The following is a 72,089-nucleotide window of genomic DNA, read 5'->3' as shown; positions in this document are numbered from 1 at the left end:
AAGAGGAATTACTTTCAATTCAGCAGACATTATATTTTTCCATATGATTGTCATTAACACTGAATATAAATTGCCTTCTTTCCTTCCTTGTTATGGAAGATGCATTTCCAGGAAGCATTTTGTCAAAAAATTTCTTTTTCTTGCATTATCCAGTGATCATAAATGCTTGGATTTATGTGCTTGTACCCTGTGATCTACTTAGCATGTATGATTTCTCCTCATTTCTTTTGTCTCTACAAAAGGAAGTAAATAGCTCACAAGAGGGAAGAAGAAAAAATGGAAAATGAGCCTAAAAATGATTGCGATTTAAAGCACATATTACACTATAATGTACCCTGTGTATTTTTATTCATAGCAAGAGGACATTTGACTAGTGTAAGGAAATTTTAAGTTTACTGCAGTAATAATGATGAAAATGAAAACCATGAAAATCTCTCTGCACTACTTTTAAACAGCCAATTAACTTACATTTCATACTAGCTTAAATGAGCTGATCAAACACAGTAGTACTCCATCAGTCCTCATCTTGAACCCCAGTTCCCTAAAGGTTAATATATCATCCTCCTTTATTGATTTCAATCGTTTCAGTTCTTGATAGGTTAATATCTGTATTGGCAGCAGATTTTAATTTCTTTATCATTTCTTTAAGATGCAAAAGGCATAATACTCTTCATGAAAAAAAAATTAAATCAGAAGGAATAATTGTACAATAATTACTCTTCCTTCCCAGCATCCATTTCTTTCTCCCTGCAATAACTAACTAACTAAATGAATAAATAATAAAAGAGATAAATAAATAAATACAATAGGAAGGTTGTGTTCTGGGAGAAAAATAACAGATAAGCCCATATTGTACCACTTCATTTTTAGTTCATCACAATTTAATATGCAAATTTATTAGCACTCACTTCATTTGAAAGGATCAGTGTTATTTCAAGCTACAGAAAAACACTGAATGGAGATCTCATTTTAATTAGTCTGTATTTCCCACTAGTGGAGCTTGTAGTTCTCATCAGTCCTCAATCTATTTTGGCTGGAGAAGCTTACACACTCCAAACTCACTCTGATGAAACATGCATCTATCCTAATGGTAACGAGTATTGGGGATTTCTATGCATATAGATCTCACATAGTTGTCTATACTGACGAATGTCATTTTGAATGACATGTTGCCGCTCTCAGGTTGATTGGATGTGAGCCCAAGGGCATAGGTAGCAGGTAAAGATGATTTTACTAGGACAGTTTGCATAACAAGCAACTGTCATCTCATTAGCAAGCATAGGCATTTTTGCCACATGCTGTTTAACACATCATCACACCTGTTCACACTTCATTGTCCCAAGAATTCAGTGAGACAGCTTGCTTTTGGCTTTATTTTTTCCTCTCTTACTGAGAGTTGTTTTTTCAGTGCCAGACTGAGAGGTGTGAGATAGGTGTAGTTTAGGCTTTAAAATCGATGTGCTCTCAATACTGCTCTGAGGTGGTTGTGGGGGGGGAGAGGGTAAAAAAACAAGATTATAATTTGAATAATAACTATACCATCAGTGACTATTTTATAGCTCTTCTTGCTACTTGCTGTTCTTTTGCAACCTGAATTATCTATCTTCCTAGTCTATAAAACTAACCACTTTACCAGCATTTGGATTGATATGTAATCTGTCTTCTTTTACTCTTCTGGCTATAAAATGCACCTTGAAGCCCCACAGTAAGATTTTTCTACAATACAAAAATGAAGGTACCATCATTTTTTGCACAAGTCATTGCTTTGTCTTTGCAGACCTTGTGTTCCTATGACCCCTGCACCAGCTTAGCCCTGGGCTATCACATCCTAGGGGAAATCTGTCACCAGTAGACTAGGGTTTTGGCCTACCAGTACCTAAAATGCAACTTGTTACTGCTGCTGAAGTGTCGGACAGCAAAAGAGAGCACCCAAGGATTGCTTATCTGGACCTATGATTTAGCTGCTGGATTGAGAAATAGCTTCCTTTTTCAGCTCTAAAGAACCAAGAGACAAATGAGGTACTGCAGATGAGACAAGCTGAGTCACAGAGTTGGGTGGATGGTAACAGGGGAAAATATGAAGTGGGTATTGCAGCTGCTGATTTGGAGAAGGTGGGAAGAAGGAAACTGAGGAAATGTGGAGGTATGTTGATTTTACTATTTAAAGGGACAGAGGAGTACTTTGAAGAAAAGAAGAGGGAGGAGATTAATGCTGCTTTGATAAACTGAAATTGCTCATGGCCCACCTACTCAGTCAATTTGTACTGACTATCCAACTCATCTTTTTTATTTGCTGATTACTCTAATTGTGGAGGAAGCTACACACACCCTGATTTTCTCGGAATAAGCATGTTAGCCAAGGAAGGAAGGAGGGAAAATGGTCTTCAATGTGCTTCATTGATGGAACTGTTTCTCACCATTTTTTCTTGGCTTATGAGAAAAGGCAAAGTATCCTTCATACATGTCTTGCACTATTGTGCCAATCTAAAAAATGTTGCTTTATTCAGTTCAATTGATGCTTTGTTGTATCCAATTGAATGTACAGTACTCTGCAAGTGCTATAGTATGTCCGCATTTTGTCATATACTATTGATTACCCTTGCTCTCTGACTCGGTTAGAGCACTGTGCTACTAACATTAAGTTTGCAGGTTCAGTCCTCATTTGATCCATTTAAGGACCAGTCACTTCAGAATTGTACTCTATGATCTTTCTGGGTCCTTTCCAACTCAGAATATTCTGTGAAATATTCTGGGAGACTAATCAATCAGAAAGAGATGCATTAACAACTGAGTTCAATGAATGAAACCTGGATATTCCATTGCTCTTTTACACAGAATATGCTGTGCATTGGTGCCTAGCAAATTTACTTTGGCCACCTCTCAGTATGTTGACATCACAGAAAACGAGTATAAGATTACAAGTGACTTACGCTTTTTTTCTCTAACAAATGTAGCGCTCTTAATCCTCTTTGCAAGCACCAGCCCCTCTTTTTTAAAAAAACCCAATCTTCTTGAAAACAATAAGTCACTTGCTGGCACTACTATGATACACTTATTATTTCCCAAACTGTGACAGAGACTAAGACATCCATGTTTATTTCATAAAGAACTATATTTCGTTTTGTTTCACTGCCATCTTAATGAATATTTGCAAATTGGTTCCTTGCAAATATCTCTGGATAAGCAGGATTTAGTTTTTAGTGAAATATCTGTGAGGTACCCTATGCCCTCAGTTAAGAATGATTTGAAAAATGGAACTCCTCTGTCTCTTTCTTTTCGTATGTTTTCCATTACAGAAAACTCAGAAGTGACGCATCAAAACAGATCAAGGGACCCAGTTAGTGCTCACATGTTGTGCAACACAGACTCTTTTAGCACATTTTCAAATGGAAGTTTGATAGGTTTTCTCTTGCAATTAAAACTAGCATTTTGAAATGTTCCAAAAGCACATTACCTTTTTGGTTCACTTGTCTTCATACCAGATCAGCAGGAGGTTGATAGTTCTAGGATGAGGGTATGAGACTGAAATTCAGTTACTGGCTGTGGTCCCCATTTAGAAGGAACTGAGCTGCTGCCAGAACTTCAAGAAAAATAAAAGATGAATAGAGGATCCAGAGTGGTTTCTGCTTGCTGCAGGGTTGATGCAGCGCTGCTGCCTGCTGCTTCACAATGCTCTGCAAACCTTCTGTTCTCCCTAAGGAAGATGTAGCTCACTGTGCTAAAAAAAAAAAAAGAAAAATCCTTAAGTACAAAATATGACTACATGCAGCAGCATGCTCTGGCTAGAATGTGGTAAAAGTAAAACAACTCCAACAATGCTCCATTTGCAAAGCTACCAGTGGTGAATGGTGAAGGAGGTGTCATGCTGCTTTTGGTGTTGACTAACGCTGAATCCAGTCTGACACACCAATCCCAAAGTTAAACATCCTGATAGTGAGATGAAGAGGTGGCAGAACTGATAAAGTACACGGATAAAGGAACAAACAAGTGATTCTACTGACAACTTATACAACTGTCCTGGAAACCTCTGGCTTACAGTCAATTACTTTATACTATAAAAGCTCGGTTCCACATTTTAATGGCAGGATCTTCTAACATACCCTTTTTTTGGAGTGTACATGCAGAGTTCTCCCCTGAATGGGATGCCCCTTAAGGTTAGTCCTCAAAGCTTAGTGAAACAAATTTGTCCACAGTCTGGTATAAGTACCTCTACGTAATAATTTTTTTCCCTAGCTTTAGTACAATTGTTTTAATATAATTGCTTCAATATTGCTTAAAAATAGTATACTATTCTACATTAGTAGCTATTGTGTGGTAAATAATTCTGATTAAGTTTTTTTTCTAATAATTATAATAATAAATATTTATATTTATATTAATTTATGTTTTTCCATCTTTAATCCTGTGGAACAAAGTTGTATAAATGTTCAATTACACCTGCATAATCCTTTAGTCATCATGTGTTAACAAAGTCTGGGGCTAAAATCGGATCCAGCCACACCTAGGCTCCTCCTTTCTGATGAATACAGAAAGTGTGGGGTTCCTTTCTGCACTTCATGACTCAGCAGGAAGGCTGGTCCAGTAAACTTTTTTGGAAGCTCCCATTCTGCCCATGACACTGCAGTCTTTGTTTATTCCAAAGCAGCATGAAGCAAACAAGACACTAGCCTTCCTACCCCTAGTCTGCTGGCTGTACAGCCTGTGGGACTTGATTTCAGAGAATAAAATTCGTAACTTTTTTTGTTATTAAGAAAATGTGAATGTTTCAGGAAGGGTTCACACACCTAATCTTTCTTAGCAATGTCCTGATATTGAGTGTGTATAAAGGTAGCTGTCAAAATTATCACATCCAAACTCACACATCTTCTAATGAGTCACACTATTATGCCACTGAGGACTGAACATGGGACTTTTCCACTTTACGTTTCTTCTACCCTAGGTGATTATCCTGATTTATTTAGCCCTTTGCTCCTACCTGCTGACCAGTCCTTATGATCCTCAGCTTCTCTTTCACTACAGGTACATAGTATTAACTTTGATTCTGTGATCCATAATTCGTACAGGTACAAATGGAAAATCTTGTGGCTGTGAAGAAAATACAATATTGTCTGTGAGGAGGCAAAGTCCACATCACATTATAAATTGTATATATCTTCATTATGTGATTGTTACAGCTACTCCAGAAAAGAACAAATCTCCCATATGACCCAGGATTAATTTGCTGAACCCTGATTGATGTCACTGCTACAGAAATCTCCCTCAAAATTGCACTTAGTGCTTGTTTGTATGCAGCTGGATTGAATCCACAGAGCCACCTTCAAGGCAGGAGCCATGATGACAGGAGCTGATTATATTGCACTTAGTAAAATATAAAAAGATAAATATGTCCAAATATGGTATCTGTTTCTGTGGATGCTTCAGAGGAGGTTGGAAGAAATTTACGTTGTTCCTCTCCTCTCACAGACCCATCACTTTCAAAGCACTATGTTTAACAAATAACTGGCATTAATTTCTTCTACTACTCTCAGAAGTATTGTCAGATCATAACTGTCCTCTGCAGTAGCCACTCTTTTACGCTTCTACGTCATGTAGTCAATGTTTTTTAAAAGTGCATTGACAGCTACAGGGAAAGAAAATTGCCTCTCATGGAAATTGTGCGTTATGTTATTGGATCAAACAGCCAGCTGTGAAGTCAAATATGAAGCAGCAAAGACCGTGGGATATAAACCAATAGTACTTTTCTTTTTAAGCATCTCTGATAGGGGTACCAACGCAATACTACTGCCAAAAGCATTTCTTGTGCTTGGTAACAGGTGTGAGGAGATATGTCATTCTGTCTGAAAGTAACACTGGTGAAACTGCTCTTAAGAATACTCCACTCAAGTCTAGCATGCATGTTTTAGAAGTGTTCTTTAAAAATTGGAGAAGGTGTATTAAAAAGAAACAAAAATTTTGTAGGAACGTAGATGATAGGGTTCAAACTCAGTCTGTGTAGTTTACTAAAGGAAGATTGAGAGATGGCTTGATAGTACAGCTTAAGTACTCCCACTGAGGAGGGGAAACTGAACATTTAAGTGTTATTTCATTTACTACAGAAGAGAACAAGAGCAATCAGTAGCTAGAAGTCAAAGACAGATCAGTTAAATTTTAAAATAAATGACATTTAGTTTTCTTTTCTAAAGGTGAGGCTATTAAACTCTTGGGATTGCTGATGAATTGTCAATGTGTTACTGTCTGCACAGTGAAAACTTACTAGAAAATACAGTTAGAGCTAACATAAATTATGCTCTAACCAAATATAAATTACTGAGCTTAATACAAAACTAAGTAGAAGAAATTTAAGAAGTTCTAATGGTCCTTCTTGCCTCAGACTCTGTAAATTCTGAATGCTAATTAAGTGACCATTTTTCCTGAGTAAGGTTTTCAGTATCTAACCACAAAGTAAGAACTCATAATTTCCTATGCCCTCTAGAAAAGGTACGTCTCACATGGGTAACTGAATGCTGGCATGTTAGACAATTTGCATAGCTGTTCAACACACAAAGTCTTTGTGAGAACATCTCTTTTCCTAGAATTAAAATGAAAAACATTTGCCACTTGAAAATTACAAGAATGAGATTTGAATGCCGATGAGGATTGTTTTCTCACATTTTATATTACAGGAGTCAAATGTGTAACCCAGGCATAGTGCTTGTGTTATGTTTGGTTTAGAAAACTGAATATAGATCCCTCAGGCACCGCTTTTTCAGGTGATCTCATGTGAGACAGAAGCAGCAGGGAGAAAAGGAAAGGAAAAGCTCTTTCTCACCAATCTTCTCCAGACACATTTTTTCAACTCTTAGGAGAAAGAGGGAGTCTACATTTAGCTTCCAAACCAAAATCCAATTGCTCTGAACTTTTCAGCCTGTTTGGCTAGACCATTTTCTTTCCCACTGAGAAACACTCATAAAACTCATGTGGTTTATTTGAAGATTAATGTGGAAAACATTGAACATCTGTCTCTTATCTTCTGACAGGCTGGGTAAAGATTTCAACAAAGTGGCTTGCAAAACTTATGATCTCAACTTGAGCCATTTTATGCTGGCTATATCTGCACAGGGAGGAATGAGAGATTAGTAATTTTCTTTTTAAATGATCTGTTTTTCAATTAGCCTTTGGGAGACCTTCCCTATGTATTGACATCAGTGCTTTTGCCTAACATGCCAGAATGATTCACTGCACTGAAAAGAAAACTTAGGGATACACGTTGAGGGGACAAATGAGCTTGAAAACTCCACAGTGAAGTAGGGTTAGGGAGGACATCTCCATGGAGATCTCTCTGCAAAATTAAGAGAGTTCCTTATTTTGAATAGAAATCCTCAGTCTGGAATACCATAACAGAAGATTTTTGTAGATCATTAACATTTTCTTCTATTTTTTTTGTTGTTTTCTCTCATTAATTACTCTGTAGTTTTGAAATTATGACTTCAGATTTGTCAGCTTCAGATCATGTAAGAAAGAAGAAGATCCAGACATGGATATGTCATTTCTATTTGACTTGGTTTATGTTTTTTTTCCTCCTGCTTCTTTTCTTTCCTTTTCTACCTTTCTTTCCTTGCCTCTCAGGCCTGGTATTTCAGAATATTTTCTACAGCTAAGGTGCAGAAGTAAATGTTTATTTAAGAGGAAAAAAAACAGAGACAAAGATAAACTTTTTAAAAGGATTCTTCTGAAATTATTTTGTTGCAAGAGTTTAGATATACAAATACTATAACTGTTAGTAAAATCAGAAGTGATGGCTAGATGTTTCTTATTTTGTACACTGTATTTAAATCTTTCTGGGGGAACCATGTGTAGTCCCAAAATTGACACAGCATCATTTGACTTTACACATTTTATTGCCATAAATGTATCCAGAAGCCCTAGCTCAACTTCTTATCCTTGTGTACTCCTCACCTTTGTCAAGGCTCTGAAGGTAACCCCGGTAAGAATCAATATTTGACTTTTGGGGTTACAACTTCTGTTTCCATTTACTGACCTTTAACTCTCTCTGAATGCCTTTGTCCTATGCATGAAATGAAGAAATATCAAGCTTGGGAAGGTAGCAGCTATTGCTGAAGAAGGCATATGTACTAGAGATTTTCCTCTACAGGATATTCAATTTTTTTTTTAGAAAAAATTCCTAAGGCAACTTTCAAAATCTGATTTTTCTGGCACATCACTCATAGTTTTAATTGTTTTCATTCGTGTATTCTTTCTTTCTTGGAATCTTCTTAGACAGTGTTGTGAAAAGGTATTTCTGAAACGAGTGCGTTTGGTACTATTTGTTGTTGCTTGCAGCGTTAACTAGGACTGACTTCTACTTTGTTAATGTTCCTTTGCTTTGTGATGGTACCTTTCTGTGATGTAACTGTGACTGAGGGACTAGAGCAGGGTTGGAATTTAAGTCAGTGTGATTCTTACATCACTCAGTATGCAGATTGCTTATAAAGGCATGATTATGGCCACCACTAGCTGTTGGGCCACTGCAGTGCCTTGTATTGCAGTTCTGTGGCACGTTCCAAGACCTAAATTGGGATTGTTTTGAGTGAATTTCCCAATTTAGAGACTTTATTCAAGATAGTACAGAATCTACTCTTAAGGCAGTACACATTTCAAATTACTGCAGTAATGGATCATCTGAAAATGTGGAAATCAAATTCCTTTTTATTTTTGGAACTATAAATATCATTGTCATTATAAAAAGTACAGATTGGGCCCACCCCTGCAGTCATAAGTTGCACTTTCTTTTGCTAGTAAGACTCCTCCTCCTGCTAAATTCCCAAAAGGGTATTTTGGTCCACTGGAAAAACAGGGATGTGATGACAACTCAGAGATGGTGCCTTCAGTTCAGTACTGAAAACAGTAGGAAACATATCTCTGGTTCTCCTACAGATGTTAGAATAACCAATTCCACAGAACACTGGATCATTTGGTGTATTTGCAGATCTACTCAGTTGTGAGGGAAAAATGTGATTTTTTATGACTTCCATTATCTACTTCTTCTTTTGTCCACTGGGTGCTCTTGGCTGGAGGCAAGTCTCAAACACTAGCTCCCTTAGATTTTCTGTAAACACATATGGTTTTCATACTGATATTTTAGAATGAGATCATCATAGTGGTAAAAGCATTGCACAAAATCTTCCTTGTCACTAAACATACCATAAAATGTAGATGATTTCAGAGCAGGCAAGCAATTAAAGGAAAAAATGGTGAGCTATTTTTAAATGTCTGGATTTTAATTTTCTTTTTTTTTTTCTGCTATTTTAGCAGCCAAGACTGGAAGGTAGCAATTTCAGTACTTATTTCAATGGTGTGCTTTAAAACAGCTGGCAATTGACTTTAACTGTAATTATTGGCTTCTTACCAGTACTTACAGCTGTATGGTTAAGATTGCTGCTTTGAACCTCATTTTTGGCATTTATCTATATTGTTATATTACTTTCCTAATTACCTTTTCATCAGTTTTATTTAGATCTTGCACTGAGATATAATTACTTGAAACCAAAAATTCTCTATGGATTGATTTCCATAAATTACAAATATGTTCTGTGTTATTTTACCAGACAAAAGGTCAACAAGCCAATTTGCTCCCCTACTAGCAAATGTGCTACAGATCGGAAAATGACCCTCTGCAAAAAATGGCTTGGCTGTTGTAAATTTTGTCCTTTATTATAGGTAGAATAATGCTTTGACTGATTGTGGAAAAGAACTAAAAAACCTGTCAAACAAAGCATTCAAAATTTCCTATAGTTCCTAGTGGACATGCTGTGAATGACTAACCTTTGCAATAACTGGTAAAATAGGAGTGCACACACAGTTATTTTGAGAAATCATTGGACCAGACTGATAATCCTCTTTTAAAATGTTTTAAATCTGCTCTGGTTATTAATCTGTTGTTATCTGCTGAAAGCTTGAATTCATTGGAAGGAAATCAGTCATGTGAGTGAGGAATTCAGGATCAGACCCTGTGGAGGTGGAAAATTATTTTGCCCTCAGCTGATTAAAATATCTTTGAGTACAAGGACTGAGTTGAGAGGGTATGAGTTTAGAAAGAATAAATTTGTTGTTCAGACACTGGAATGGGATTCAATTTCCCATTCTGCCACTCAGCATCTCAGTTCCTGAGCTCTCCTGCTGCTGAATAGATAATAGCACACATTCATCCCTGCATTTAGTACGTGCATGTACCTTGCCATGCACAGTGTGTTGCTGATCTTGTCAGCTGAATGCATTGATATAATACAAGTGACAACACTGATAGCAAGAATAGTGGGAAAAAGGACTGACAGACCCAGTGAGGAGCAGAGCCCTGAGAGACAGAGGTCCACTTTAGCAGCTCACTCCTTTGCTCTGTACAACTAAGAAATGGGCAGCAATGTCATAGGTGAATGAGGAGAGTGTGGGGGTAGCCTGTGAAGGCTCCCAAGGTGAGCATCTGTGTCTCTCCAGGGCCTAGGTGTGATGGAACCACAATCAGCTTCTTCTCCTTTAACAGGGCTTGACCTCCTTGTCCCTGCTACCTCCTGTGGTGAGTTAGGGCATCAAAGTCACAATGTCAAGATAAAATTATCATGTAGATCACAGACAGCTGAACAATAAGTCATTGTGTTTCTGTTGTTAAAATTACTTTTTTTTTTCTAATTTCAAATTAAAGTATATAACATTGTTTATGGGAGGATTCCTCCTGTTTCTCCCATCTGTACTTTGGCATTTTGAGGCTTCTTTTATTTTATAAAAAGCCCAAATGCTGATATAAAATTACAATACTAATTGGCATAATAGTTGGATGGTAGAAGTCTGTATCACTGACAATCCTGTCTTCTTGGCTTCAGTTCTGAGCTCAGAGTCCTGCAGAGCAGATCAAAGTGCCAAAATGAGCCCAGTGGTAGAGCAGCTCCTAGTTGGAGTGCTTTAAAAACCTTGTCTTACTCTGAATGACAACTGATAAAAATGTTTTCTTATGCCCCAGAAGCCTGACATTGTCAGAGGTCTAAAGGATGGTACTGTGTTAGTGTTATAGACCTGAGCTTGGCCCTGCAATTGCTGCTGTAACAAGCAAGCTGTGAGGCTGCCTCTGACGCCTCTTTGTCTTCCTTGCTCTGGTGAATCTTTCATGTGCTTTTCTCCCTGATTTTCATCCCTCCTCACTGCTTTACTAATTAAAATTCTAATCACTCTGACAGCCAGAGCTAGGGGGAAAAAAAAATCATTCTTCCATGCTGCAGAAGGTAATTTCAAGGTGTTTTAGCTGCCAAAGAAACGAATGGAAATTAGACAAAGAAACTGGTTGTCAGAAGGGGGTGAGTTAGCTGCTGTGCCCCCTTCTACTATAATAAAATATTAAACACCTAAAGGAAAAAAATAAAACAGGATTTGTCATAAGCATTATTGCCATATATTTCGGGATAATACAACCTGATTTACCTTTCTGAGTAAGAAAAATTTTGTATGTGTTTATTAACATCAAAATAATTTACTTACCTTGTAGTGAATGCAGTGTCAGACATTTACTTGGTTTGCTGTGTGATTGCTGATGATATGTATTACCTGCTTTTGTGAGTAATGGTTGAGAATATTCATTGAAAATGTACAGGAGCCTGCAGACACATTTAAAATGATAAACAGTTCTTGATGCAGTGTGGTGTGGCTCAAGATGCAGATATTGTGATATTATAATTTATAAAAGGTAAAATATCATGGTGTTCAAATGTCACTAGTTTCTTTTTCAGGCATTTTCTTGGCTCAGAGGAGGTAATTTTTAGACCTACATATTTCTTCAAAATGCATGCTTTTGTAATGCAGTTTAATAACACACAGTTGTGTTAAGATTAAAAAAAAAAGGATCTCTATTGTGCAAATATATGGGCTGAACAGGCCCATGTATACTTGCTCACAAAAAAGCATATAGACATGCAAGAGTGTGTGCACCTCTGCCCTCACTGCTCCACCAGGTATATCTCACAACCGGGGTCAATTAAATGTGTCAAGAGTTTGTAGCAGTTCAGCTCATAGAGACCCTGCACCAGCTTTTAGCTATTGCTCAGTCTAAATCCAAAGCTTACTGAGGTATCAACAAATACATGGTTCATTTCTGTTGTTATCTTCTGTTTCAGTTCTCACAGTGAGGAATTAGAAAGTTTTACAGAGAGTCAAATCTCATGGTATTTGGAGCCAGAGCTTTTTAACATTTAAAATTTCTTCTCCGGCCTCAAGACAAAAAGGGACAAGGGTGACGATCATACTTTGAGTGTTGGAACTGTACCGTGTTCTAATTTTGTCAGAACTGATTTTGGACAATGAGGAAATGCTTCTGCAACTCCAGCCTTGCAATCAGAAGAGCTACAGAATTTTGTCTTTCTGCCTTGCATCTCTAGTTGCTTGCAAGAGTGGGTGTTTCAGGAAATGCATATCCTCTTCTTTATCATCCTCCCGACCTTTTCATAAACATACCATGACAGAATTGTAACACTTTGTTCTGCTATTTTGACAAGTCTTCAACAACTTTGCTGGAGGCCGTCATTTGTCTTTTACTGACGGATGAAGAGGATCCTCTTCTCAAAGCTATTTCCTTTTGCTTGCCATTCCCACAACGCCTTCCTCATTTGTGGGAGATTTCAAAGCAAAAGAGGGTCCCAGTCTTGTCGTCAAAATGCTAACTGACTACTGGATCTTTGCTTTCTGGAACAGATATTATGTGATGGAGGTAATGCATGCTTGCTATAATCACTTTAGAAAAGCCCTCGTGAGACTCTTGTCCAAATCCAGATAGTTCCACTTGAACAGTTCACTCAACCAGATGAAATTTTGCCACAACTACATGGTTGAATGTATTCTTAATCAAGAAGTCGCAGTCATTGAATGTACAGCATATAGTGGGCCTAAAAAAGGAATTGTTCTTCATTCTGCACAACAAACCTCTTCCTGAAACTCTTTCATTTTCACTGGAATAATTAAAAAAAAAAAAATTATGTGCAATCCTTCATTCTTCCCAGCTGTGAAGTAAACTAAAAAAGTGGGAAATTCAAACCTTAGAGAGTTTTTTCCACATTAGTTTACAAAATCATTTTTTCCTATTGTTCACCCTACTTGATTTTCCCTAACATAACTTCTCAAAAAATGGACATAAACATCTGTATAGAAGAGGAACCAGGAAGCCAAAAATTTTAGTTATGCAAACTCACTTGTTTTTAAAGGAAAGTGCTAATATTGACATAGAACTTAGTTTACTTAGAGAGTCAGTGATTCTGCTCTTACATGCAGGTTTTACAGAATGAATGTGTGCAGTTATCTTTGAAAATGTCACTTTAATAGTATGAATTAAAACTCTGTGGGAAGGGGTTTAGATCATGCCTTTATAAAGGACTCAACACTATAAGTAAATCAAAAATCTGTGTATGTGAGGCAGTGATGTGTCTTTAACTGAGAAAATAAAGAAGACTGATTTTAAAAATTTACTGTGATAGTTTCAGGAAGGTGTTTATTTTGAGCAATATGATTCATGCATAATGAGTCAAAATTTTCATTTACATTACAATAAAAACCAAACATAACAGCCACTGAGCTGTGGTTAACTGATTCACCTCTGATATCACAGTTCCTATTTCTAACAATAAATTGTTTCATGTTTGCCTCTGAAATAAAATTATAAATCCTATCTAAATAATGTTGGGGTTTACTATGCAAGAATTAGTCTTTAAGAGAATAATTGTTTACCAGCATTATCTTCTTGGTACTCTCAGCAACACGATATGAGTGGTATGGGCAACTGATGTCAAATACAAAATTTTATTGCTCTAGATCAGATTCTTATATGGTGTAAATCTGACATGGGTGTAGGTTTTATGTGTATATCACATGAGGATCTGTTCTATTATATTTGTCTTATAGATACCAAGAACGTAGTGTTTTAAACCTTTAAAGGATAGTTATATGTTAAATATTAATTCAGCAAAAATTATGGGAGATATTTTGTCTTGGAAAAGACAGATTTAGGCTCACTGAATTCTTAACGCTGAAAGGTGGAAAAATAGCCCAGGAAAGTTGTAAAGCAAAAGTTTAAGATGAAATCTGGAGAAACAGCAGAGAAATTTTCCAAAACTCTTGGTCAGCCTGTCATTTCCAATGAGATATAGTAGGTCTAGGATTAATAAGGACCTCTGGAGGTCATGTTTCCCAGCCTGCTGCTCAGAGCTGGCAAAGATGAGGCAAGATAGGATAAGTGAGTCGTGGCCCTGTCTAGTGGAGCCTTGGAAGCTTCAAGAGTGGAGCTTTCACCCCCTCTCTGCCATTCCTTGTAGGCATGCCTGACCAGGGCTTCCTCAGTCTCTTTAACTGGGGACCTTTCACCTTTGCATAAAATAAATAGTCTTAGAGTTGGAAAGAGGAAATGGATCTCAGCAGTGGTGGCTGAGTCCTCAGTATAATGAGTGTTTAATTATTTATACACAAGGAGAGAACAGCTACACTATGGCTTGAAAGCCTGCTCCTCTTTGGAGTCTTTGTGGTCTCTTGGAATAGAGAGATCTAAATACCTTCAGTTAGAGGTGAGATTGAACCTACACAGGACAAGAGCTCTAATCACTGAACTTTTAAGTAAAACAATCCTACTACTGTTCTCTCCCATTCTTGGAAATTATGTCATTTCATTGCTCTTGTTTTTCTTATAAACTGGGCAGAAATTATGTTTCCCTGTGGGTAAAACGTAATACAAACATGAAGCTGCATGAAAGCAGTGGGAGCAGAGGACTAGAGTTACAGGACAAGGAGCAAAGAAAAAAATAGTACATGAGCTTTATTTGAATATATCAAATACATATTCATTATTTTTCGCCCCTGTTTGGCCACCCGTCTGAAAAATCAATTATTTGCACAGTCATAATCAGGGCTACTTCCATATCCATGTCCTCATAAAAAGAGACAGTTGCATAATGAATATTTAAAATCTGACTTTTTAAATTTTCTGTGTGTTTGTCTCAGCATCTGAAATGATGGAGAAAGAAATCTATACATTTGTGTCAAGTGGTGGTTGCAAGGAAGGATTTTGGCAGCATTTCAGGCAGCAGTTTCTGAATTCACCTTCCCTTCATTTCCTCTCTCTGCAGCCAACAAAATGAGTTGACACAAGGCGAATGCCTGCCAAAGAACTTTAACAGGAGGCAGTTTTTAATTAACAGAGGCCAAAGAAGGTGATAACCCCAAGGGTAGCAAGAAGAAATTAACATGGAAAAGCAGTTCCACGCTTCTGTGGGTCCCAAAAGGCCATTCGTATTAGTGGTGTCTGTTCTGATTGAACCTTTTCCATGTCTTTTTATTGATTCCCTTGTCAGACTCTAACAAAAACACTGCTGGCTGTCAGTTGTTTGCTCGTGGTGGCAGTTTATGGCTCTAAACAGCTTCCTTGTAAAACATTCAGCATGGCGAGGTCTGTCACTGTGGTTAGCATTTCCCAGAAATGATTAATTTTCTTAGACCTAGAGTAAAACCCAACAAAATTAAAGCCAAAGCCTGCTGAAATTAAAGAGGTTCAGTTAACAGTTTTTCTCCAAGTAACTATTTTATCCTGTTAACTGTTTATCTGGCTTAGAGTAAAATGTTCTAATTATTAATCTTTTTTTAAAGTGAGATTTCAGAGCAGATAATCACTTAGGTTTTTTTGGAAAGAATTTAGCCATTTAGCATATCTGGCACTTGTGGAAAGTATTTTTAAAAAATAATATCCTATGGATAAATATTTCACATTTCTCTTCCTGAGATGAAAATGAATAATAAATAAAGCTTGTAAGAGCTTGAGGAAGTACCTGCCTAGCAAGCAAATAAAAATAAATAAATAAATAAATAAATGTAATAAATAAATAAAAAGCTGACACCTCTCTGTGTATTCAACTAATGCCAAAAAGGTGGAGGACCATTCTTTACAACATCTCAGGAAAATTAGTGCTTATTTTTGTATCTTTCTGCTGCATAGTAAACTCCAGATAATAAAGGGCATAATTCAATAATATTTGAACAACTCTACAGAGAGGTGCCCAGTACTTCCATTCCTGCTTCTTAGAGACAGAAAAAGATTGTCATTATACAAAAGGAAGCACTGTTCCTACTTTCCTCTTCAGAGTTGGCGCCTAAATGTTGCTGTTCATTTCATTAACTGATTTATTCAAAGAAAGTGTTATCCTATTCCACTTAAAAGACTGTCATTCTTAGTCCTTCAGACACATTAAGTGTTTGAGTACACAGACTCTGTCCTTGGAAAAGAATGCACAGCTGCCATTGATTTCAGTGGCAATGACACCTTTTTTTGGAGGTCAGCTCCATGAGCTTCAATAAAGTGAAGGTCTGAGTCTTGCACTTCCATCACAACAACCCCATGCAGAGCTACAGACTTGGGGAAGGGTGACTGGAAACCTGATTAGCGAAAAAAGGCCTTGGGGTGCGGATTGACAGCAGCTGAACATGAGCCAGCAGTGTGCTCAGGGCCAAAGACATCCTGGCCTGTATCAAAAACAGTGTGGCCAGCAGGAGCAGGGCAGTGATCATCCTCCTGTACTCGGCCCTGGCGAAGCCACACCTCAGGTGCTGTGTCCAGTTCTGAGCCCCTCACTACAAGAAACATATTGAGGTGCTGCAGTGTGTCCAGAACAGAGCAATGGAACTGATGAAGAGGATGGAGCACAAGTCTTATGAGGAGCAGCTGAGGAAGTTGGGGATGTTTAGTCCAGAGAAAAGAAGGCTCAGGGAAGACCTCATCACTCTCTACAACTACGGCGGTTGCAGTAAGGTGCGGGTCAGTCTCTTCTCGCAGGCAATCAGCAACACAGTGACAGGATATAGCCTCAAGCTGCAACAGGGAAAGTTCAGTTCAAACACCTAGGACTAATTTCTTCACGGAAAGAGTGGTTAAATATTGGAATGGACTTTCCAGGGATGTAGTGGAGTCACCATCCTTGGAAGTGTCCAAGAAACAACTGGATGTGGCACATAGTGTTACGGTTTAGTTGACATGGTGGTGTTTTCTCAAAAGATTGACTTAGTGGTCTTAGATGTCTTTTCCTTCCTTAATGATTCTATGATTCTATGACCTTCAACACATTCTCAGAACTGGTATAATTCAGGTATCTATTTTAACTTTTACAATTTGTAATTCAGCCTCAGTACTATTTTAGAGGAACTTTCTGCAAATCATCTGACTTGAACAGTGTCACTGCCAACTTTCATTAAATTGACTATTACTGCCATCACTGTTAATATTATTATTATTTGTACTATGATCCAGAAAGCATAGCTCAGAAATGGACTAAGATCTGTTGTTTATCTCACAGAATTAATTAATTGTGCTTTTAAACACAGTATCCTTTGCTTGCTCTTTTTGAAGGTATTTTTACCCCCTCAGAAGAGGTCATCCAAGGTACATGGTGTCACTGACACTTGGCTTGCTGAGACTAAAATGGCTAGGTTATACAGCTGTGTAACAAAGGCTATTTGTTTAATTATTTATTTATTTCATTTTTAGGAGGAATGACAATCAAACAATAGGAGCTATGGTTACAAATAAGCTTAATGCAGAGAGAAAAACTGCAGATATTGTGTCCATTGTACATTGAAACTCATGAGACTTCATAGCTACTGTTTGTTATTTGGCAACACATATTCTCAGAGATAACCACCTCAGCCCAGAGAAAAGAGAGCTGTTGAGCTGTTGGTGTGTTAGATTTTTTTTTTTAAGTCTTTTCTAGTTTCTGAATAGAAACCCTACATAGTCTTAAAAAAAAAAAAAAAAACAAAAAAAAACATAATGCATCTAGGCTCGCGGTGTTTGTTATTATCTTTGTATGTCACAATTTAAATCAAGACAATGAACACTGAGAAAACATTAATCTCCTCTTGTCCCCTCCTTAAAACAAATCTCAGAGAAAATACTGACAAATGATGTTTTAATTGGTTTGACCTCTAAAGTGATTAAATAATTATGAAACCTCTTCTCTTTAACAGCTAGTTGACATACTTTATATTCTTTCCTCAAAGAGTAGCTATTTACAGCTACTAGCAGTTGTGATTGATTTTCCATATCCGATATATTGTTATGGTCTATTGCTTCCATAGCAAACCTATAACATCTGTCTTCAAACTCAGGCTGCAGTCCTGCACTACTCTGTGTTACTTTATGCAACCACATCCTTCCATTACAAGTATGAGTGGATTAATATTGATTTTTCCCTCTTGTTCAAGACGGAAGGTCCATCTTAACAGCAATAAATTACACCGCTGAAACATGAGAACCTGCTTGGTCCTTCTTGGTTTTCATGCCCAGGATTATTACTTTGCTTGAAACCAATTGCTGATGTTTTTAACCCATTAAAGGCTGAAATTGAAAGTTGTGCTCAGGTTTAAATACTTGTCTGGCTTATGTTGACAATAGCAATTCACAGTCCCTCATTCTAGCAACAGCTCTTAACTCTAATCACAAGTTGGTAAGAGTGATCTACCACAGTTTGCACGCAGACAGGCTTGGAAATAAAACAGCAAAGAATAGCACTAGAGCAGGATTGCCTAGCAGTGAGAACAGACCACTTACTCAGAAACAGAAGTTTCATGAGTGCAGCACCAGAGAGGGTAACGAAGCAATCCTGAGCTTTGTGAGAAGAAACAGCACTGCTGAATGCATGAGGATTCACTGAATTAATAATGTATCTTTTATGAATGGTGATCAGGTGAATGTCTCTTAGGATTCGGTTATTAAAGTTATTAGAAATGCTTCTGCCCAAAGGTACAAATGAGACCAGATGCTGAAGTCAATAGTATGAGTTTTATTTAATGGTAAATGTAAGACAGAGAAAGAGATCAAAACAAATAGGGAAAAGGAGAGGGGGGAAGAAAGAAAGTGACAGAGATTAAAATAGAAAACTTACCAAACACTGGGGAACCCAGCGGCGTCCTGTTGGTCCAGTTCTTCTGATCTTGGTGGCGAGGGCCTCACAAAACAGAGTCCAGTGGACTAATATATGTTCAGGAGATGCTGAGGCACCTCCCCTGGGGCAGCGGCATGGGAAGCCTGACAGTCTCTTGCCACAAGCTCTGGATTCACATCACCTGGATCATTTGCAGTCCTCTGGAGGTGGAAGGCCTCAGGAATTAGTCAGAGGGATGCTTCGGGGGTCTTTGATGGTTTATGAGCCCTTCTCAGCTGCCTCTCCTATGAATATCCTGTGTGTATATGGCCTTCCCAGAGCAGGAGGGTTTACTCCTTCAGTTAGGTGTGGAGAGATTTCACATCACATGCCCAAACTCCTTTTCTCCAGCACTCCCTGAGCCTTTTTTGCTTCTTCTCAGAGCTGAGATGATAAGACAATATTCTTATCTCATGTCACTAGTCACAGTCAACATTGCAGTCAGAAGACATTGGCTGGGGGGGGGGGGTGGAGAATGGAATGGGACAGCAGGGACACCTTGGTGGTTGCAGACAGGTACTTGCTTCCTTACAGTTTGACAAAAAATCTTTCCATGATTTTGATAATGTTTAAGACATTACCAGCATTTCAGTCCACCACAATGTCATGCATGATACTGCTTTCAAGTCCTCATAAGCTGGTGCAACTTTTCAGTTTATTTTTTCAGCCTTATTTGACTGATGAAAGGACATTAAAATCCTTTATCAGATCTAAAACTTGAAATTGGGAACAAATTTGCAGGACATTGATTGTTAAGTATAGACATGTTTACGGCTACTGCTTGATTTCACCTGAAATGCCAGATACCTCATGGCGTTCTGCATGCTTGGTATTGTGCTGCTGTGGCACTGTCTGGTCACTCTTGTGCTTCTAGGCAATGTTTCATTAATATGAGGTTTATTTTGTTGTGTTTTTCTGGTTCATTTGAAGTATTTTTGTTGCTGGAAAGATATTTTTGATATGCTGTTAACAGATATAGGCCTTCTAGTCTGACAGAGACATGGATGTCAAGTTTGAAATAATGGGCCTAAATATAGATGTAGAAGGGAGAAAATCTGCCTGGGAAAGGATACAACTTCAGGGAAGCCATAAAAACCAGGTGCAAACAGAAGATCACTGAGGGAAAAAAAGCTACAGAGCCAGTCGTTCCCTTTGGTCCTGGAATACCACAGCAGTGGCACCAGTGGGTGCACAGTGCTGATGGTAACATCACCTTTTCCCACACAGGCAGCTCACCATGGGCCTGAAGTGACTACTTTCTTCTTTTTCCTGTTCCAGCAGCAGTTTCAGCAGTTTTGTGTAATCCAGCTAACATTTGAACAGGTCTTCATGTATTATAACAGTTTTTCTAACTCAGCAGCCAATTTATAAATGTGTTGAGAAGCTGTATGGCTGTATTTCTAGAGGAGCTGAAGGCATTATTGGCTTCATTAGTTCATAGAAAATATAAAAATAAGGATAAAAATTGTTATAATCCAAGGAAAAAAATCCAGTCCATATACTTCCAATCTAAAAATATATTTTTATTCTTTTTACTGGGCCCCTTTTTTTTTTTTTTTTTTTAAGCACATACAAACTTCTTTATTAACCACCAATTGCATGTGGTCAGCATAAAAATCATAGCTAGATTATAGCTTTTCTCAGGCTTCAGGTTTTGTTGATGGTTCAGCACTTCTAAACTTTTATGCTGTATTTTTTCTGGTAGCATTTGCTTTTTGCAATATGCAAAGTATTAACTGTGGAAGGACTTGGCCAAGTATTACTTAATAAATTGAAATTCTACCAGATAAAATAGTGATAGAAACAGCAGAACAAAGATTATCTTGCCAGCTATGTCTTTTACAGAACATACAGAATATGTTCTGTAAAAGACATGTATCAGCTGTAACTTAGAAGGGTGTTCTCATCAGGAAGCATTGGCTAGAACTGATCAACACCTTTTAGAAATGTCTCTGGTAAAATATGAACAACAGAGTTAACAATCTTTATTCAAAATACAGACTGGAAAGCTAATTCAAAATATTCAAAATATTTTCAAATATATGTTCAATATATCCACAACTTATCTGCTAGAAGAAAATCTGTCCACCATGCATGAGATGAGGACATATTTAGATACAATTTTTCTCCAATAATAAGATTCCTACATTCTTAGGAATATAGGATATATTCTTATATAATATCCGATATTCTTAGGAAAAAAAAGGAAACAAAATTGCATATAAATTACTGAAAGTACTATAGTAATAAATTTTAAAACAGAAAAGAGTCTGTGGCATTTCAAACATTGCAAAAATCTTGTGAAAGCATACCTGCAGTTTTTCTGAAGACAGTCCTGAAACTTTATATTTTCTTGAGGATTTTCTAAGTAGTTAGGTACCTTAGATAGAAATCTTTGCACTAAGTGGAGAGAAAAAGGCTTTTGGAGTGGGCTCAGAGTTCAACCAACAAAACGTGTGCATGAGGTTAGAACATATCACCTCAGTTATCTCCGAATTCACTGGTAGATGGGAAAAGGAAGGAGTAAGTGAAGGAAATCTACCACCAGAGTGAATGGAGCATGCATTTCTTTTTCTGTTTTAGGGAACGTGGAAGCTGAAATGTTTTGTAAACAAAATTACTGTATATAAACCTGCCATAGTTTGAATACTGCTAATATAGTAAATGTTTAAATTACACTCCCATGCAAGTAAATTTTACAATTGTTTTTTTGATGTGTTTAGACTCTGATTTTATTCACAAATTATTTGCAAATGAGTTTTTTTAGTCATTTACTGTTTGGAATTTTTTACAGTGTTTTGTGTGAAGTAACTTCATTCATTGTATCTCATGCAGATTTTTGACTAGTAGCAACTATTTGCATATTCATATTTGTCCTTTGATATGCAAACTGCATAGGTGGCTACCCTTATATCCTAATATCCTATCCTAATCTTCTGAGCTACCTAGGGATATAATTGCTTTCACTTTTCTCAGGAAAAGGTTAGAAATATTTTTTCTTTGTTATTCTTTTTTGTTGTTGTTGTTAATAAACATATTTTCACGGTGTCTGAGTGTTTTGTTCTCATGGTAAAGTGTTAACAGCTGTTATTCATGCCAAAGTAGTTCAAATGGGACACTTACTAATATTTTCATTTTCTCATTTCCAACAGAAAAAAAAGAAATTTCATATACTGACATACTCAAGATTTAAAATTATCTTGCTGACTGTCAGGAGTGAAACATTTGTCAAGAAACTAAGACTGGGCTACTAAGTTGTAAACAACACAGTTTGCATAAGGACAAGTTTGGGGGATGAGTCTTTTTGGTTTAGACCTATTGATGTACTTAGGAAAATAGATGGGATTTGATGTACAAAAAAATCTTTTCTAGGTCACAAATGTTTATAGCGTGATTTTAATAGGTACTTTGATGGTTTCCTTACAAGAACATAGCTGGTGCTAATTGTTTCTTAGAGAGGCAAAAAATGCCTGCAGTCTTTTTCCTGCAGGGATACTTCATCATTTTCTCTAGAAATATAGTGGGATTTTCTTCCCTGTGTTACCATAGCAGGATTTTGATTTGATTACTATAAAAAATTATTTCAGAGAAAGAGTACTATTAGAAAAGAGATTTATGATATTTTTTAATATTATTAAACAATTCTTGAGAAGGCAGTGTATATTTCTCCTATTAGATTACATTTTCCTTTAACATTACTAAACAAATTACTTATTACTGTGTCATGTTACATAAACTGCCAGTACCCAAAACTAAAATCTAAAATGGGAAAGAGGGGTACCTGATAAAAACTGATTTCTCCCTGCAATCATAGTTTCAATATATGTTCAGCTATTTTTATTGACAAAATAGTTTTAAAAACATTTAAGGCATTAATCCATGTGATACAGTATTACAATTTTATGAGTCTCATTAGAGCTTTCAATCAGTGAAAAAAACAAGTCAGGAGTACATAAGGTCCATGCTGGTGCTTGAGGGCAACTCAGAGACTCACTGTTCTGAGGCAGATGGACTCTCTTGCGTTTTGAAGACAAGCAATATTTGTACTTTAGCCAGAGAAACAGTGAAGGTTCATCGACTTCAACCTCCCTTGCCTTTTTTTTCTTGCACATCAGCTAAAGTCAGTGTAAAATCCTTCCTGCAAACCTGCTCCTGCGAAGTCTATGAAGTCCAGGTCCCTTTTGATTTGTATGGAGTGATGTGCTCTGCAGCTTGAACTGTATACTGAGGGCTGATCTCCTCTAGAGGTTGCACCATGGACCATGTTGCCACCTGAAACAAGAGATAGTCTGGATGTTTTTCTTGCCTCAAATTATTTTCAAACTCAGTAAGTCGAGGTGACAATGCATGGTTTTCATATTCATAGATTCAAATCCATTTCCTTCTAGCTATGAAAGAATAGTAAAGGAATTACTATAAAGTCAGGTCTGCACTGTGTGTAGAGGTTCTGAAACATATTTTGGTACTCCTTGAATAAAATAATTGTGTTAGAAAAATGTATTTCTTTTATGTTTGTAGAGAAAACAAAGGCAAATTAGAATATGGCCTTATACATCCCTCTTAATACATCTTCAAGTATGTACTTTCACAAGAACTTTAAGATTGCAAGTGGGCTAATGAAATGTTAAGAAAAACTGCTATAATTAAAGATTCCTTGTTCCTATGTATTATAATGCAATCTTTAGTTATCTCATCAAATACTACTTATTCTAAGATTTCAGTGCATATGCTCTGATCCAGAGAAATCTCTTAGAATAGAGTATAAAAGACCTGAAAGAGCTCAATCATCTCCAAACTTGCTTCCCATAATAACACAGTTTTTCCCTAAGGCAGAAGCTTCAAAAAGAACTGAATAGATCTTGAGAAAACTTTGAGAGAGTGTAAGAATCTAGAAGGGCATTTCATGAAAGACAAAGAAAGTTGTGGCATCTTTTATATCATGTATAGGCTCCCAAAAGTTAAATACCATTTCCTAGAAGGGGTTATATCTACAAAGGAGGATGTTACAAATACATGACTCCTGTCAGTTCAGCAGTGCTCCCTAAAATGACCTTGCAAATCAGAGAAGACAAGTTCAGTATCCCTTTGGGGAAGTATTGAATGTGCCTACACAAGCTTTCAGTTTTCATCAAGAGTGTGCTTTTGAAGCAGACCTCCAAATTGTCTCTACTTACTCTGGCCATTACCACTTTGGTAGCACACAGCCATTAGCATGCTCAGTATGGGTTTTTTTAGATGAAGCTAAAATGAAGTTGGAAAGGTCACCTCATGTATCCTAACTACGCAGAAATAGTCCCCAAAAGAAAAAGAAAAAAAGTAAAAAAGAGCATACACCCTTCCCTAAATGTGGTTTGCTTATATTTCAGGTTCTTGCTTTCAGTTGCAACCCCACAAAGCTGTTTAACTGCTCTGAGTGTTTATGTAGAGATAGCCATAGCTGCTGCAGATTGCTGTTGGGGATGTACATGACAATAAGAGTATATCACTCAAAAGAACAGATCTGTGGAATATTACATCTTACAATTAAGTTCCTATATGAGAGGGAAAAACAGAGCAGAACTCAACATTTTGTTGAAGAATATTAAATCTATAGGTAGCAGTCAATGGACTTTGTAGAGGGATTATTGTGCAACCTTAACAGCACTGCTTGTTCACTATGGTAAATATGTTTCTACTACCTAAAAAACCTGTATAATTTTGAGTTGGCATATTAATGGCTTCTGAATCTGTGTATGTGTGCACATTTTTCTTACAGTTTTCGAGTTTTTCTTTGTGAAAGGGTCAGTTAATACTTTCTTTAATTAAGACAAATGAGAATAAATAGTTGGCTAAAATATTTTCTGTAGTAGTTAAAATTAAGATTAAGCTGCAAGTGTTTATGTGATACAGAAAAGTGTATGAATTTGTGTGGGTAGAAAGGAGGTGTGCATTCTCCCCACAGTCCCTTAAAGAAGGACTTTCTACAGCAAGCCAAGTACCTTAAAGAACTTTATTTAAAAAAAATAAAACTAATTAGGAACATACCTCTCAGCTTTGCCAGATTCTGGATTACACCGCACTGGGCATGAAACAAAACAAATATAAAGAGAATAACTGCAAATATAAGGAAAAATCAGGTTTTTAGTAATGAAACTCCCTGTATGTTATAGAATTCATGTTGAAACCTTGGATTTTGTTTAGTTCTTGTGCTGCTCTCAAAGGAGACAGTTTTTTCTGATCATCTGAAGAAGCTAAGGGAATAGTGAACTTTATCATCCATAAAGTTCAAAAATGGTGTCAATAAACTTTAATAAAGGACATCTGTCTTCAACACTGACAATAGAAACCTTGGAATATTTGTAATAGCTAATTTATTGCAGAAAAAAAGTCTTTATTCTCACTCACTTCATTATGTTGTCTTATTGAGGGGCAACAAGATTTGAGTTGTGAGAAAAACATATATATATATACATTTCTCTGAGTAAAATTCTTCTGGTCCAGTTGAAACCAATTCTCATTGACTTCAGCAGCAACAGAAGCAAACTATCTTCTAATAGTGTCAGTTAGGTAATAGAGAAACGAAAGCATCTGATCTGGTAGAAAAAAAGCTTGACCCATTTTAGAACCATATTGTACTATAGTGATTTTTATTTCTCATATATAATTTTTAAAATTTATTTGAAACTCACATAGACTTTCAAGGTTTCATTTTTTCTGCCCCATTGTACCCAAGATTTTCTCATGAATTGCAGGCACTAGTTAATCAAAGTCAGTGATCCATAATACTATTTTACAAGGTAGCCTGTCCATGTATAATCACAGAATCATAGAGTGATTTAGGTTGAAAACCTATTCTGATATTCAACCTAAACCTCCTTGACACAACTTCAGGCCATTCCTGTCTGTTCATCACAGAGAAGAGATTAATGTCTGTCCCTCCTCTTCCCCTCATGAGGAAGCTGTAGACTACAATGAAATCCTCCCTCAGTTTCCTCTTATCTAGGCTGAACAGATTGAGTAACCTCAGCTGCTCCCCATACAGCTTCCCCTCAAGGCCCTTCACCATCTTCATGTCCCTGCTTTAGGTGTTCTCTAACAGCTTAGTATCTTCCTTATATTTCTGCTGGAGTGGGATGTTTAAGAGATTCTCTTTCACTAAAGTCAACAAGGTTGATTATAATCATCATATGATGCAGGATCACTGGGATTTAAACTAGTGTATTTCCTTCATCTGGGAATGGCTGGTAACTACTACAAAGACCAAGTAAACTGAAAGGAGCAGGAGTTGGTGAATTATACCGTATTTTGTTACCTATTTTCACACATAAAATAGGGAGAAAATTATTAAGGAAGACACATCTGGTGTGAATGCAAATGAAGTATCATGGCTTATGTATGTATATATATATATATATATATATATATATATATATATATATATACACAGTGTGAAATTTTATGAAGGCATCCAGAGTCATCAGACACCCTATTCACTTATCAGGCAATGGTCATCACTGTTAGGAATTATTTGGCCTAACAGAGTCCTTTGAAGGATGACTAATTAATAACAAATTCCTGACTCGTCTACCTCTGTCAAAGTGAGGTGGTACATTCTGTGTTTTCTGAGCCACTTGTCATGGCTTCTTCTGTGGAGTACTTTAAATGCAGTAGTACACTGAGGTGTGGTGTACAACAGCAGAGCACAACAAATACCAAAACAATTCCTCAAACACTACCCGAACAAATCAGGGCAATATTTTTAAAAAGGTACTTGACAGAAGTGATGAGTTGCTGACACTAGAGTGATATCTCCTACTCATAAAGCACAAATTATTTGTATCTAGATTTTACTAAAGCTGTCTACTTCTACTTCCAGAGACACATTCCTACTAAACAATGACCACAGAGAGGAGATTTTGTTTTCGTTTTGGGATTTTCTTTTTACTCTTTGAACTTCAATGTTGTTTTTATAGAACAGAAAGAATTCTGCTAGGATTTTGTTTGTTTGCTTTTTCCATAATGTAGCCATTAGGGCAAATACCTTGGCTCAAGTTAAATAAAACATTTAGTTGTTATCCTTGGCAGATGGATTCTGCTGATGGTGGACTGAATTTGAGGTCCTGTGCTCAGAGATCAGAGGTCATGTGTGAATTTGTTATGCTTTCTGGTTAACTCAACAAAATAAATGAATCTGATTAAATTCTCATGAAGTGTTTATTTCTTAATGTTTCCATAATATACAATAAATTATAATTTATGAGGCACAATCTTAGAAGAGTCTAGAGGAAGTTGTGTATAAGATTAGGGTATTATTAAATCAACTTTATTGGTTTTTAAAAACTTAAAATATTTTACAGCTACAATAAATTGTTTGAGACATCTACCAACCCATAAATTTCAATAATTTAATAAATATTCTGCTGTAAAGTGGCCTATATGGCCAAATCATAGAGCTGTTTGTGCACAAAGTATCATAATACTAATGGAATACTTTTTGTTTACCTAGGTAAGAGGAGAGAGATCTGTTCTTATGCATAACAAATAGTGATTGGTCATTAGTTTTAAGGAACTACATCTAAGAATTTCCAGGAGTTAGGAGGATAGCTGACATCCCCCTCCTCTCTTTCTATCTGTTTCAGGCTGTTGGTTACTGCTGTGGAATATAAGGAGGGACCATCACTTACTACCTCTTCTGAAGCATGTTGACCTTTTAGGCTCATCGCAAAGTGACTACAATGTTAATATACGTCTTATGGGAGACTGAAGGTAATTATTTATCTTTTGGCACTTGCCCAGAAGGATACAAATAGGGAAAATGTGAATTTATTTAGTTTGAAGAGGGAGGAGACTGAACAGAATGGGAAAGTAGCTGTTGCAGTTGGGGGTGTGTGGGTGTTCTTTAATTTTTTTATTATTAGTAGTAGTATTTTTTTGATGTAATTATGATTTGAAATCAGTATTATGAACATTATCACGAGGAATTTTTTGAACATAGCCTTGATAAATTCTGTCCTGACAGTAGAGTGTAATGTAGTGGAAGACCTGAGATCTCCAGCAGTAGCTATTCTGCACTGGACAATGGAAACAGTAGGGTGAAAGAAAGGTCTCTTTCCAGATCTTAATGAGGAAGGTTAAACAGAAAATGCCTTAATAAGATAACTACTTAAATAAGAAGAGGAATATATATACTCAGCAAATTTATATCCCTTCAGTTGCTGGGCACCCTGCATTCATGCAGTGCAAATTGGAGCCTAGAACAGAATTTCACATAGCATGCTATTCAGAGCAGATCCTGTCCACTAAAAGAAGTTCGCTCTTCACTCAAATAATTTCTTCACAAGAAAATAACTCTGTTCATATGAGAACTTGCTGCACCTTTGGGTAAAGGCAATGTCACAAAAGTGATCCAATCAACAGTACCAGTGGGAGCTACCTACAGGCTTCTCTCTTTCAATGTGTAGGCTTTGTTTATGTTACAGCCAAGGAATTTGTGCTGCCCACTATGATCCTGAAGTGTACAGAGCTCACATTATGTGTAGCTCAGTACAGTTCAGCACAGTCCTGTGCTTCCTTAGGATGACAGCTGTGTGCATTACTGAGTCCTAAACAGGCAACACTCTCCCCATCAGGATCAATAGAGTAGCTATCCAGTAATGAAATAACTGAGTGCAGAGTTGTGTGTAGTGAGATATCTCCATTTGTTGGCAATACAACAACTAGAAATCATAATTTATTTTTGCTATTCATTTATGTTAAATATTTAAGTAATAGTTATTTTTTTCTGGAAATCTAAGTAACTAAATTGTCATGGGTTTGCCAAACAACCAGCCCCCCCACCCCAGGGATGAAAATAGTTTTTTCCTGGTGAACTTCCGGAGTAAAGCCAATCAAAAGTTTTAGTAACGCTTCTGCCAATTGCATATTTAAAAAAACAGAAGAGAAGTTTGTGGAGCGGAAGAAAGATGGAAGAGCCAGCGTAGCAGCTGGCCCTGTTAGGCCTGGGCATGAGCCCCCTACCCCGGTCCAAGTATGGCAAGGACGAGGGGGAGCCAGGTCCCCCTTCTCTCCCGTAACAGAGTAGGGTAAAAAAAATTTAGAGAAGGACTGCCTGGACAAGAAATACTGCAGAAGGAATTCCACGCAGAAAGAGATAACAGAGCATCCAAGGTCAAAGCTGGCAGCCAGAGAAGAGAGAAGCAGCGAAGGGGGGGAACTCTTTCTCTCCCCCTCTTGCTCTCACTCCCTTCAAAAGGGAAGAGACTGAAAATTAAAAATCCCTGCCATCTGTGGAAGATTTATGGGGAGCAGAAACCCCCCTCTGCAGCTCATGAAGGAGCCCACGCCAAAGCAGAGTGCATGAAGTAGATATGACTCCATGGGAGGCCTAAAATAAAACAGAGTCCTGCTGGAGACCTGTGGCCCATGGAAAGAGAGACCTACGCTGGAGCGAGATGGCCCAGATAGGACCTCATGACACCAGTGAGGGATCCATGCTGGTGCAGCTGCATTTGTGACCCTGAGGGGCAGCAGAAAATGGAAGAACTGTTGCCAGAAGGGTAGAGGACCTCAAGCCAGAGAGGTCCATCAAAGACTGTCTCTCTTGAAGCACAGGAAACAGGGTTGGACTCAAAAGTCATTATCCCTCGTGATCCTGTGGTCAAGATCCATGGTAGGCGAGTGTATTCTTGCAATCCATGGAAGATCTCCATAGGACCTGGGTAACCCACAGCCTCCTGATTTGACCCAGGAGGGGTGTAGGCCCAGCTCTGAAGTTGACGTAGAAGAGATAGAGAAAGAGAAACAATTCCAACTGCAACGAATTATTAGAGTTGTTGTCCTAGAGATAATAGAAGAACTTTTGAGTGCTGCAAAGTTATTTGAAAGACCTATAGCTCCAGAAATGGAAAAGAGACTGCTTCTCCTCCTGAACTGATACAAGGTGGGAGGGGTATTTTTTGAAAATACATAGCACTTTTGCCTAATTAGAATTGTTATAGATATAGTTCTTTAGTTTTTTAATTTACTAGTAATAAATCCTAATATTATTCTCCCCAATTGGATCTCTTTTGTCTGCATAAACCCTCTCTCAAGTTATAGCAATTGTGTGTGTGGGGGCGAGAAATTAGCCCAGAGCAAACCCATGACATAAATTCAAAATAAAAAGAGATCCTTCATGATTATCTCTGTTTTTTCTGTGCTAAAAAAAGCCCAACAGATTACATGGATGAAATATAATCCAATTTGCAGTGATTTAATAGAGGGAAGGGTTGTATGATAGCTGACAATCTGTATAGATTGTTTGCATGTTATACAAACACAAAACCTACCGAAAGGATATGCATGTGTGCATTAATGTACCTATTTATTGCAAAGGGAGAATCTGTTTTCTTCCAGATTATGCTTATCTCTTGTGAAAGGAATCCTCATTTATAAGTGGAATTAACAAAGACCATGTATCAAGTGATTGTTTCTACCTTTGAAGTAATTTCATTTTGTTACTATATAAATATATATATATATGCACACACTTAAGCTACATTTTGACTTAATGAAGAGCTTAATAAAAATCAGCATTCATAGCTCCTGTGTAGGCAGTTAAATTAGCTAATGCACAAACTGAGCTCTTATGTATTATGCAAAAGATTAGTTCTAACATTTGCATAATGTGCTACAAATGACCTACTGTTTCAAGCAGTAGAAGCTTGGTTAAAAGTGGGTTGAAAGCCAAAGTGACGTCAATAAAGTAATTACTCCTAGATTGGCACATCTCATTCATTGTTAAAAGTTCAAGCCCCTGTAGTGCTGAGAGAACAGCTGAAAGACACTGAAAGCAGGTTAAAGTAAAAATAATGCAACACTAGTCAACAGGAAGGACACAGAATGGTCAGTATGATTGGAGTAACAGGGATTCTTAGCTTTTCAGCATCTGATCCAAAATTCCATTAAAATGAAAAGTAGTCTTTATGTTTTCTTAAGGAGTGTTATTAGTCTGAGGGAGCCCCTGGTGGTCTAGAGGGTAAAGGCGCTGCACTGTCACTGCAGAGACCCGGGTTCGATTCCCGGTCAGGGCCACTCCCCGGGCAGATGGAGCTCGTTAGCCCTGTAAGGCAATCCATCTACGTCCTGAGGACCTCGCTGCCACCGTCCAAGCTCGCTTGGCCCCGGCAGATGAACCTCAGGATTAAAGGGTGGGCTCAGTTCCGCGCACACTGTGTCTCACCTAAAAAATCCAATGCGCAGGCTGGAAGGTGGAAAGACCTTCCCCGGTTCTTCGTTCGCGAAGACTGGCCATTTACTATTAGTCTGAACCACAAAGTGCAGATCTCAGTTATGAGAGTCTACTAGTATCAGTGCCATTTCTGAGGAGAAGGGGGGAAGTATTCTTTCCTTACAAATCTTGAAATAATTACATGGTAAATTTGCTACATGAGAAACAATGAGTGTCTGAATTTACATAATGAATTTGATCACATCTGGAGGTGGCACAGAGAGTGGATTGACGCCATGTAGGAAAAACTCCTGTGAAAACAGTCCCGCAAAATGTTGTCTTGCTATGGCAAACAGCTTGCAAGAACGATAGGTCCATAGCACTAACACTAGTCAGTATGGATTGTCTGAATCAGCATTAGTCCTTAAATTCTCTAGCTATCTCCCGTTAGGCAGCCTGTAGGCATTTCAGTTCCTTTGAAGTCCTGGGGGACAAAAACCCTCCAACTGGTGCTATTAAAGGACACTCTAAACTTGCTCCCACAGAAAAGGATTAAATGGATGGTAGAATTGTTAACTCCAGATTGTCTGAGCCATGTGAACACAGCAATTAAAAGAGATACATACTACCAGTTATTGTGCAATGGGCTTCCCTCAGTCAAATACTGGAAGAAGCACAAAGGGATCTAATGTTGCATATTGGGCAGGAATACAGGTACTTAATTAATTTACTGTATTTTAATCTAATTTTTAAGTGGTTGCTTAATAAAATTTAAGAAGAAATCAATCAATACACAAAGTATTATTGTTTGACTTAATTATTCTTATTGAAGAAAAAAAGCCTGAAAGTCATTTTTTTCTTAAGGGCAAGAAGGGTTTGCTATTCAAATAATTTTTGACTAAGACCATCTTAAATCATGGTTTTCTCAGGGTAGAATAAGGTCTAGTTCATTTTTGTGCTATAAAAATGTTAGCTACAGAAGGTGAATTTCAGCGTTGCCAATTTGTGCAGCTTGTTAGTATGGCCCTTGTAAAGTCTGACTGTTCCAGTGAAGCCTCAGGCTCCAATGTTGTGTGAAAATATTAGCAAAAGAAATTAATAGGCCTTCACGTTACAGAAAAGAAGCTTTAAAAAACAGATATATTTAAAAACCAGACGTATCTGAAGAACGGGAAAAAGAAATTTTGAGGCTGGGGGCAGAAAGAATGGTTGACCAGCAGTGGGGAGGGGAGGATTACAGCATCCAGAGGAAATGGCTATCTTGAGGTGTCCATGCCCCAGCCACACGGGATGTTGTGTCCTTTCTTTTGCCCTTATACCAGCACTCACAATGGGTCATGCATTTCCACTGCAAGCATGGTTTTGTTTGGGAAGCCTTGAAGCCTTGAGCTGTTAGGGGTCCATGAATCCTCCATAATAGGAGCTGCACCCATGCGAGGTCACCCAGGGGTGGTGAATGTGCTAACCCGCAAGCTCCATTCAGTACTAGCTCTTGTTCCTACTCTGACTTCTGCTGATTCCTTCCAATGCTACTCAGATGCTTGACTTTTAAACAGAAGCCCTATGTTGCTCGAGAACGAAGAGGAGAGTGAGGACCCCTTTCGCTTCAAAAGGCAGAGCAGATGTAATAAAGGACTGGCAGCTTTCAGTGCTGAGCTACCTGCCACTCTATCAGGGAAGAGATCACCAGCTTGAATGTTTGGTTGAAACTTGTTTTTGGAGAAAGAATTAAGAAATTGAAAATTGTATACTTCGTTTAAAAATTATATCATTTCAATGTTTTGGTCATCATAGGGGACTAGTAAGAAAGCAAGCAGGGTATCTAGTTACGCTAACTGTTTTCAGATACTTGGTAACAGCCACAGGCTCGGTGGATTGAAGTCAGGTAATTTTTATCAATCAGATAAAGTCTCAGTGTTTCACTAGGAAGCTGTGTTTGCAGCTTTCTTTGTGACAGGCAGTGTTCTGTCTTAATTAGTAATATCATTTCTACTTTACCTAAAATAGCTGAAGGGTTCTCCTGGGATCTATTCTTGGATACAATTTTGTTTAATTTTATTATTAATGGTAATAATTTTTTCTTGCTTGGATTATCATCTGTATGCCAATGATTCTATTATTTAAACAAATAATTATTACACATTACAATTCCATTTACTGCATGACAATAACAAATCATAGTTACAGCTTGTTCAAAGTAAATTAGTTCTAAAACACTAATACAATTAATTGCAAGATGCTTGATTGGAAAATAGAACCGGTTAAAACAGGAGCTCTTTATCATGGTCTTTGATAGTGTATTACTCACTGGAATAAAACTACCAGCTTGAAACATCTTGGTGCTTGTTAGCAAACAAAGAGTAATTGAAACTTGGTTGCTAAGAGACATTATTTCTCATTGTTGACAATCATGATTTTTTTTGATTGCTACTTCTATTGTTGTTCATTACACAAGCTAAATGTTTTCATATAACACTATGAAAACATGCTTTGGATTCCAATTGTTCTATGTGATACCACTGGGTCTGTTTAAAAATCTTTCAGTCAAGATGGTATGCTCTTGGAAGAGGTGGTGGTACAGGATTTTCTGTGGTAGATGCACATTTTCAGAATGCCAAAGAAGCATGAATGGAAGGTGCAGCTGTAGCCCAAGGTTAGCAGTGCTAATGTTCTCTCATATATAGTAGGTGGAAAAATTTGCTGCAATACTTGCTTGATGTCTAAATGTCTTAGCAGCACCAAATACCCTTTTCAGATACTAATACTGGCTTTTGAGGAAGCAATTTTAGCAGTCAGAAAAGGGGTTTTATTTTTAAAGATACAATACTCAATACTCTTTGTAAGCTAAGTCTCACAGAATTGGCTTTATTTCACCTCAAATCATTAATTAAAGTCTTTAAAAAATGTAGACACCTTCCGGAAGAGAATTCTTTGGCAAAAGTCAGAGTTCTTTGATTACTGATGCAGGCAGTCACCTATAATTTTTTCCCCAAGCAATTTTGTTTGATCAGGTCATGTAGCTGGCAGATTCTATTCCAAATTTTTTTATGATTTATGCAAGGGATGAAAAAACTCACACTAGTTGACTATTTTGACCCATTAAATAGGTAATTTTGTTTTAGATCAAAACTCTGGTCTGTGGAAATTAGTTAAAAATTCAAAAGGGAAAAAATTTTAAAAAAACAATGTTTAGATTTTCAGGGGTTTTAAGTTTAATTTTTAAGTATTACTTTTTTTTTTTTTAAGTTTAAATGTACACTTTGTCTTTGAAATTACATAAAATTTAGTGCATGTATATTCTAATTCTGACAGAAAATACTAGGAACAGAAGAAGGACTTGGAATAAAGACTTGTATTATGAACTAGAAGAGTCAGTGAGAGTTTTTCATTCTCCAGTAGACCCATGATTTTCTTTGCAGAGAGCTCTGACGATTTTCCCTGGCCTGCTGAGGTGCCTTTTAGCTATTAACTTGTTCAGGATGGCTGAGTGTTGCCTATATCTCCAAGAGCAAAGAGTTCACAAGCGCAGAAAGTACACACTGTTGCAATTTACATGACAGGATTGGTTTATGTAGCAATTTACAGCATAAATGTTCAGACTGGAAATGTATGCTTTGGAGAAATGCCAGATACAGTTTAAGGAGGAAGGAGGTATTACCAATTTTGTTTTGGCTACAGGTTTAGATCACGAGTTATACTCCTCTGTGTCTGTGAAGAACCCTGAAAAATTAATTCAGAGTCCGTTTGATGCTACAGAGCACAGTTGTTATATACATCAGACTTTGTGATGTGAATAGAATGATGTATCTTCTAGTAGAAAAAGAAATTTAAATCATGTCTGTATACATGTGTCTGTGTATGCATGTATGTGCACAATTATTAATTTCACATGGAAACTCATTGTAGCAAAAAACATTGCCAGTTTTAGTCTTCTAAAAACTGAGTTCCCATGCTGAAAGATTTGAGGTTATCTTTCACATAATTTCCACATTTTGAGATTTTTTTTTTTAAATTTAAATAAATGATTGAAAAGCACGTTCTTTTCATTCATTTAGAAAGGGCTAGCTTGTACTTTGTGAAACTGCTGGGAAGTGAGGTTTGTCTTTATTGTGTAAAAGAGGAATATGTGGAAGGGCATCAGATTTCTTTAATTTTGCTCTGAAAGGGAGATAACTTTTGTGATATATTGGAAAAAATGTATCCTTTTTGTGTTTAAATGTGTATCAAATATATGCTGATGTTGATAAAATCTGTTTTCCTAATGAATGTTTTGCTTTTGTATATCATTTGGCTTAGTATTCTTTTGTTCCTTTGTATTAAGTTCCTATTAGTTGGCTTGCTGTTTAGGTACTAAACTAATTCTTGGTTTCTAGTTTCTAATCTGATTACTTAATGGTTTCCAGAGTTCCTGTTTGAGAGAACGATGACAGTTTTGTAAACGCAATGCAGCTACCACTGTTTTTGAGTACAGCAAGAAAGGACTGAACGTCAGAAAAGTTCCTAGGGAACTATTTTAAGAGAATGGGGTTAAAATCATAGAAACCTATAGCTGGGAAGCACAGAAATCAGGGTTCATCCAGCAGTTAAGGCAAAATTTTGGAGATCTAAATGAGTTCATTATGTGTATTTAAAGGGAGTTTATGTATTGAAGTCAACCAGACTGGACCTCTCTTGAGAATCTCTCGGGTTTCCAGTCTATATATTCTGTATGCATCATATGAATTTGCACGCTACAGGAGCCAAGCTATAAATTCTGCAATCTGTTATCTGTGTGGAATTACAGAGTGTGCGGTGACCTAGTCTTCTGGGATTTTACTCATTCAAGAAGAGAAAGTGTATACGTAAAATCTATTCACAAAATAACAATGAGATGGGACTATCTGTGTACAGAAAACAGATTAGACTGAGATCGGTGACTAGCCCAGTAAGTTTTATTTAAAAGGTAAAATGCCAGAGGTTTAGTGCTTTTGAAAATAGTGCTTTGTAAAGCCTATGTTATATGAAGAACAAAGCATAGTAACAGCAGTGACAGCAAAGACCAATTTAAATTTCTTTAAATGTTCACTCTTTCCATAATAGTCCCTGAGTCACATCATCTTCACAAGCATTACTGGAGTCTCACAGTAGGACATTAACTCTGGAGTCACATGTGGACTGCCATACACTTAGGAATTCAGTTGTATAAAAGGAAATGTGCTGAAGGAAGGTAGTTTGGACAAAAAGGGAGAAAGGCTTGAGATGGATTCAATAAAACCATTTTCTTCTGCACAGGTAAGCTTTCCCTACGTACTAAGTGTCACTGAGTCAAACCAAAGATCATTGACATTGGTATGTTGCATCCATACTGTAAGAAGGACTGTAAAATAAGATGCTGAGTAGATGCGATATAATGGGAGAAGTAAGTGTAAAGAGAAGAGTGCAGGACACATTTTATCAAGTTATGCCACGTGCTTTGTGGAAGGTGGTATCTACACCAATACCTAACCTACCTAACATTTCATCTCTCTGTGTCCAGGTATTTGTTCCCCAGACATGGTAGTTGTAGGTGGATGAACAAGTGCAACTGCAATGTAGGTAATTTCTGTATTGTGCTCATAGTCATATTTTGCTTTCTATGAGACCAGTATTGATACCTGCATTTCCAGTTCATTTCAGAAATGATTCTATCAAGATCAATGAGCATATTGGTGGAATTCAAGGGAAAGAGATATGGTGTCATATCACTTGAGAAGTGTGTATGACAACTCACGTAGTCATGAAAAAAGGACCAAGGACACTCAAAGCTGCTACTGTTACCTGAAACAAGTTAGAGAAAAATTTCTGTCTTTTACATGAAATAAAGAAGGAGTTTACTGTTTAGACCCTCATCTACTTATAGTGCTGGACATGATAGTATCTGTGGTCATTTGATTACATTTACTGTATTTTCTAATTACTCATTACACATCCACTCCTGTAAACGTCTTTATACTTTTCTGGGAAGTGGTGATATGACATGTCTGAGGATCTCTCACCCTCCCATTGCTATGTTGAATGGCCTCTCAGTTCTGGTTTGAAAAGACAGCTAATCCTCCAACAAGCCTCATTAAAAGAAAAATCCCAGACCTCTTAAAAAAAAACCAAAACAAAGCAAAATCCAAAAAAACAACTCTTAGGGTTTTAAGTTTGTGACTGGTGTAAGGCATGGTTTAGAGTAGCCTAAAAGTCTTGCAATATTTATGTGCATTTGATTCTGTGTATGCACAAAGCCCCTGTCATTCTGTGTCAAGAGAATGAAACGTTTGAGTGCTATGAAATATGAGACAATGTTCTGCTAGCAATGTTTGCACCCTTGTGTTCTGAGTGCAAAGTAGATTTGGCATGCTACCAGCCCAGATGGGTAATGTTTTATTCCTGCATTATAATAATATAAGCACCCATGAACAGCGAAAGGTGAAAAAGTTGTAGCGTTTCCAGTTCTTGAGACATAGTTCTGAGTTTCATGCTTTTTTATTTTTTATGATGCCAAAAGTGAAAAACTCAACCTTTATTTAGGAAAACTTTAAAACTTTATTATTACAGAGAGGTGCTTGAAAACAGATGCAGAAACAGGCATGAACAGTATGTTCTGGCCTCTTTTAGGCTGTATACAACACAACATCATTTAACAGTGTGATTAATTTAGGATTAACCATTTGTTCAATGGATAAAATGCTTCTTTGGGTTTATTTTTTTGGTGATGGATGTCTATAGTGCATAAAGTATAAGACTTAGATAATAAACTATTTTACACATTTTTATTTTCATTGGTCTCTGTTTCTACCACATTTCTGTATCTGGAATAGTTCCAGTGTTTGTTTCAGATCAATCAGTTGGGTTTCAATTAGTCTTGAAAATCCTTCTGTATATGTTTAAAGTTAAGGTATATGTGCATGTATTTAGTTAACAGGTGTGGAGATACTACTTGATATGAGTAATGAGTAGAGAAGCTGTGTATTACCTACCAATTACGCCTTATGCATCTGACACAAATTAGTCATTCAAATTGTGGAAGTCAGAACCTCACAATACCTCGAAGTCAAATTTTGAGGGAGTCAGAAACTGTGGGAGGGACATAATTTGTAATGCTCTGAGCTTCCACAGTTTCTATTTTCACATAAATGATTTTTGGATACAGTTTATGTTTTGAGTTTCAGATGTTTTAATGTGGTTGTAACTTTTCATTTGCACCCTATGGTTTTCCAGGGAAATATAACTGATCTATTCCCCTTTGCAATATTCTATATTTTATATTTGATTCAGCTACCTGTCTTTCTTCCCCCACTCCAATAAATTCTTTATTACAGAATTATTTTCTCAGAAGCTTCCAGATTTATTGTTTCTGTTTTAAGGAAATGCATAAAATGATAATTGGTGAAGGCATTACTGCTTTCAGTTTACAATGCTACTAACTAGAATGGCATTCATTTTATTGATAAATGTGAGCTAAACTAGAAATTCAGAATAAAGAAGAGAAAAAGATTTTTACATGCCCCACACTGTAGCTTGTCAATGGAGAATTTTTAGCAGTCAAGGCTTCTACCTGTAGTGAATAAGTGCCTTGGGTTAAGAGGTCAAGGACAAAAACCTCCCTCAGCTGTCAGTATTCAGGCAATTGATCTTCTCATTTTATTTAATTTCACCAGCCACTTCCCTTCCTTTCCCCTCCCTTCCCTCTGTCTCTTTTCCCTTCCCCCATTCTACTCAGGGAAACTAAATGTTCCTGCTGCCAACATGGCTTAGTGTAAGTGTAATATTACATGAATCAAAAGCCCTTTAGGCCACGATATAGACTGGTAATTTATTACTGAAGAACAGAGGCTTTTTTGAAATTTCCTATAGTTCAGGTAGATCACTATGAATTAACTAGGCAAGAGGGCAGCAGGTGCTCTCATTAAATTTAGAGTCACTGGCAGCAGACAGGGAAGCATTTAAAAAAAGAATATGCAGCTGTGCTGACACATGTAATTGCAACCATCCACCGACACACAAGATGTGTGAGGGTAGCCACACTTTCGGTCACTGTGCTCGAGCTGTGCTGGCACACAAGGACCAGTGCACATTCTGCTAATGACCAGCTTCCTAAAATAGGAAATTGGTTTTACTAGACCTCCAAATATTGTGTGAGAAACAAATGAACTACTAGCTGGGCTGGGCTTAGCAGAACATCCCCATTGAAGTGACCTTGAACTTCAGAGAAGTTCACAGCTGGATTGCAGTTTTGTGGTTTTGGCATTTCTCCACTTACCCTTTAGTGTGTCTGTGAAATAACAGCTTCAACAGATCTCTGCTTGATCTATGTTCTTGGCTCAGTTTCTTCAGCCATCAGATAGTGTTTTATGTGTAACTGATGTTTGAACTAATGAAATGACATTTTTTGCAGAACTAAGCTATATTTTCCTTAAAATAGAGGAAATTCCATTCAAAGCTGCTCAACAACAATATCTTCTCAGTTTACCTTTGTAATTGCTTATAACAAAGAATAATGTAGAAATGCTTACTTTATATCCCAAACATTCCTTGGGGAAACATTTATAGAGTAAAGTCTTGGCATTGATCCAGAGATCCTTTGAGTCAAGACTTCCTTTGACTTCAGTGAGATTTTATATTAGGCCTTTAAAGTCCAGGTTTAGCTTTAGATGTATGTCCTTTGTTTTTATTACTTTTCATGGAAGTTGCATGTCTAAAGGCATTACACTGAACAGTATTATGCCTTGTTATCTAAGTTCAAAACAATCCCTAAGTGCATATACACTGGAGTCAAAATGCACTGTACTTTATCTATTGCTATGCAGCATATGGTGTTTGTATATTGCACACTGCCTATTTTTTTCAAGTTTCTTTTAAAAATATTTTAACTAAAAGAAACTGACAAAAACTTAGTTTAGTTGTTTAGAGAAAATCTAAATTATGTAATTCACAATGTGTATTTCTAGACTTCCTTCCTTCCTCCCTCCCTTCCTTCCTCCCTCCATTCCTTCCTTTTCCTTCCTTTTCCTTCCTTCCCCTTCCTTCCCCTTCCTTCTTTCTTCCTTCCTTTCCTCCTTTCATTCCTTACTTCCTCTCTCTTCCTTACTTTCCCTTCTTTCCTTTCTTTTTTTTCTTTCCTTCCTGCCTATCATGAAACAAAATGTTCATCTAAGTTTTTACTTTCTTTTAATCTTAAAAAAAAAGATGATTCATATTGCATTTTTAGTATGTCTGCCCTTAAAGCAAATAAAGGCAAATATTGTCACGGTTCTTCAAAATTCTTCCTTTGTAGAAAGTTCTTTTTAGGCTTACGAATCACCAAAGACAAATATAGTCATCTATACAAGTTTTGAGGAAGAAGTTTCGTCTCTCTTGTTTTGTATTTACTGTTTCCCTGGGTTCATAAAACAGTCTGATTCTACAGAGCTATTAACAAACTACATCACTTTTAATAGAGTCATTTATCTGCTTTTGAGAAGCTTAGCATGCAATCCCTAGAGACATTTCTCAGCTAATAAGAATAAAATGAATGCTACTTGAGCACCTGTAATCAAATTACTTTTTTATTCCCTAAACCCTTGACAGATTCTGTAAGTCTTGTAGTTTCCTAGATGGGCATTTAACAGACCCTGGTGTTTAGAGAGGGGTTTTTCCCTCTGTTCTGTTACATTTTCCTCATTCACCAGCCATCATTGCTTGAGAGAAAAACACAATCAACCATCCTCCTTTCCTTAGCTTTTACATCTGAGCTGATGTCATATGGTATGGAATGGTTACTTTGGGTCAGCTGACCTGGTTGTTCTCTCTCCCAGGATCTTGCCCTTGACTAGGGGAAGTGGGAGGATGTTGTGCCACCACTGCTTAGTAGAAGTTGAAACACTGGCATGTTACCAGCACCTTTCTAATTACAAATGGAAAGCACAGGGCTGTGAGGGCTGCTGTGGGGAAAGGATCTCCATCTTAGCCAGGCTCAATACAATGGTCTTCATTAGGTCTGAAATAATAATAGTTCTTGAAAACACATGCTCAGTCTTAGAATGTCTTTTAATGATTTAATGGTCACATCCCTGTGACTTTTGACTTCGGTGATTAGCTCTTCAGATGAATAATATAAAAGTGACGAGTTTTATTTGTCATAACCACATATTTCTTGAAAGCCATATATCTTTTCCATTATATTTATCACACAGTTGGCCTAATTAAAATTTCTTTTAGAAGTATCTATTTGTATGTTCTGTGTCTTCTCTCCCCCTGCAAAAAAATGAATATATTGCTTTCATAACTTATCTTTAGGGTTTTGCTAAGGACAATAAAATGGAATAGACACACCACTAAAGAGGTGCAATGTAACTCAACCAAGAGTATGAACTGCCAGATGTTCTCACATCACTCCACATCCAGAATGAATATACTGGCATGCCTTCATGCTGCTTTGATCAATAGTTTCTGAATGCCGTACTGCCTGCCTGACTTCTAACAAATTTCTGCTCCACTAACCAGAAGTCACAGTGTAACCTCTTCATTTTAACAATTTTTATTTACACACTGAGGACTGAGTATATTAATTACATAATGTCCTATGTTGTTTTATGTACCTGTTAAAATAGAGGAGAGTTCCAAAGTACTTTTTTTCTAGTTGTGTCAGGATCCCTTTCTCACCATTATAACCTGTGAAATGCAACCAGACAAGAAAACAGAGGCTTAACTTTTTTGCTAGAAAAATCAATGAAGGATTTTAGAATCTCATCTAGGAACATAATAATATTTGTATTTTGGATCCAGGTGATATTGGAAACCAAGAGTTCAAGAATTGTAGTATTCAGTGGATTGCAATGGTCATATTTATGAGATGTAGAACGGGGACGGTACCAGGAGAACACATCAATGGCTTCTTACCTTGAAGCACACACTGGCACTTTAAAAACATGCTATATCACCCTGTGACCACTGTGAGACAACATGATGATTGTTAAGCAACTAAGATTGTTTTGCTTTTTCCCAAAACTTGAAAAAATATAAATGTATTAAAAAAAAAAAAAAAAGCGCAGTGGCTTACACACCATTCACGTTATGGAGTTTTGAATAGCTGAAGCTGAGATGTATTAAATTCTCATCCTATTTTTCTTTTTGAGGATATACTGTAAGTAGATGATGCATGTCACTGTTTCATCCTAATCTAAATACCTGTTTTAAAATGCACAATTCTCAGGTTTTTAAGACAGAGTAGATGACTAAGATGTATCTGTCTAAAATGAATAATCAGTAAATGTTCTCTAGTTTAGCAGACCTAGTGTTACACTCCTTTGATATGATTCCTTCTGTAAAAGGAAAAGAAATTGAAAAGACTTGTTGTAATGTTTTGCATCAAGAGCCTTTGACAAAAATAAACAGTTTCTTGTTTTTCAGTGGGACTTCAGTTGAAACTGCCTAACAAACAGAAACAGCAATCATCTAGGCAAGTTTATACTTGGTTAATGTTCATTCATGATGACAAAGATTTGGATGACTGTTTATTGCTGTGCAGTGGCTCTCATATCTCTCTATACATAAATTCTTGAAAAACTACCGAGTCTTACCTTATGGGTGCTACAGCTGACAAACTGAAAACTTGAGCTCTAAACAGTACTTGAACGGGGCACAGATTTTGTGTGAAGGCTGAAACAACTCCACTCTCAGTGATGATCCCTGACTAGGGGATACCTCCAAGTCTTCACTGTTCAAGTGAAAGAGATCTGGGTGTCTGTTAAAAATGTATTGAATCTTATCCAACATATGCATGAATATGTGATGAAAGATATCGAATCATATTTTAGCCTGCAATTTCTAAAAATGTATTGCTAAGTAATTCTTTCTGAGAAAGAAAATATTTTCCTTGGGAATTTGGGAGACTGTTGTAATGTACACTGATATATGGAATAAAGAATTCAATGGACATTGCAGTTGGGGCAAGGATACCTCCTTCATGGCAGAAGGTTGCCTTCTTTCTAGTTTTGCTGAAGTGATGATGCTTCAGGGTTCTATTCTTGTACCTCTGTTTTTAATTCCTTGAGGTTGAGAATAATTCTATGTAAATTGGGAAATCAGTGTCCATCACAGCACCCGTTCCTGCTATGTGTTTGTACTGGGTAAACTCAGGTGTGGGTTTGCTTAAATACAAATATCTTACCAAGAGCGATATGCTCAGTACAAGAAATTCTCTTCTAAGCATATAGACTGTGTTTCAGATTTAGTTTCTACTAGTTCAGATATCTGGATTGTAGTTCTAATCATCTCTCTCTCTCTCTCCCTTACCAACTCTCTTCCACTCCCTCTCCCCTTTCTCTTTTTTTTGGTCTTGTTAGTCCTTCCAGCTCAGCCATTTGCACTGTTTCTGGAGACAGATGTAAGTCTTACACATCTGTCATATGTGAGAGTGATGTACTAACCTTTCAAAGCCTCCTATGGCTTTAATGGAACCTTAGCAAATTCAATTCCTTCTTTGTCAGGGGATTGTTTCTCTTCAGTTGGTTGGTGTGGTACCATGGCAGGCTGATGTGACTGAATTTCTGCTTTTTTAGCATTCTGATACATGAATTTTAATTGCTCCTCAGTAGGTTAATGTCTGTGATCATATTTGGCCCCATAGTACAGAGACTATGGCACTCTAGTTACAGAATTCTACTCAGGAATGGATTTGGCATCTGAAAGTGTCCCTATTCTCAGTGAAGTATTCCTCTCTCTCTGTTATGCACGCACAGATATATATGGTACACGTTTGTACTCACATTTCATCTTAATAGCATGGGTGCACTGAGGAAGCAGATACCACTCCTCCTGTAATATTTGCCTCTTCTGACAAAATGATGGAAATGAGACCTTTATCATAAATGACCTGCATTTTTTATAAAGATAGAAAGTAAACCTTGATGTTTTATTTCCCCTCAAATTATTTCTAGTCCCTGCCTTGAAGACAACACACACTTGCTTTGATTAATGCTTTTTATCAGGATAAAGATCCTTTATTGTTGTTCAGTTGCCATATTTCTGGGCTGCAAAACTGTTTTTTAGTCAGCTATGTACATAGAAGCACAGAAAATCAGACTTGAATACTAGTCTGTTCTTTGCCCCATGTCAGGACAAACTATACCAATCTGTTTCAAAAACTCTCCAGTGATGAATATTTTGACTATCTCCCTAGGCAACCTTTTCTAGTACTTCAGCTGCCTTATCCTTAGGAAATTTTTCCTAATCTAATTTTTCACTCTCTTACTCAAGTTAATTCCACAGCTTCTTGTTCTAACTGTCATTGATGTGGAGAACAAGGTATTCTCCTCTTCCTTTGTCTACCTTATATTAATGTATTTCAACACTGCTGCCATATTTCCCTACAAGTTTTATCTGTGAGTTAAGCAATGCCTGTTCTTTTAATCTTTTCCCACAGATCACATTTTCTAGACATCTGATTATTTTCAGTTGGTGTCCTCTGAACTTTCTAACTTTTTTCCTTTAAGGTCTTTTTGTGAATTTGCTTGCTTCCACATCCTACCACTCCACTCCAGTCCCCAACATACACACAGATTCCTAAGAGGAGTCTGAGAGAGCTGAGTATGTTTAATCTGGAGAAAAGAAGGCTTGAGTGAGCTAGTTCACAGAATCACAGAATGGGTCATGTTGGAAGGGATCACAGTGGGTCTGCTGGTCCAACCTCCCTGGTCAAACAGGGTCATTCTAGAGTATGTGGCACAGGTTTGTGTCCAGATGGTTCTTAAGTATCTCCAGTGAGGGAGACTCCACAATCTCTTTGCACAATCTGTTTTAGTGTGCCCCCACAGCAAAGAAGTTCTTCCTCATGTTCAGGTGGAACGTCTTGTGCACCAGTTTCTGTCCCCTTGTCCTATTCCTTGGCCCCATTGATAAGAGCCTGGTGCCACCCTCTTGACGTCCCCCCTTCTAATACTCACAGACATTCATATGGTTCATTCTCATTCATCTCTTCTCAAGGCTGAATAAGCCCAGTTCCCTCAGCCTTTCCTCATGAAAGAGATGCTCCAGTCCCATAACCACTTTGTAGCCCTCTGCTGGACCTGCTTCAGAAACTCCATGTCTGTCTTGTACTGAGGAGCACAGAACTGTTATATGAGATAGAGTCAAAGGCCTTACTTAATTAAAAAGTTAACATTCTTTACTCCTGTCATATCCATAAGGTATGTTATTCTGTCACAGAAAGAAATTTAGATTGGTGTAGCAAATCTTTACTGAATGTTCTTTTTTTTTTTTTTTTTTTTTTTTTTTTTTTTTTTTTTTTTTTTTTTTTTTTTTTTTTTTTTTTTTTTTTTTTTTTTTTTTGGTCTGGTTTGGTTTGGTTTGTTGGTTTTTGTTTGTTTGTTTGCTTGTTTTGGTTAGTTTTGGTTTTGTCTTTCTAAATGGTAATTTCTGAGATTGTCAGCAAAATATCTAGCTGGTTTAACATTTTTTCTTGCCTCAGGACTGAAGTTACATGTCTATATTAAAATTTTCTGTAACTTCGTTTCATTTTTAAATTACCGAGATCTGCCTTTTCTAGTTTACTGGTGCCTTTTATGGCCTTCCATGATTTCTTCATAAACCCAATTGATGATGCTTGACTGTGAACTCAAAATGGTGAAATACATCATAGCTACCTATTAAGCCTTTAATTTTTCTAATAATCTATGATACTTTGTTGCCTTAATTTCTATGCCTTTTTGAAATCCTGCAGTTCATTCAAGTGAATGTGTTGAGTGTTGGGCTACCACACTCTTTCTTAATCACTAGCAGAACGATTACAAGGTCTGTATTTCCCCAAAGCTAGGACTTGTTTGCTTCTTGAGACATATCAACATTTTCTAAATCATTCCTTCTAATCACATCACTCTTTATAACAAATATCTGTTATATCAGTTAAATCACAGCTTTTATCTTTGACTAATTCTTATATCTCTTCTTGATTGTTTCCCAGTCTGCCTCCACCAGGGAACCTACTTTCCTTTTATGATGCTATTACAAATAACTTTATTCTTCTTTCTTTAAAGGACTTTATCCAGATTGTTTAATTTTCTTGTTGCCAGTCAGTCCCAGCTGAAGGGACTCTTCTGTAAAGCTAGTGAATGTCATGCAATATGTGTAAATGGCTTTTATGACATAGAAACCACCCTCTAACAGTGACTTATAGAGCATCTTCCCAAAGTCAAGGAAACTAAAGCCCTCCTGGTGAACCATCTGTGCAACCCAGCTTTCATCTGTAGGATGAATCTGTCCTGGTTTGATCCTTTGACCCTTGATAGAAGGATTAATGAGAATACCATCTGAACCTCTGACTTCTTCACCCTTGCTCTGAGCTTCATTGTTATTTTTGATCTTTTTAGAAGCATTCTTAGCTGTATTGTAAGCATTCAGGTCCTTTGTTAAATCACATTCACTTCCATAGCATATGCAATTGAATAACCATTTTTGAGAGTCTTTCTAAGAATTTGTCATTAGTCTGTGAAAATAATTATCTGTCTTTGGGCACACTGCAAAATCTTTTTTACACACCATCACTATTGTAGAGTATTCTTTTTCAGTTCAAGCTTTTTTAATGCAAGAGTCCTTCACGTAAGAGCCAAAACTGCCTATTTTCTAGTAGTTATTTCTCAGTAGTTCCTCACTGCCAGTTCATGAGAGCTGGCTTGTTCACATCTTGAAATGTCAGGATGTGTATTGGGGAAATTGTAAATTTGAAAACCACTTGATTTGCTTTTGTAGAGATGAGCATCACAAGTGAAGTCAAAACAGAGAAGTCATACAGGTCCCAAGGATAATATTTTACTTTCTTTTATCAGTTTTTTCTTAATTTTTTGATCAGTTCTTATCTATTTCCTGGCTTTAGCAAGCAAATATAGGAATGGTCATGTTATGGTTAGTACCACATTCTCATCCACAATCCCAGTAGATTTGGTTACAACATTGATTTCTGCAAATACTGTTCTTACTGTTTGCTGGCAACCAAAATTTGGCTGTTTTAGCAAAAGATGTACCTACTTGCAAGAATCTTTATGCTGTAAAGCCTCTGTTGCTGTGGTTTTCTAGCTATTAATTTTTTCCAATATTTTTCTTTGGTATTAAGTATACAGAATTAGAACATATACGTGACTTTTTTTCACCTGGTAACATCAGGGAGTAGAGATGGAACACTTAATAAATTATGAAGGTTGAATTCATTTAGGAAGACCCCTGGATCAAAAGGAAGGCTTTTTAAATCAAGGATTTAATTTAGGATTTATACATGTCATCAACATTTTTCAAATGATGCCATTTATTTCAGAAGTGCCATTATTTTTATTTTAAATACTACAACAAAATTTTTAATTAAAATAGCATGGTGTTTTCATTTTCAATATAGAATCATAGAATCATAGAATAGATTGGGTTGGAAAAGACCTTCAAGATCATCAAGTCCAACCCCTGATCCAACTCCAATTACTATAGCATGGCACTAAGGGTCACATCCAATCTCTGCTTAAAAACCTCCAGGGATGGTGAATCCACCACCTCTCTGGGCAGGCCGTTCCAATGCCTGATTATCCTCTCTGTAAAGAATTTCTTCCTAACATCTAACCTAAACCCCCCCTGGCAGAGCTTGAGCCCATGTCCCCCTGTCCTATTGTTGGTTGCCTGGGAGAAGAGACCAACCCCCACCTGGCTATAACCTCCCTTCAGGTAGTTGAAGAGAGTGATGAGGTCACCTCTAAGCCTTCTCTTCTCCAGACTAAACAACCCCAGCTCCCTCAGCCTCTCCTCATAGGATCTGTGCTCCAGTCCCTTCACCAGCCTCGTTGCTCTTCTCTGGACCCGCTCCAGCACCTCAATGTCCTTCCTGAACTGAGGGGCCCAGAGCTGAACAAATACTCAAGGTGTGGCCTCACCAACGCAGAGTACAGGGGAAGGATCACTTCCCTGCTCCTGCTGGCCACACTGTTCTTGATGCAGGCCAGGATGCCATTGGCCTTCTTGGCCACCTGGGCACACTGCTGGCTCATGTTCAGCCTCCTGTCAATCAGCACCCCCAGGTCACACATAAAATGTTAAACAAAATGGTTAATTTAGTCTTGAGCCACATAAGGATTCATTCTTCCTTAATAAAATCAAAAATCAAACAACATATGATTCCAAAGGATGCAGAAGCAGAAGAAAGCCCAAGTTACTCTAAGGGATATGTTTCGTGTTCATATGTCAAGGGAAGTGAAATAGAGACTGGTTATAAGATGTGAAAGAGATATAGTTTTAGTTTGGTGAATATGGTGGTACTGGGTTAAAAGCTGGATTTGATGATATTAGATGTCTTTTAAAACCTTAATGATTTTATGATTGTTTAGGCCACTATGTTATATTAAAACAGAAGGATTTTAGTTAGGTTATATGATTGGCATTTAGGTTCTAATTCTGTCAGGATATAAGCAACCCAAAAAGGTCTAGAAGTTGTTACTAACAATTTGCTAACCTAAAAATAGTTATGTTTACCACCTGAAAGCTTATTCTTCAGCTTAACATATTAAGATCATGCATTTTTAAAATAGTACCTGTTTAAATGCTTTTGTACTTCTGTTGGCCAAACAAAATGATGACTAAATGCCAGTGTTCCTTTTTAATTGAAATGTCTGTGTATCTGAAAGAAGAAAAATGTTAGTAGTAACTGAATTCTGCTATGGAAATATCATATTTCGTGCTCCCAAATTACACACAGCCCTCTGGGGTATTCACCACTCCTCCCAGTTTTGTGTCATCAGTAGTGTGCTCAGTAGGCATCTGCCCCTTCATGCAGGTCATTGATAGTTAAATTAAACATTACTGGACCAAGTATAGAACCTTAGGAAACACCACTGGTGACAAGCCTCCAACTAGACTCTGTGCCTCAGAACAAAACCCTCTGAGATTCACCACTGAGCCAGTCTTGATCCATCTCTCTGTTCATTCATCCAGCACATGATTCTTGAGCCTACCTATGACGATATCATGGTAGGCAGTGTTGAAAGTCTCTCTGAATTCAAGATAGACAATATCCACTGCTCTCCCCTCACCTATCCAGATGGTTTTTCCATTGTAGAAGGTAACTAGATTGGTCAAGGATGATTTCTCTTTGGTGACTCGATGCTGACTACTCCTGATCATCTACTTGCCATCCACCTGCTTAGAGATGACCTTCAGGATGAGCCATTCATAGAATCACAGAATATGCTGAGTTGGAAGGGACCCACAAGGATCATCTTCCAGCCAACTCCCAACCCTGCACAGGACCATCCCCAAGAGTCATACCACATCCCTGAGATTATTCTCAAAATGTCTCTTGAATTCTGTCAGTCTTGGTGTTGTGACCACTTCCCTAGGAAACATGTTCCAGGGCCCAACCACTCTCTGAAAGAAGAACCTTTTCTAAGATCTAACCTAAACCTTTACTAACACAATTCCATCTTCTTTTCAGAGAGGTTGATGCAGCTGACTGGCTGGTAGTTCCCTGGGTCCTCCTTCTTGCCCTTTTTTAAAGACCAGGGTGACATTTGTTTTCTTTCAGCCCTCAGGTATCTCTCCTGGTCTCTATGACCTTTCAAAGATGATTGTGAGGCCTGGGTATCATATCTGTCAGCAGTGTCAGCACTTGTGGATGCATCCTGTCAAGGCCCATTGACTTGCAGATGTAAACTTTGACTAAACGGTCTCTAATCCTCAACCAAGGGAAAGTCTTCCTTCCTCTAGAAATTTTCTCTGATCCCCTGGTCACGGATTCCTTCACTGTGTTCTCTGCAGCTTCTGTTTCAAGGTTCCATGTTCTATTCTATACTGAGTCCATGTTCTCCCTAGTATTCATTTTGTTGTTGATGCATTTGAAGAAGGTCTGTTTTTTATGTTTGACAGATTTAATTCCAGATGGGCCTTGGCCTTCCTCATTGCATTTCTGCATGCCCTGACAATATCCTTATATTCATCCCTGCTACCACCTCATGAGTATCTCCTGTTTATGTCTGATTTTTGACAGGAGTTCTTTGTTCACACAGGTCTCTCTTCTTTTTGCTGAATTTCTTGCCAGGGGATACACCATTCCTGAGCCTGGAGGAAGTGAACCTTGAACATTAAACACCTCTCTCACTGTTTCTGTACTGCATTTTCAGACTTTTCTCATTGTCATCTAAAGAACTGTCCAGCTGCAAACAAACCCTCCTCTGTGTCCATCTCCTTCTGAGTGCTGCTATAATTAGTTTTCTTTCTTCTTCATTTTCTTTCCCTCTCCCTCTCTACAGACTTAGTTTCTGATTTGATACACCTGCAGGAGCTGGCTCATAGCTGACCCCATGTTCAATGTTTCCAAGTACAGAATGAAACAAGACAGAGCCAAGACAGTGGGATATTTCAAGCTTCCTTTTTTTTCTACACATATTCACACTCATCTCACTAAGTATTTCCTGAAAATACATTTCCTACATTGCTAGACATAAGACTGCACAAAACATATCTTCAAAGCTTTTATCCCCATGTTGGTAAGTTATCGCTCGTAATTGATAAGGCCAGTATATTACACTAATTAACTTTCAAATAAACACTTTTATTCAGGCGTTTTGCAAAGAGGTGAGTTTTATCTGTCAAAGAAAAAAGTTTAAGATCCTGCTGATACAGAAATGACTCGTGTTTTCAGATTGTATGCAAGATAATATTTCATTATTGGAGCATTAACAGTATGTAGAATTGTCTGGTTGCAAATTACAGTTCTTTTTCCTGTAATTTTTGTGTTGTTCTATGTTGTTTTTTCCTTTTGTATGTGAATTTCTTTGCTTCAACATTATTTCAGAGAGGTATCTTGCTGCATATCAGCCTCATGTATAGTTAGAAGCTAGTTTTAAAAGAGGCTTAAGTTTGCAGACATACTGTTTTGTTTTCTTTGGAACAGTTCTCAAAGATGTCAGCAGATTTGTAGGAAATAAAGCAACATGAGGGAGTAAGAGAATAGTTTTGATCATTGCCAAGAACTAGTACAGCTTTTGGAATCCCAGGAAAAATAATTCAGCTGTTTATCTAATGCAACACTTCAAATTAACATTACAAATCCTTTTCCTATTATTAGGTTTATTATTTCTGTTACTCTTACTGCGTTGTCAAAACCATTCAACTTGTAGGAAAGGAATGGAGAAATTTATATCACAAGTAACTACAAGCATTCTTAAGAAGTCAATACTTGGCTTAAAAAAATAGAAATCTTGTATTTAGAAGAGGGGGCTAAGCAATCTTGTTGCAGCTCTATTGTAAAACTCTATTTACTTCAAATTTTTAAATGTTATAAGAGTCATATCGATAGAAAATAAAGTACAGAATGTTATTAAGTAAATAAAACGTGAATTTCTCAAATATCTTTTTTTCTGCAATACATCCAAACTCTGTCCAGGTTTAGTCAGCATTCAGAATTCATGCATTTGAATGACAGTGCTCCATAATGTGCTACAGGAGAGCAAAGTGGACATATAGAACATGGAAGGAAGAGTCCTTTGTAACTAAAAACAGTTGGGGGAAATAACTGCCTATTTCTTAGTCTGAAAAGATAGGTAATGACAAGGAGACAGTCAGGCAAAAGGAGGGAGCAGACTTTGCCAGTCAAACCTGGTGCATTTCAGAAGTTTGTAAGGGATAGAGCTAAAATTGATAACCTGGAGGAGTAAATTTTTTTTTAAATAAGCTCTGTTTAATATTACTTGTCAAGCATTAAAAAATAATTTGCAAGGATTGCATACACCCATACGTGTATTCTAGCAAGTGGTTGACCCTTTCTTCCTGGTGTTTGCCAGTTTGAAGCTATGAACTTTATTTTCCATGTGTTGATGCAGATTTAGATAACAAGAAAGCAAGTCTTTCCTCTGACACTTTCAATAACGGTTAATCTCAGTTGGATATTTCCTGAGCCCCAGGCCTTAGGAAATGAACCTCCTCAGACTAGCCAGAGTGGGGAACAAGGAAGTTTGTCATTGTGGGGCTGCTATGTGTGGCATCTCTGGGAATGTAAAGGGAATGATAAAGAAAAGGGTGGAGAGTCTGGAGAGGACAGGCTGTCAAGTATTGTTTCTAGACATCATGCCTTTGTGTTAATTGACACCCATGGCCAAACTATTCCTTTTACAGGCATGGTCTAGCCCTTAATCACGGCACATTACAAGCCCAAATGGGACCATTTCAAGTGCTACACACTAATATTATTTATTAGAAGGCCTAATAAAGCTTAACTCTGTAGCCATGCTCTTATTGTGTGGTGTCATTATATAAACAAGCCTTGGAAGACTGTTTCCACTTACAGACATGTTAACAGAAGGCTTACTCTGAGAGGCCCAGTAGGGTGGGAGTTTAGGCTTTCTTACCGTCTACATTACAACAGACTAAATATTGAGGATGATTTGGGGACTGGAGTGTTTCAGCCAAAAACATTCCTTGCAATAAATTATTTCCCAGTTTTTGTTTCTTCACTTTAGACTCTTGGAGGGCTGGGGTTTTTTAATTTATTTTTTTTAGTTCTGTGGAGTCTGTACCAGCATCAGCTTCCCATATGTTAGAGGTATCTCAGGGTTTATTAGTCAGCATAGGTCAATTGAGATTTGATGTATTTGCTTTCATAAAAGCTGTGTGTACTATATACTTCTTGAACTGGAAATCACACAATGCTCCTTATTTGCCTTCAATCACTAGCAGATGCAGAATGGTCAGACCATTTCCCTTTAAATTGACCTAAGGGATTAAAGGAATCCAAAGGAATTTCCAGCTAACGAGTGCCTCTGCTTTCCCTGACTTTATTTCTTGAGCCTTCAAGGTCAGAGTCTCTGGTAACTTAATCTACCTCACCCTCTGCCTGATTTGTTCACTTCCTTCCTTTTGTTTGCCTCCGGAGCAGTAACTAAGTAGGCAGGCTCAACTCCCGTGTTTGCTGCTTCCAGGATTTCAAACCAAACAGTTTAAATCTGTTAAAGTGGGTGCTTTACCGAGAGCACAGGAGCCTGAAATGCACCTTCGTAGCAGTTTGCACCCTTTAATCCACAGACATCCACAGGCACAGAATTACATCAAAGGCAAATGCAAAACCAAGCTTGGTGGCAGTAGCTTAAATCTGCCATGTAAAAGTCTCAACTTCCACTGGAAAAATCCTGTAGGGATTGAAGAGGGACTGAAAACTGCTCTTGGTGTAACAACAGAGTACTGGGAACAATCTCAAGTCTCTGGGTGCTTGTAAAATCTGTCCTGAAGAGTGGGAGTTAAGGTCTGACTCACAGCAGATGTAAAATCTAAGGAGAGGGGAGAGGGGGAGTTGGGAAGAGGAGAGTAGGACCACAATCTGCTTTCAGTCAGGGATGGCTAATGACAGTTCTGCATCTTTTGCTGGTTTTTGTTTCAGAAACTGGCCAGGAGTCTATGGGTGGATTGTCTCAGCTATCAGGGGACAGGAGCCTACTTAGCAGATGGCCATCTGAAAAGTGGTTGATGCTTTTAAAAATACCTCTACCTTCTTTGTTCTATGCCTGCTGCCATGACTTTGGTGTTTCTGGTTTTGACATCTGCTCTTCACCCAATTATTCATTTTGACAAGGTACTTGCAGGGCATGAAAGAGTCTTTCTTTCAAAAACTTTATATGACATTACTCTGCTGACTGCCATTTTCTCTATTAATTAGTTTCCGTCAAAATATACAAACAAACAAAAACAAAACAAAAACAAAACCCAATTCAATACAAACCAAAACCAATTCCAAAACCAAACCAAGCAAACAAAACCCACAAACAAACAACAAAAAAAACGAACCCCAAAATTCCCCCCCAAAAAACAAACCCAGTCAATTCCTAATCAGAAGGGTGATAAAAAACTTTAAAAAAAAGAAAAAAAAAGTTTTCTCTGTGTTTTTTCCTTGAATTTCTAAACATGGGAAGTACTGAAAAAGAATATTTATTCTAAATAAAAGTAGATATTTGTGTCTCACAATGTGTCAGTAGCATCTGATCTGACTGAATAAAAATCTTCAAAATATGAACAAAGTATTTCCAAGGAAGACAGTAATTTATGCCTTGTATTTGTGAAGTAAATGAAAACCAAACCTCTTGCCATTACTAGAACTGCCCTTTCCTGTTCTATGAGTTATTATCATCCTTCAAAAACTAATTTAAATGCTCATTTTACCTGTTCATTCCTAATTAAAAAGAGGAAAACAAATAAAATGTGAGAAAAAATATAATACATGGTTCTCCTGGAATAATATTGGATTTTTGGGTAGCAAGCAGTGGGCACTTAAAAGTTATTTATTTATTGTAACCAGGCAGGTAAATTCTGGAATGATGGAAGAAAGCCTGAGGTACCTCTGAATCCATCTAAAGAAACCAGAAGTGTTTCCAGCAATTTTGTCAGTATTTCTTTGGAACTGAATCAAAAGAACCTGAAGAAACTCAGAAAAATATAAAGTTTAACAAACCAACGAGATCTAAAACCAGATGCAGAGAGAAGAACTAGATATTGAACTTGAAGGAAAAAAGATATTTCATTCTGGTTTTGAAGTTCAGTCTTATGTTTGCTTGTTCAAGTTTTAGAGAGGAGAAAGGGAATGCTAATGAAAATGCTGTATCCACACCACTACCTTTTAATCCTGTGTCCCTTCTTTTGTGCACTGCTCTAGTAGGTGCTCCTGTCATTTATTGCTTTCTGGTGTCAAGAAAGAGAGTGATTATATAATGTAAATAAAACCTTAAGTGTGTGAAAGGAGGAAGAAAAGACATTTTTCTTCATTTTCTCACAAGTATCTTCCCATAAATTGAGCAGCAAGCTCAATTATCTCAAATGAAATTCAAAAATCTTAATAAACCTCAGAGTATGCAATTGTTTCTAGCAGCTTGTGGAAGTCTACATTCTGTTAGCTTATCCAGGATGCACATACTTCTGAGTGAAAAGTATGGTCTGTGGTTCTTTTACATGAAATTTCTCCCATGTTATATTGGTGAATGTGGCACAACTGTTTTTATCTTTTAGAAAACAGGGATTGGTTGTTTTCTCCCACTTTTGCCAGTTTGAGAAAGAGGTACTGGCAGCTTAATAGAAGTGACCTCTATGGATAAGACTGTGAACAGAAGGAATGTGAAGAGGGTTTTGGATCAATGATTTTATGGGGAAAAAAAAAAAAAAGGGGGGGGATTTTCTTTGTCCTTGGAAGACCAAGGCAGGCTCCTAGGCCATTACATTCAAAGCAGAAAGAGGCACAGCCACAGCTTGTGACTGTGCATATCCATTAGGTTGCAATCAAAACAACAAGCGTAGACTGAGACCTGTAGAGAGAGAACCATCACATAAATTGTTAAAATATATATTCTGTAATGTGCTATACTCTTTTGTTTTAAATGATACAACAGATGGTGATATTTTTTTTAGTCTTCAAGGAAGCTAGACTTAGATTTCAGCACAGGGGGATTTTTTTCTGGTATTTAATCTACATTTATTTTGGCTTCCTTCCATCTTCTGACTCATAGTTATACCTTCATGGACTAAGCAGCCTGTGCAGCTCCATGCTGCAGGCACCATGTACTCTCCAAACTTGTTGCCTTCTGTAGATGATAAAGAGGAAGAGGGGCTGGAAAGGTCACTTATAGTCAGTTTTTGACTTGAGTAATAGTGCCTGCATCCTGTAGTTAATCATAGCAGCTATTAATTGGTATTTAGCTGATCTGGCTGCATTTAAAGTCAGTGGAAATAATGAAACAGATTTCCATTGAGGAAAGCTCAGGACCTGTGTTTTTGATCATGCTACTTAATCCTTCACTTATGGAAGTTCTCTGAACTCTCTCTGACATATTAACAACTTTTTGTTTTACCTGAGTTGCCAAGAAATTAATATTGATGTTTGAGTTCATTCACACCACTGCTATACAGAGATCTGTCACTTCTTGTATATGAGAAATGATGGCTTTTTCATATGGTTTCATAAAGTGTATTGATCTATTTTGCCACCAATTTTCTATTTCAAGTTCTTTGCTAATTTTGACTTTCATATTATTCTTCTTGAGCTTTTTTCCTTCACTATTTTGCAAGTGCCTCCCTCCTGCTCAGTATCTGTTTCAATTTGTTTTTCCTCAGACACATTAACTTGCCTTTTTCACATTGACTCTCATTTTGTGACTTCCTGCTTGTATTTCTGACCCCTCTAGGACACTTTGGTTTATGATTAAACAAACCTGTTCATGGGCTCCATGATAGAAGAGACTATGCATTTGTAGGTTTATTTTTATTGAATCATAGTGAAAATTGCACCTTGAGGGAAGGCTTTATTACATTTAACTACTTAGCCAGGATTTATTAAAAATAAACAGCAAAGGAGTCGAGACCTTCCAGATGGGATCTTACTTTGAATTCTGCTTCAAAATATATGCGGACTTATGGGTTATCTCCAAATAATTCCTCTGCTTAATGAAACTTAGATCAACCTAGATTAGTTGCTCATTATTTTGGGTTCAGATGCTCCAAAACTCTTTATATATCATGGATTTGGACAGGTTGAGTGTGTGGTGACTGAGGAGGAGTTTCTCTTTTCAGAGCTCTTGTGTGTGGAAACAATAATTAAAAACATCACATAAGAAAGAATTGGCCTGAGCAGTGTGCTCTGCTATGATTAGGGTCATTATAGCATTTCTGAGGACTCTGCCTTTTTCAAGAAGTCTTAGTTTTCTGTCCTGCTGTGCTACATAGGGAAACTCAAGCTTGAGGTCAATTAGAGGTTATGCAATATTGGTGGGAGTTGAGGGAGAATTGGATCTTTGCACTGAAAGTGTCTTTTATCAGATCATAACTCTCAGATTATTGGAATCAAAGCCATATTTTTCTTCTGATATGTTGGAGACCCCAAAACTTCTAGTTAAAAACTGAATGGTTTGATTTTGTATAATGTTTATAGGAAAAGAAAGTATTTTACCATATAAGTTAGGAAAGGTTGCACTAAGCTAGGTTTTCATTTGGTGCATCAGTGTAATGCTAAATGAATTTTATTGATCCTAGTGGGTTGACATGGGATTTTTTTCTGGATTCACACTGGCCTCATTGAGATCAGACTCTAAACTTCTATTTCTTTCATGCACTTTAAAGAAAGTATTGAGGATATTTGAAGAATTTCTGCAACACACACGGACTACGTGAACATGAAATTTTTTTCTTTATATGTGCAAATGACAACATTTTAGAGATAACAGTAGGGAAAAAAGTCCTTCAGAGATGTGACTTACAGGCAAAATACTTTTTTTTATTCTATTCTTTTTTCTCTAACACTACAGTGATGTTAAAGTTTAAATAAGCATGCTGCACAACTATAGGAGAAATATTCACAACTGTATTACATCAAAAACTGGAGCTCAGGCAAGCTAAAATCAAAGCCTGTGTCAAGTACATCAAGATCACCATCAGGCTTTGTCTGGCTGCTAAAAGAGCTTACTCGATAAAGTGGAAAAAGGCAGGAGGAAGCAAGGTTTTACACTCATAACTCACATTCTGCATCACATAACAGCTGCTCCAGGCTTTGTCTCATCCTTTAAATCTATTCTTTACTGAGGAATGAAAGAAGGGAATGAGGAATCCACAGGAGGAGGTGTGCAGTGCCTGTGCAGAGAATCTCACCATGCTGACAGCTTGCTGTAACACCATTTAGACTTAACTACCACCAGCTAAGGAAACAGGAACACGACTGTGTGCTGTATGTGCCTTCCCCTTACCCCCTGCACACTTGTGCTCATTACAGCTCTTTCTTTAAACTGCTGGCTAGACAGCTGGCCATGCCTCAAAGGAGCACAGAGTGAGGGAGCACATAAATTACTGTTGCATTTTATAGCCAAGATAAACTCAAACTGCAGGGTTATAGTTTGAAGTGACACGAAAACAGAGAACCTTGTAGGCCTCTGAAAAAGCAAAGGGAAAGGGAAGGACAGAAAATGTATTTCAGCTAATCTACCACTTGGAGGGGGCGGGGAAAGAAAAAACTGATAAAAGATAAACCTTCTCTGAGTCTAAAGAAAAGAGCAAGATTAACACTTCTGTGTTCATAACTCTAAATCTTCAATTTCAAGTTAGTACCTTTTTAAGAAGCTTTAGGCTTCCTTGTACTATGTCATCACTGTAGAGTTTTCAGAGATGGAAAAGAATCTGTGACAATAATTTTCAAATGCATTTTACTGGATAAGCCTTAGGATTTATGTACTTTCAAGTAGGTTTCAGTGCTCGGATAACCTTTCCAGATGAACACTAACCAGCATGGTCTGCTTGGACATTTCTGTGCTGGCTCCATGCTTCCCACATGGGATACACTATAGCCTGCTATTTGAAAGAACAGATTCAAGATACATCAGAGTGTGAAAGAGTTATTAAGAAAAAATATATAATTTCTGATCCATGTTCATTCATGATTGACTTTACACAGGAAATGACAAATAATGCTTTCTAATTTCACAGAGTGTAGTCTTCCACACAGTAAAGCTCTTCCTCATAGTCAGGTGGAATTTATGGTGCATCAGTTTCTGCCCTTGGCCTCTTGTTCTATTGCATGGCACCACTGAGAAGAGCCTGGCTCCATCCTCTTGATACCCTCCCTGCAGATACTTAGACACTTAGATACTGAGGTGATCCTTTCTCTGTCATCTCTTCTTGAGGCTGAAGAGGCCCAGCTCACTCAGCCTTTCCATGTAAGAAAGATACTCCAGTCCCCTAATCATCTTTGCTGCTTTCACCTGGACTCACTCCAGGAACAACACATCTCTTTTGTGATGAAAAGTCCAGAACTGGACTCAGAACTCCAGGTGAGGCTTTAGGAGTGCTGAGGAGAGGGGCACGGTCACCTCCTTCAACCTGCTGACAATGGTCTTTCTAATGCACCCCAGAAATCAACCAACCTACTTGGTCACAAGGACACACTGCTGTCTCACAGACAGCATGTTGTCCACCAGGACCCCCAGATCCTTCTCTGCAGAGCTGCTTTCCAGCAGGTCAGCCCCCAGTCTGTGTCGATGTGGAGTTATTCTTCCCCTGGTACGGTTTTGTTGAATTCTAGACAATACCTCTCCACCAACCTCTCCAACTTGCTAAAGGGCTGCACAGCCCTCTGGAATATTGACCACTCCTCCCAGCTTTGTGTTATCAATGAACTCGCAGAGGAGACATCTACCCCTACATGCAGGTCATTGATGGGTAAGTTAAACCGGGCCCTGTATTGAACCTTGTAGAACAGCACTAGCAACAGCCCTCCAACTACACTTTGTGCCACTGATTACAGCCCTCTGGGTTCTGCCATTGAGCCTGATCTCAGTACACCTCACTGTCCACTCCTTCAGTCCACACTTACTGAGCTTGTCTATGAAGATGTTGTGGGAGACACTGTTGAAAGCTTTGCTGAAGTTGAGGTAGACAATATCCACTGTTCTCCCCCTATCCATCCAGGTAGCTGTTTCATTGTAGAAGGCAATCAGGTTGATCAAGGATGATTTCTCTTCAGTGAATCCATGCTCACCACTCCTGATCACCTTCTTGTCATCTGTGTGGATAGACATGGGCTCTGGAATGCTGAGCTCCGTCACCTTTCCAAGAATTGAGGTAAGTCTGACTGGTCAGTAGCTCCCTTGGTCCTTCTTCTTGCCCTTTTTTAAGATCAGGGTGCATTTGTTTTCTTCCAGTCTTCAGGCACCTTTCTTGACCTCCATGACCTTTCAAATATGACCGTGAGGAACCTAGCTATACTGTCCACCAGCTCGCACAGCACTCGTGGATGTGTCCTTTCAGAGTTCATGAACTTGTGGATGTCAAGTTTGCCTAGGTTTTCTCTAAATTTTCCTTGACCAATGGAAACTCCATTCCAACATTCTTTTACCCAGGTCCCCTCAGTCAGAGATCCCTGAGGTCTGGTCTTGTCAGTGAAGACCAACACAAGGAAGGTGCACAGTAACTCTGCCTTCTCTGCATCCTCTGTCACCAGGGGCCCCTCTTCATTTAGAAATAGGTCCACATTATACATAGTTTTCCTTTTGTTATTGATGTATTTGAGAATGTCCTTCTTGTTGTTCTTGACATTCGTGGACAGATTTAATTCTAGGTGAGCCTTGGTCTTCCTTGCCTCATTTCTGCTTACTCAGACAACCTATCTGCATTCATTCCAAGTGGCCTGACCCTGCTTCCAGCTCCTGTGTATTTTCTGCTTATGGTTGAGTTATGACAGGCATTCTTTATTCATCCACATAGGTCTCTTGCCTCTTTGCCTGATTTCTTACTCATTGAGATGCATTGTTCTTGAGCCTGAAAGAAGTGATCCTTGAATATCAACAACATTCTTGGACCTCTTTTCCCTGTGAACCTCTTTTCCCAGAGTGAACAGGGCCTGTTCACTCTGGATTCTTCCAGGAATCTCCCTGAAGTGGCTAAAATTATCTCTCCTATAGTCCCTGGTTGTAATATTATTTGCTCCTCTGCTTTCTCCTTGCTTGATACTGAACTCCACAATTTCATGGTCACTACAGCCAAGGCTGCCCCCAACCTTCATGTCTCCAACAAGGCCTGTTTCCTAAGCACAAGAAGCACTAGATTTCTTTTGGGGTTCTCCACTACCTGTGTCCAGAAGTTATCAACACTTTCCAGGAAACTCCTGAGCTGTTTGTGATTCACTGTGTTGCTTCCCTAGCAGATGTCAGGGTATTTAAAGTGCCCCATGACAACCACTGTTTGAGGGGCTTTAATTCTGCACCCAGTGTTGAGTAAGTTATGTTAGAGAACACAGGATTTGTTTGAAAGCAAGCATGGATTTATGCTGCAGCCTCTAATACCAGGTGCCAAATATTCAGATAGTCGTATATAAATACTGCAGTCCATTACTTGTAGTGCTCTAAGTATTCTCTGGGAGTGCCACATAGTTTGTGCAACAAAGAGGAGCTGAAATGTGTACAACTTGACTCATTCCCTCAGGAAACTGTGCTCAAGTGTCAGAAGACCCACAAAATAAGTACTGGGCGTACCTGCTTTCAAAAACCTATGGACTGGAGCACAGTTTGTGGTATGTATTACTGCTCTGTTGCAAGGAAACATAAAGCATGAAGCTTTATCTTTCAGCCAGAAACCCTGGGACCTGTGGGAGACCACAGTCTAAATCAAGCATCAAAACACTTCCTCAGCTCAACTGCAAATTGAAAAGAAGCCCTTGTACTGTGCTGGCAAAGATATAGATGGAGGATGACTTCAAAATACTTAAAAGATTCTCAGAACAACTTAGTGGCTTTTCTAGGTGAGAAAAATATTAATGTCAGAAGAGTATTTGTTGTGCTTCTTAGAGGCGTGAGAGATCAGAAAGGGAGCTTTTAAGGAAACCAGTTATTTTTTTGCTGGATATTAACAGTAGGATGTTATTTGTTTAAATGTGATTATATTTTATAAATATAATGTCAAAAGTGAGGCAAAACGCAATTTGTTATAATAAAAATTCTACAAAGACAAACCATGACAATCAACACTGTACACTTTAAATTTAACATTGTATTCTCTATCCCAAGATGATTGTCTGAACTTAACAAAACTCTACTGATTTCTGTTCAAATGTTAGAGTACTAGAAATTATTATCAGGAGAAGGGGCTAAAAAAAAAAGGGACTGACAGGAACCTCATGCAGTTCAACAAGTGCAAAGTCCTGCACTGGGAGAGGAACAACCCCACACAGGTTTGTATGGGAGGTTGGCTAGCGTAGTGGGTTTCTGTGACTGGGCTTTGGTAGTGGCGGGGGGCTTACAGGGGTGGCTTCTGTTAGAAGCTGCCAGAAGCTTCCCCTGTGGAGGGGGGTTCCCCGATGGAGTCAGTGCCAGCCAGGACAGGCTTCCTGCCACTGGCCAAGGCCAAGCTAATCAGGAGTGACAGTAACACCTCTGATATCGCTCAGAAAGAATTCCAGCCAGGGAAGAGTGGAGTGGGAACATGGGAACAACAAGGTAGACACCAAGGTCAGTGCAGAAGGAGGGACAGGAGGTGCTCCAGGCCCTGGAGCTGGGGCCTCTGCAGCCTGTGGTGCAGACCATGGTGGTGCAGCTGCTCCTTCACCAAGGCATGGCACACCTTCCCAAACACCCTGACAGTGCAAGCAATATGTTGAGACTCCACTGCTCCTTTGACTGGACTTGAGTTCATGCTAGGTACCCAGTCAACAGAGTGTCAGACATCTGAAAATAAATCATCTCAATAAGAAACCCTGTCCAATTGTCTTGTCCTCTTTTACATCTGAATCCCAGACTGATTTTAAGAATTCCTAGACCTTTAATTTCATTTCGGAGCTTTCTGAATTTGCATACAGTCATATAGAAATAATGACAGGAAAGATTTTCAACAAGGTCCAAATGTGGAAATACACTTCCTAACAAACCCATTATTGTTAAAAACATTCAGTCAGAGCTATGGACACCATTTGTACTGAGGCAGGTGTTGAAAACTTTTGGCCTTGTAGCATGGTCTTCTGTAGAGAAGACAGAGATTGTGCCACACTTCTGTTTTCTCAGCCCCTGGCCTGGGACAGGGGTGCATAAATCCCCAGAGTGAGCAGGAATATTCCCTTGGCTTGTGTGGAGGAATTGGGAGAACTTACATTTCTATTTAGTTTATATTTATAAAAAAACCCACACAAAACAAAACAAAACAAAACACCAAGAAATAAATCAAGCTTTACTAACATTTAATATATAAGTTGACACCAGTGTTCCCACTCTCTCTACACTTCAGAGCATCCCATATCATATACAGTACTGAGGTCTCCTGAGGGAAGAGGGGTGCCCTACCTCATCTTCTCACTTGCTCTGCATTGCCACTGTGACTGACTTGCCATGGAAGAAGGCTCAGAGAAGAAAGGCAGCCTGGAACTGACCACAGGTATTGCAAAGAAGCTGACTTGATCTCAATACCAAGGGAGTGGCCTTTGTTATAGATAAATAGCTATCAACAGTGAGGAGACAGTGATGGAAATTCTCCTCCCTCAGTTCATTCAGATAGTATGAATGTCTCCCTGACTCAGGCAGGCCAGAATGGGGGGAGAGAACAAATGGTTCAGGCCAACATAAAAACTGAACAACTAATGGAAGAATTTCTTAGACAGCAACAGGTTTGAGATGCCTTCAGCCCACAGATGTCTTCTGATAAATCTGGTATGCGCAGTGTCATGATGAGCATATTAGAGGGACTGGCAATGGGATTCATATTGTCATGAGGATTAAACTGTTGCAGTTGCTAACATATGTTTTACTAAGTGTAACTTACTTTTGTATTATGTTATGTAATATATTTTGTATTAGTCTGCTAAATCAGAAACATCATGTAACATCACGTATCTTCAAGTAAACTTGCTATCAAAACTTACACATCCCATTTATGTAATATCCAGAAGAACCTGGTCAGAGAACAGTGGACTCTGACAAGAAGGTTCCTCCTAAACATCAGAAAACACTTTTTCCTGTGAGAGACTGGGCACTGGTTCAGGTTGTCCAGAGAAATTGTGGAGTCTTACAACTTGAAGATATACAAAAGCTGTTTGGAAGTGGTTCAGGGCAACTGGCTCTTCTGGAGCAGAGGGTCTGGACCAGGTTACATTCAGAGGTCCCTGCCAACCTCAGTCATTCTTTGAGAGGGACATTGTTGCTTGTCTCCTTTTTAGGCATTTCTAGCAATAAAAAAACCTCTTCCTTTTTAGGCTAGGAATTTATACATGATGGTTTGGGTCATGCTGATTACATTCAGATCCTGGACCTATTTTATAACACTGGAAAATGCTGCATTTTAGTAATATATAAGGAAAATGTGAAAAAGGTTGTGTTCAAAGGATGCTCAAAGCAGATGGGACTTGAAGTTCACTGGACCCTTCCTGAAAGGCTCTGGGTCATCCCTGCTATGGGTGTTCTTCCACCAGCTTCAGCAGAGTAGGGTAGACTGGCGTGCACTGCCTCATAACCTTTCAGCCAGAAGTCTGGGTCCCTGATCTAGCATGTCCAACATACTTGAGGTGTTGAACTTCTGTGAACACAGTGGTTAAAAAATCAGAGCTGTGAGACAGAGCCCTTTTCTGTCATACTGCCAAAGAGAGGAAATTTGTGTTTTATAGAGAACCTGTTCATTCCCTTCTTAATGGAAATAAAAAACTTACGGTGCTAATCCCGTATTTTTTGTAAAGTGTGAATTGAACCCAAATGAAGATTACCTGTCACCTTCATAATTATTAGACTTTATAGGAACAACTTTTCATGTTTAGAGATTTCTCACTGAGTCTGGTATAGCACCTCTACAATGTCCTAAAGCTGGCATTGATATATAGTGTAACCAGTATGTGACTGGAAATAAAAGCCATCTAAATACTGCAATCTGTTTTCAGCCCACAATAACACAGTATTCATGTATCTTTTCTGCTGTCTGTCATGAATCATGATGTCTGACAAGTGCAGTAAAAGGCTTCATAACATTACTACCAAGCAGATCATTGCTTTGCCCTTTTTTTTTTTTTTATCTATAAGTGAACTATGTAGTTAGATTTCTGCAGCCATTAGCTCTTCCAGTTATATAGAGATAGCTACAGAAAATGTTTTGCATTTTAAAAAAATACATGTTGTCTATATTGCCTGGGTTCTCCTATTAGATATTTTTCATTATAAACAAGCATTAATTCTCACTTGGAATTCACTGTAGTTATATATGTGAAGCAATGATTAAATGGATTAACATTTAGTGGCTTGGTAGTCAAGAAGTATTTCAAAACTGACACTGATGTGGTTCTAATACTAACTTTCCTTTGGAGATAGGCTTCCAATAACTTCGTTAAGCTTCTGGTCTATAAATAAAAAAATACACATTTCTGTTAAATTACTATCTTTTAACACCAGGAAATCATACCTACTAATACTGTGCACTACTTCTGCAGAAAAAAAATAGAATATTTCCTCAAAGGAAATTTGAATTTATGTCATGATTTGTTCCCCTAAACATTAGAATAATTTCAACGGCTCAATTATCTCAAAGTTTAAATCAATGCTGTAACTTTTTGAAAGTAACACTGTGATCTAAAACAGATGTAGTAACAGGTTGCCTGCCTTGTGATTGAAAGAAATATGCCTTTAGAAACAAACCCTCCAAATATTTATTTCTTTCGGAGATAGACAGTTGCTGGAGTGTGTGTCTCACGATAATTTTCATAGGAGGTTGGCTTTATAAAGATCTGGAGAGTCATGGAGGTGTTCTCTTGAGAATACTTCCTATGTTGGTAAGTGAGGCATCAAGTAATATCAGAGGCCAGATATGCTTCCAGCTTTACTGCTAAATATTAATTCTCTCATCAGGACTTCATATATTATTCCTACAGTTGTTCTGTTTCTCAGAAACAATTACATCAGATTCTTCTTGGATCTTCCCACTTATGCTCTTTAGGTTGTGTCATGTCATATGTGTTTCCCAGCTGAATGATATTCTCCTCACTCATTCGACATACTTAATCCCATAAGAAAGACCACAATTTTGACCTTTTTTTTTTTTTTTTAAATTTATTTTTATTTATGTAGTTTTAAAGTCTAGAGGATGACCAAAGAGTTGTTGGTATTATAAAGTGTAGGTCGATTGAAAATCAAAGCATTGGTCTTAATTTTGAATTCCAGTATTTCTGGATATTCTAAATTTATATTGAGATTATTTCTGATGAACTTACATATTCCATCATCTCATCCTTATCTTACGTATATGGAAATTACTTGGTTGTTTTTGATGGTAACACAATTTCAGCAACAACTTTTAATAACATTTGCAGTTTATCTTTTTTATGGAGAGAATAAGAGGACATTAATAAGAAGGGAGGTCTTCCTAAAACCAGTATCATTAAAATAAAAAGACATTTTTTAAAAAGACATATTTTCCATTCTGAGGTGTATTTCACAGGATGAATATGGATATGTATGGGTGGCTGGATATGTATGCATATATGTAAGGCTCAGGTGGCCTTACCATGTAAAACTCCATTTTTCCTGGCTGTCACACTATGTCAAACAGTATAAGTATTTCTTGTTAGGTACGTGAAGATAAGCAAATTTTACAGGTGCTGTACAGTACTTTTCCATGGTATTAAGACAGACAAGAACAGTCATAATGAAGACAGCCACCTTTACAGCAAAGTATGTTATTTTTCAAATAGAAACACAGTCTTTTTAAACAAAAAAAGTGTGTGGTCTCTGAAATACATCCTAGGTAAAACTGTGTGTAGCCATAGCCAAAGTATGTAAATCAATTCCTTGCTGGCTTTTCTTTGAAAAGGAAATAAAATAGAAAGTACACAGAATGTGGAAAGAATTGCTAGAAGCATGGAGATAGATCAATTATTCACCATTTTTTACAAAATAAAACAGCCCAACAATTCATAAATATAAGGTAAGCTAAGTACCTGAATCATGACTATTACACCTGTGTTTATTTCTGTCTTTATAATATTTTGTTTTTAACAGAGACTTTTAAAAAAGAGGGGATGTTTTTGTGTGAAAAATTTACTGGGGAAAAAAATTCCATATAATTTTTGGTTACTTCATGCACATGAGATTTCACTCTTACATAAAATTCCTCTGGGATAATGGAAATTTTTCATATTGAATCACGTAAATGCTTACAAAGCCACTTCTCTGTGAAACGTCATGCTCTATAGTTCTGATCACACACTTAAGAGGAATTGTGGACACATTTTATATCTCTATTTTGAAGGAAGATAACAGTAAAAGTGGAGAAAGGATTATTATCTAGACCAGCTTGTTGTTGAAATGTTCCTCTGTATTTCTGATTTGCTACTGAAAAAATATAAATCATTATTTCTTAAAGAAAGGAAACAATGCTCCTGATACTCTAAGGGAAACTTATGTATGACAAGTTTCTAAAGGGACTGAGATGATTTCACAGGTCCTTGTCTGCTGATAGATCACCTGCTGCGCTGAGAGCTGCTCAGAAATTCCTCAGGCTGGAAAAAGATAGGGATGTACTGTGATTTCATTTGCAAAAGAAGAAATCAAGCTTTGTTTTCCAGATATAAGTCTTGAAAGAGCTGGTTGTTTACTCTTATTTCTGAGATGAGGATTTTTGCTTTGGATCGTGTAGGGGCAGGATGCTGCAACTCCTAAGGCAAAATTCATATTCCGCTTTCATCTCTTTTCTTAGGGATGAAGGGGTCAGAATTCAAGGAAAGGATTCTAAAATGCCTCTTTTTAGAAGGACTGTGAAGAAATTCCTTGTGGCAGGCAAGCTCTAGTGAAAAGGGCTTGCTTGGAGTCAGGCAGCAAACAAGGGAGGGCCATACTTCCTCTGCTGGACATCAGAGCTGATCATATAGACTGTTGGAAGACAGGCATGCTCCTAGGGCTATTGGAGGTATGCTGAGGACCTTTTCAGGCCCTGGACAAGCAAAAATTAATCTGAAAGCCTCCTCCTGGCTGCCTCCTCCCGTGGCTGCAAGCTTTGTTGTGCACCTCTACAGGACATATTTGCAGAGGCGATCTGAGGTAGCAACCAGCTTTGACTACATGGATTCAACAATTCTGTATGTGTTTAAAGGTTTCTCTAGTTGAAGTACAGGAGGTGGGATGCAGTCCATGTAGAATTATCAGGACAAACAATATGCACAAATTCCTAGTGTGGGAAAATGTATTAATCACTCTATTAAACAACTCTTCCTGAGATCTCAGTTTCTTATGTTCATGTTCAAAATAGCTTTGAATCAGTGCGATGAGGAGATATCGAATTTGTAAAGAATTAACTTTCTCTGGCTTTGCTGAATCACATTAGTCTGTCCAGTTCCTCCATTTTGTCACTTAATCTGGTATTTGACCAATATGTATAATGTATCATGACTCAAAATGTAAAGCAGTATTTTCAAGCAATCACTCTGGCTATTAAGGACTCCAAGTGACAGAAGAATACAAAAAAAAAAAAAAAAAAAAAAAAAAAAAAAAAAAAAAAAAAAAAAAAAAAAAAAAAAAAAAAAAAAAAAAAAAAAAAAAAAAAAAAAAAAAAAACAAAACAAACAAAAAAAAAAAAACTAAGTAACAGAGATTAAAGATTTTCTGAAGTCTTTTTGAACAGACTGGATTATTATCTATAAAAGATAAATGGTTTGAACAGAGTTGCAGACATACATTCTTCACAGATTTTAATGCTTCCCTGAAACTGTAACCTCTCTGGTTACCAGAACATCAAGAAATACTAGGTTGGCTGGTGTCAGGATTGATTTTTCAGTGCTGATCTGAAATCTGTGGTAGAACATAAGTGAACAATAGGCAATGACACACAAATGGACAGTTCTGCAACTCTTATGCTACATGTTTTACTCCACCTGGGGTTGAAGAAAAGACAGAAAAACCTGTCAGATAAGTATAGTAGTGATTTTTGCAAAGATAATTGGACACAAAAGCAAAAAACACATTTTGAAGAGAAGGAGTGATCTTATTTCTCAAAGGAGTGGCATAGTTTATGATCAAGTTAGCAAACATCAAATAATGGAGCTGGAAAAGGGGCAGCTGATTGCCAAATCCAGAAACTGCATTTGTATTTGCACTGATTTTTCCAGTGAGTGAGTCATTAGTGTTTATTAGAAGCTATGACGCCAGGCAGAGCTTCATGGGGAAATAAGACTTTGTTAAAAATGTACTTGTTAAGCATTTTCTCTTTACATCTGATGCATCCCTCAGTGGATGTCATAATATTTAAATGGTTGTTTACTGTTCGTAGTGTGTAAAATGCACAGCTTGAGAATGCAGTCAGTCACTTGTGCTGAACTGTGAAGTCAAGGGCAAAAGACAAGAGTGAATTTCCAGGCTGAGGACTAAACTGCTGGATGACAAACAATAAGGATGATGTTGGATACAGGCTCACTGCACCACTTGTACATCTTAAACAGATCTTTGTCAGGCACAAGATCACACAGTCCCCATAGTAACAATAAACAGCATGCCTCCTAGTTTTACACACTTCTCTCTTTGACGAATTGTATTTAAGAGCCAAGTCTTCTGACACATTTGACAAATTTATATTACTGTGTGTCCAGAACAAACAGTTCTTCTCAAAATACTTAGAGTAAAAAAATCTATTAAAAAAACCAGAGGTGCTTTCAGATCCAGTCAAGTGAGATTAGTCAGTTTAGTGCAGCTGCTTAGCTGCAGTCATTAATTGAGAGCCAAGGGAGATATATTCTACAGAGAGCAGAGCATTTTACAGCATATCTTGGATAAAACATCTCCTGGTCAGTATTAACTCCCAAGCCTTGTTAAACAGCATAATTGAAAGAAAAATGTCACATAATTTTGCTCCTAAATAATTGATGGCTTCTGAGCACTAGACAAAAGGCCTGGTTCTCCCTCCCCTCTTTAAGGTTCTCCAGGAAACATCTGCAAAAACCTGCCTGCAGCCAATGGAATTTATGGGGGTGTGAAATATTATAGCTGATCAGAGAAACAGGCTGGGTACATGCCTTCACTGCTTTGTTTACTACACTCTTTCTATTCTTTTGGGTTTTCATAGTCCTGCTTTCTTTTGCTGAATATACAGATGTATTCAGGAGAGTAGGGGAAAATACCTTCAAATATGCAAACACTGCTAGATTGTCTGTTGTGCTTAAAGAAGCTTAAAACCCAAAGAAATCTAGGATCAACTTTTCTGTTTGCTAATAACAAAAAATAAAAAAAATAAAAACAAAACCAAAATAATGTTATAAGCTAAAAACACTTTAAAAAGAAAAAAATCAATTTTTTTTCTTGTATGAAAGACAGATGAACTTTATAAAGAAAGATTAAAAATAGTTCTTTTTTTACAAAGGAATTTTGAAAGAAATTCATTTACTGACTTGGGAATAATTTCCTTTAATGCTTTGGTGACCTTTCTAATGTTTTGGGTTCACGAAGAATCTTATACACAGCATGTAATTCATATATAGCTATGAATTTTGCATAATACAAGTGACACTTCTTCATCCATTTTCTTCTTTCTCTTTCTTGTGAATTGCAGCTGTTACATCTGTAGCCGTTTCCATAGTAACACTCAATTTTGGACTTTACTAAAGGGTGGGAACGAGTAGTTTCAGAATGATTGACCAGGAAAGGGGTTTAAAATGAAGAATTATAAAACATTTAGGGTCTATTAAGGTATGTGTGTGTGTGGGGAGGGAACCCCAGAAAACACCAAATTGAAAAACCGTAAACCCTTGCCAGTCCCATACAGTGTTAACCTAGCCTTCCAAACAGCTCTCCAAACAACAGTTCTGAACAGACAAAACATTAACTCTTTGACCTGAGATTTGGCAGTTTGATGAGGCAGTGATTTCAACTATGAATATTATGGTCGTGCAACTTGGTACTAAATTTTCACTAAAGAGTCCTGTAATTTTTGCAATTGTTCCTCTTTCTGTCAGGAAGTGATCTTGCCTCAGCAAGGTCAGAGATGGAGTCGCATGTGATGACATTAAGGTGGTCTATGCAGGCACTGGAGTATGATCCCAGTACAGTAAGATCTCAGTGTGGTAAGGCTTAGGAGTGAACACATGGCAGCTGCATGGGAAAAAAGTTTTTTAATTAATAGACCCCCTCCACCCCCCCAAAGTTATCTTTAAGGACCAACCACCAGCCTCAAACACCCCTGCCTTAAAGCAAGCTCAGAAGAATAATGGTGGTAGAAATTGAGAGAAACCCAAAGAACCTGCAAGACAGTTTCAGGCAGTCTACTATGTCTGCTACACAAGCTCTCCCCACGGAGTGAATACTCTCTAGCAATTAACTGTTGAAAATAACTTCAAAAGGAAGGGACACACATTTGGTGGGTTTGCAGCTAAAACTCTGAACCTTTCACCTCTGTTTCCATGATGAAAGTCCAGCTTGAAGTTCTCAGAAAAAAGTATTTTCTACTTCAAAATGGAAAGACGTTACCATACATAATTGGAATGATTTAGGATAAGGAGTTAAAATAGTAGTTTTATGGGGTCATGACCTTTTAACCTGCACATTTTGTCATGGTGCTTTTTACAGCTGGTGACATTTAGTCCAGGGAATAATTTGTCTTGACAAGTTTTTGTTTTGTTTTGTGTTTGGTTTTGTACCAGCGGCACGTAGATACTCCTTATAAAGGTTTATATGCCCTAAATTTGATTATTAGAAGGTTGATTATTTAGCTAGTCTTCAGATTTATTGTAGCAGATAAATTTCAATGCTAGTACATATCTAAAATCAGCATTACAAAGGCATGATTGAAATTCCATGAAAAGAAATTCTCAGACAAAACAGAGAAGGCAGCTTGTGTGCTCTAACTAATGCCTGCCTGGTGGGGATGGACCATGTAATTGTTCCAGATCACCCATAAGTCTTAATTTCATGCAATCAAAGTAGATACCTATTACAAAACTGAAGAATATTATGTGATTAAGCCTAGGAATAGCATTTATTTCCTGCTATCATTCTTTGCATTATACAACTGCTGCAGTATACGATGACTTGGCCTTGTCCCAAGTTGTGCAACTCTGTCATAGCTGGATTTCTGTAGAAGGAATAAAGACACTTGGAGGCTCATGCAGTATGTATCTGCAAATGTATGTGAGCGGGGACTGTAGTTCAGTTAACAAAGCCTTTGTTTAAGTCTTCACCAGAACAAATATTCTGCTATATGCAAAAGCTAATGAACATATTTATGCATACATATATATATATACACATCTGTAAATAAAAGTAAGGGTTCAAGGGTCTGAAAGACATTTCAGCTTATCCTGATATGAATTTGGTAACTTTTTTCAGAAATACTATGATGAGAAAAGCAAAAGTCCCTTAAGAAACAGTCAAGAAGAAGTTTCGCCTTATGAATCATGATGACTGAGGGAAGGTGGGAGAAGGAAAAAAAAACAACCCAAACTGAGAAAAAAAGTTAAGTACAACAACATGACTTGTGAAAGAGTT

This window comes from Empidonax traillii, unplaced genomic scaffold (genome assembly GCF_003031625.1).
Source record: "Empidonax traillii isolate 1590-97213 ecotype Southwest subspecies unplaced genomic scaffold, ASM303162v1 scaffold3:size4013460, whole genome shotgun sequence".
Lineage (NCBI taxonomy): Eukaryota > Metazoa > Chordata > Aves > Passeriformes > Tyrannidae > Empidonax > Empidonax traillii.
This window is presented reverse-complemented; position numbering follows the sequence as displayed.